This window comes from Panthera tigris, chromosome F2 (assembly GCF_018350195.1).
Source record: "Panthera tigris isolate Pti1 chromosome F2, P.tigris_Pti1_mat1.1, whole genome shotgun sequence".
Lineage (NCBI taxonomy): Eukaryota > Metazoa > Chordata > Mammalia > Carnivora > Felidae > Panthera > Panthera tigris.
In genome coordinates, this window is record NC_056676.1 from 81,358,864 (window position 1) to 81,426,318 (window position 67,455).

The 67,455-nt window shown below is 59.4% G+C and overlaps 4 protein-coding genes across 8 annotated transcripts; 2 read left to right on the forward strand and 2 right to left on the reverse strand.

Moving 5' to 3' along the window:
* Nucleotides 1-360: 360 nt before the first annotated feature.
* LOC102971946 (glycosyl-phosphatidylinositol-anchored molecule-like protein) lies at nt 361-11,240 on the reverse strand. The gene is made up of 6 exons (XM_042973424.1): nt 11,218-11,240; nt 10,592-10,613; nt 10,156-10,212; nt 9,273-9,355; nt 8,617-8,724; nt 361-823 (listed from the first exon to the last, which is right to left on the reverse strand). Exons 4-6 carry the CDS (start codon nt 9,334-9,336, stop codon nt 534-536), a joined length of 462 nt encoding a protein of 153 aa, XP_042829358.1. The 5' UTR covers nt 9,337-9,355; nt 10,156-10,212; nt 10,592-10,613; nt 11,218-11,240; the 3' UTR covers nt 361-533.
* A 147-nt stretch (nt 11,241-11,387) lies between these two features.
* LOC122235041 (lymphocyte antigen 6K-like) lies at nt 11,388-18,355 on the forward strand. Of its 4 annotated transcripts, XR_006213128.1 has the most exons (5): nt 11,388-11,689; nt 15,891-15,986; nt 16,734-16,838; nt 16,923-17,654; nt 17,999-18,355. XR_006213128.1 is itself a non-coding variant. In XM_042973423.1 (4 exons), exons 1-4 carry the CDS (start codon nt 11,549-11,551, stop codon nt 18,256-18,258), a joined length of 552 nt encoding a protein of 183 aa, XP_042829357.1. In that variant the 5' UTR covers nt 11,388-11,548; the 3' UTR covers nt 18,259-18,355. The 4 variants fall into 4 exon arrangements, 2 of the variants coding, with proteins under 2 accessions (XP_042829357.1, XP_042829356.1); XR_006213127.1 differs by lacking the exon at nt 16,923-17,654; XM_042973423.1 differs by lacking the exon at nt 16,923-17,654 and having other exon boundaries at nt 11,388-11,639.
* Nucleotides 18,356-24,630: 6,275 nt separating this feature from the next.
* Nucleotides 24,631-29,683, forward strand: LOC122234972 (cytochrome P450 11B1, mitochondrial-like). 2 transcript variants are annotated; one of them, XM_042973211.1, is made up of 9 exons: nt 24,631-24,869; nt 25,264-25,419; nt 26,450-26,649; nt 26,779-26,982; nt 27,215-27,369; nt 28,387-28,553; nt 28,982-29,060; nt 29,158-29,355; nt 29,570-29,683. In XM_042973211.1, exons 1-9 carry the CDS (start codon nt 24,631-24,633, stop codon nt 29,681-29,683), a joined length of 1,512 nt encoding a protein of 503 aa, XP_042829145.1. The 2 variants fall into 2 exon arrangements, with proteins under 2 accessions (XP_042829145.1, XP_042829147.1); XM_042973213.1 differs by lacking the exon at nt 29,158-29,355.
* A 24,114-nt stretch (nt 29,684-53,797) lies between these two features.
* On the reverse strand, nt 53,798-57,532 carry LY6E (lymphocyte antigen 6 family member E). The gene is made up of 4 exons (XM_042973431.1): nt 57,431-57,532; nt 55,472-55,581; nt 54,924-55,043; nt 53,798-54,768 (listed from the first exon to the last, which is right to left on the reverse strand). Exons 2-4 carry the CDS (start codon nt 55,521-55,523, stop codon nt 54,548-54,550), a joined length of 393 nt encoding a protein of 130 aa, XP_042829365.1. The 5' UTR covers nt 55,524-55,581; nt 57,431-57,532; the 3' UTR covers nt 53,798-54,547.
* Between the last annotated feature and the right edge of the window lie 9,923 nt (nt 57,533-67,455).

The following is a 67,455-nucleotide window of genomic DNA, read 5'->3' on the forward strand; positions in this document are numbered from 1 at the left end:
CTCTCTTTGAGCGAACTCATACACTCTCCCCTGTAACTGTTTGCCTTATTTAAAATACTTAGTCTCTTGGGGTACCTGAGTGGCTCAGTTGGTTGAGCGGTTGCCTGTCTGACTTAGGCTCAGGTCGTGATCTCATGGTTCCTGAGTTTGAGCCCAGCATGGGGCTCTGTCTCCTCTCTCTCTTCCCCTCTCCTGCTCATGTTCCCGTGCACGTTCTGTTTCTCTCTCTCTGAAAAATAAACTTAAAAAAATACTCCATCTCTGCATGCTAAAGCAACAAGATGTTTTGGTCTATTTGCAAGATGATGTCTAAAGAGGAGGAAACAGATCAAATGCTAAAACCACAAACAAATCTCTAGGTAAGCAGTACCCAAGCAATAATGTTCTTTATTTCTCTCTTGAAATAAGCCGGGAAAGGGTAACTGGTCCAGCTGGAGCCCTGTGCGTCAGTATCCTTGGCTCACAAGGGACGAAAGGAGAGTGAACTTGCTCTGAGGAATGAGGGAAGAGATCAGACCCTCCCAGAGGGCTTCTCATGTCAGTGTATGGCTGACCAGGATGGAGGCAATGCTCAGGGAAAGTGTTGACTCCCCCAAGCATACAGTTCCTTCTAACTCATCCTCAATAGTCTGGTCCTGTGTGATCTCCCTCTCCATATTAGTGGGCCCTCCTTCATTGCAAGTCATTGCACCACAACAACGGACAAAATAGAAGCTGTTAGTTCTTAAGACTCTTGGGGCTTCATCAGGCACTTTGCTTGGATACACAAACGTGCAGTTGCTCGTACAGTTCTTGTAAACAAGTAGCTCCCGACTGTTCAAACCTTAAAAAGTAGAGATGAAAATCATTGATTTCAGGTTTTCTGCTCGCAAACAACAAAGCACAGTTCACCCAGTAACTAGTGTTATACATCCCCAGATGTGACTACGTTCTCTAGAATTTTCACAGATAAAGAATGCTCAAGAAAGGCCACCAGAGGGTCTGTTTCCTCCATGGACAACTTCTCCTGGAGATGGTTTTCTGTCTACACGGCCATCTCATCTCTGCCTCTGGCTGTCTCTAAATAGTATCAAGGTGCCTTGGCACATGGCTGCACAGATGAAATGTCCTGTTCATTATTTGTCCTAAGAATCTCAGGGCTCTAGAAAGAGAACAGAGGCCAAAGAAATGTTTCGCTCATGTCTCACAGGATCACACAGACCCTGAAGTGGAGTCCATGTGGCCCTCACCTGATTTTCTGAGACTCAGTGTGGCCCCTCTAGGACGAGCTCCCGCCTGGGACCCTCGGCCAGGTGTTCCCAGCTCCTGGCCCAACATATAAACCTCGACGCACCCTTAATGCCAACCTGCGCCCCAGCACGGACAGGGTGCTCCACCGCAAGCAGGGTCCCACAACTACTGTGATTACCTTCACTGGTAGGCTCACCCAACAGCCTTGGCCAACCACCAAGGCTGAGTCCTTAAGATGCACAAGCATGTGTATCTTGGCCATGTGAGCAAGGCGCCATCTGAGGCCTCCTTCGAGAGTCCCTGAGTTAAATTCTTCGGCGCTCACTCACCACTTCTGCTCCCTTGTGACCCCAGTGTTTACCCGATACTTTCTCCCTGGAACTTGCCACCGTTGACGTTTCCACTCATGGCTCTGAGGTCAAAGGAAGGAACTCCCAGCTAAGCTCCCGTCACTTGCTTGTCTCTATTTGCCACATGAAGGGTTTCTGGAAGTCCAACGTTCTACGCAAGAGTGCACACTCATAAGCCAGCCGACAGCTGACTTGATTTCAGGAAGTGCTCATAACCATGGAACCGGCACGAGCTCCAGAAACAGAACTGGATAAAAACTACCGAATTCCCGCCTCTGTTCCTCCATCAGGCACTAAAAGCAGCCAAGGCTAAAGGTAAGAAATGTCTGGATTTCCAAGCCTATGTGTTAGTTTTGTCTGTTTTTGCACTTTGTGAATATGAACTCCTGTACTGTCTGTTTTGGGGTCTGGCTTCTTTTCTCTGCTTTGTGTTTGGAAAGCTATCCCTGATGTGGCCCAGTGCTGTGTATGGTTTACTCTCCCCATTGTACACTTTTCCACTGATGAACATTCCATGGTTGACTGCTGATGGGCGTTAGCATTGTTTCTGCCTGTCACCTCCCCCAAAGAGCGCTGCAGTGAATATTCTCATCCTCGTCTTGAGGTGAGCGTGTGTGAGTTCTTGACATGGTGGTAAATGCTGAGTCCTTAAGATACATACATATGGCTTTGGCAGATGCTGCTGAAGAGGTTTCCAGAGCGGGTGAACCTATTTATACTCCAAAGGATCGTGTCCACCTCAACATCTTGCCACCACACGGGTAGCCGTTTGTGAATGTTTAATCGTTCCTTTTGGTGTTACCATACCATAGTTCTGAGTTTCATTTCCACCAGAAACGTTCACGTTGGATGACTTTTCTTATATTTAGTACCCACTTGGATATCATTTTTGGTAAACAGCCTCAAGCCTTTGGCTCCAATTTCTATTGGATGGTCTGCTTGTTCAAGTAGTGATTCGTAGAAGTTCATTCCATATACGGAATATAAGCCCTTGAGCAGACAGTGTCTTAAAGGGCCTTCTCTTCATCTGGGGCATCTTTACACTTCTCAGTATCCTCTCGGGGGCAGAAGTTGTGAATTTTTATGTAATCCCACTACTGCTTTTCCTCATCTGTGATCAGCACTATATTGTTCAGGTGTCTTAAATTCTTAATTATCCCAGGGAGACATTCTTCTACATTTCCCTTCCAAAAAAATAAAGCCCACGTTTTGTTCTTTTACTATTTACATGGAGATCTAGAAAGCATCCGAAAGTGCTTCTGTTGTGTAAATCATGTGTACAAGATTTCCTGCACCCACTACTGGTGAGTGCCGATGAGTGTCTTTCCCCACAACCTTCTGGGTCAACGTTGTCAGAAAGCACGTGGCTTTTTCTGAGACCTCTTTTCTCCACTGTCGGTCTATTTTTCAATCCCAACACCAACACTAGACCATGTGCATTGACGAGACGAAAGAATATTGTGTAAGAGTGCAGGTTCTCTGTTCCTCTCTTCTTCCACGAGATTGCCTTGGACATTCCTAGCCCCCAAAGTTCCATAAACATTTGAATATTTTGAATCAACTTGCCCCCACCCCCACCCCCACCCCAACACACACACACTAGCCTCTGACTGGGATTTCATGGAATCTGAGGATGAACTTGAGGAGAACAGCTGTCCTACTTCTACTGGGTTGCTCCATCCAGAAGCCTGGCTCACCCGTTGGTTTAAGTCCTTCCATTTCACCTGCTCACAGCTTCGATATGGAAGTCTTGCAGAAATCTGCTTGCGTTTGTTTCCAGGTATGTGGTGGTTTTCAAATGCTATGTGTGTTTTTGCACATTTCATTTTCCACGTGTTCACCGTTGTTGTATAAATACACCATGGGTTTTTTTAATTTGATTTTTGAGTACTGACCTTGTATTTCGGGCCATTGCCCAAGGCACTGCTTATGTCCAAAGTTCATCATCTTTGGTGAATAGTAGCTGCTTGCTTCCTATTTCCCAGCCACTGTGTGTATCATTTCTTCCCGTGACCTATTAATTCCTGTGCCACCCATAATTCTGCTTCATGGAAGTGGAGGTCGTGACAAGAGGCCTCTGACCCCACTTTCACCTCAAGGGAAAAGTGTTCCAGTATTTTCCTTGGGACAGAAAATGTCCTCTCGTCTTCCATTTCCTCAGTTTTTTTGTTTAATTTGGAAAGGATACTGGATTTCATCAGTTTTCAGCATCTGTGGCTGTGATGTTTCCCATTTTCTTTGCTAAGATGGTGAACTGAACTAGTGGGTTTCAATTGTAAGCCACACTGCAGTGTGTGTGTGTGTGTGTGTGTTCTAAACACCTACACCCAGGCCCCTCTTGTCTCTCATCATTTGCCATCCTATCGCACATTTTCCCACACTTTATTCAGATTTCATTCTTTTCCCCTTAATGTTCTTTTCCTGTTCCAGGATGCCATGCAGGATACAACATTCCTTTGGGTGTGGTATAGCTTCTCCACAGTAGGATTCTATTGGTTCGGATCTGGCTAGTACCGCTGCAGCTCTAGTCACAGGAGAGGTTCGTCTGTGGTTTCCATCCTTCCAACGTCCTTCCTAGGCTTTGTGTTGGAGTCAGACTGTCATCATGAATGTGTTGGGGAGCAATCCTCCTCCTTTATTATCTGGAAGGGTTTGTGTAAGGTAGGGTGATTTCTCCTACGAAGCTAGTGGACTTTGCCAGAGACGCTATCTCTAGTTGGTTTTCCAGAAAGGATTTCCAGGTTCTCCAGGTTTTCCATTTCTAGGTTTTCCAGAAAGGATTCAGAGCACTTCAGCTTTACAATCTCATTGTGGGTCAGAGCCAATTCAACTGTGTTTTTCAAGGTGTGATTCATTTCATCACGACTCTCCAATGTGTCACAGGAAGGCTATCATAGTGGCCTCTTGTTTTCTTTACAAGGGAAAGAAAAAAGTGGCCTCTGATGGATGCCCCCCTTTGCATTTCTGATAACGAAAGTGTGAATTTTACGTTTCTGCCTTTGAGCTCCCCTACCCATTTTACCCATACTACGAATCCCTCCAAAGAACCAACTGTTGGCTTTGTGGGGATTCTTTCTGGGTTTTTGTCTTCCCATTACGAGGATTTCTGCTGTCTTCCTGACATTCCCTACCTCATTTCTTTGGGTGGATTTCCTATTCTTCTGTCTTCTTGAGTGGAAGCTTGGGGCCTTTGCACGCGTTCTCTCTTCTACGAGAGGCCGAGAGTGTCTATTTGCACTCTCGACTCTGCTTTCGCTGCACTCCACTCATTTTCCCCACGTCCTAGCTTTAGAATCATGGAGTCCTTCTTCTTTCCTAACTTCCATGTGGCTTCTCTTTGGGTCTTTGGTTATTCAGAACTGCTCTGTGTGATTATAAGGAGTGGAGGTTTTCCCAGTTCTCTTTGGAGTCACGATTTCTAGTTTAAGTCCACCGTAACAGAGAAGGAACTCTGCAGAAATGCCTTCCTTTGACACGTGTAGATGCTTGCATTGGGTCCTGGCATGAACTCAGTATTGCAAATATCATTAGCGACCTTGTAAAAAAATGTGTATTGGGTCACGGTGGCTCTGCTGTCACACATCATGAGGATTCCTCCTTCGTAACCAGTGTCCTTCAGACCTTCTGTAGCAGAGGTTGACAAACAAGAGCCCACGGGGCAGTCCCAGTCCACCAGCTGTGTCTATGGGTAAAGATCTGTTGGGACATAGGAACGATCACTCTGTTTACCAACACTCCGTGGCTTCTCCTACCCCCTCACAGGCAGTGCAGGGCACTTGCCACAAGTCTAGGTGGCTTACTAAGCTAAGTGGAGTTTCTTCTGCTCCTTTAGAGAAAGACTTGGTCTACCCCAGCTGTATGGCTCTGGTAAATTTGGGGTCCTTGCTCTAGCTACCTGGCAGCCATTGGCAGAGGTATGTTAATGACTGTGCCCCTACCTACATTTCCTAAGCTCTGGGGCCATTTTTCGGTGGGGCCCTTCCTACTGTATCATCGGGCGTGTGTGCACTTCGATGCTGGTGTCTTCCCGGTTGTCTCACCCTTTCATCTCCATCCAGTGCTGTTCTGCTCTTCACACAAGCAACGCCCTTGAGTTCGCCTTAGCTTTGCCTCAGTGTGTGCCTAAGAGCTTGGGGGCAGTATTTACATTATATACCATGTTCTGTATTTTATTCTCAGAGTTTTTATGTTCTCATTTCAAAGCGTGCCTCTATGAAGCAAAACATATTAATTTTGTTTGTTTGAAAGTCATGGGCTCCTACTTGTAGCCATTTTAACATTAATGTCATTAACTATCCATTAGATCTTAAATTGTTTCTGAAGTTCAGTGTCTTACTTCCGATAATTGTATCTTCAAAACCTTTGCAGGAAATACAAAAGCTCCCGTGCACCTGGACTCAGTCACTTCCACTGGTACTGCGTGGCCAGACAGCAATGCAGCAGTGCAACTAGGGCACCGGCTCTCAAAGCGGTAACGGTGAACACCAGGCTTACACCACAGTCATCCCTCATATAGACACACCCACCTCTTTGACACCCAAATGCCCGGCCATTGACTCCCACAAAACGATTCCGGGGTCTGCTTCTAGAAGTTGGTCACTTCTAGAACATTTTATAAGAGGAAACATGGACAGTTACCTCTGGAGCTGGCCCTTTCTCGTTCCCCGTGTTTCCCAGGACACTCATTCAGGATAACGGAGCAGTAGCTGCCCTGCTTTACTGCCGAGTAACGCCCACGGCAGACTCACCACGGTGTCTTTCCCGTTCAGGTGCTCCAGGATGTCTGGGTTGCTTCAGGGATCGAGGTGCTACAAATGACTCCACGACAAACACCCATGCATGGTTTCCCACAGGCAAAGTTTCAACTCCTCCGGGAAAACCCCCAGAAGTGCAATTTGGGGATCGACGGTAGCTGCATGTTGTGCTTTTAAGAAACCGGACCGCGTTGGCCATAATTTGTGGTCCCATTTTTAACTGTCACTGGCCGCATACGAAAATCTGGTTTCTTTACCGTCCTAGCCAGCCTTTGGCGTGGCCACTGTTTTTGACTTCGGTCGCTCTGATCAGACATACCTAATCGTGTTTTCAATTCTAATTTCCCTAACGACCAAAGATGTCGACCATCTCTTAGAGGCTTATCTGCTTATCGGTGCTGGCTGGCGATCAGAGGGACAGTCCAAAACCAGGTCCGTTTGACGCTGAGGCGGGGCGGGGCCAGGGGGACGAGCCCAGTTGGCAGGAAAATATGGACGCCATACTTCTCTGCCCCCGACCCCCGTCTCGGCCCACGCACAGGAGACTCTCGTGAAGATGTCTGAGGTGTTCACCCACACACCTGTCGCCTGTGCAGGCCAGCGGCCACGCAACTGCTACCTTCTTAGGAACTGCTCGTGGGCAACGGGGCTGATGGGATGGACGTGAAACAGGATGAAGTGTGGAGACGCTGGATGGGGTCCCCTGGCGTCCATCACCGCAGAACCATCACGACCTTCGAGACCAACCGTCTGCTTCACCTCAGCCCTGCAGACCTCACGCGGGCTCTCCCAGGGCCAAGTATAGCCCAGAGCCACACGGGGAGAGAGGCTGGGAAACAGAGCCCAACGCCCCCTTCGGAAGCAGCCGTCCCAGCGCGGCAACCCGCCACCCACCGGGGCCTCCCAGAGGGGCAGCAGCGGAGCTCTGATGGCGGCTTCTGTTCCTCCTGTGGTGCAAGTGCCTGAGGAGCTTTGACTGCCAAGGCACCCACCTCAAGGACGGCTCTCTGGGGGAAACACCACCAGCCGCTGGACTAGATACAGAGCCCGCACCCCCGCACCGCTACCGCCCGAGGCTCCTTCGTCCCAGGGCTCTTGCTGGGGCTCCAGAGCTGACCACGGGTCGCTGGTTTCTCTTCTTCTCGCGCTTTAGAGTCCTGCCCTCCTGTTGTAAACTCACCAATGAAGACGGGCCCGGGAAACCCCAGATGCCCCCCTTGAGCCCAGAAAAGGCACACTCCCAGCCCGTGCATCTCTCGTCCCACCACGACTTGGCCGTGTGCCTTGGAAGCTCCAGGACTCGTGAGCCACAGCCCTGTGGGTTCCCAGCTCCTGACGGCCGCGCCGAGGGCGTCCTCAGTCATCACAAGAACCACGAGGGCCAGTCCCGCCATATCGTTGCACATCGATAGGCCGAGACCTGCACACAACAGGTGCCCGCTGCAGGAACCCGGGACAGATTCCAGCTCCTTCCTGAGTTCCAAAGCCCAGATGCCCACAGGGTAGGCCAGCTGGTACCACCGAGAGGAGGCCGAAAGAAGACCGTGTTGCGGGGAGCTTGGAACACAGAATGGCACGTTAAGGTGCAAAGAGACACTGGGGAAGGCCAGGGGCCAGAGGACAGGCCCCCGGCAGGGCCCCACACGGGGCCACTGCCTCCCTGCCAGGCCCTGCACTGGCTGCAGCCTCCCAGGCTCATCGAATGGTCACTGGCCTCTGGCCGACCCTGTGCTTCAGCTTAGGGCCCTGGCGAGCGGGACGCCTTTCTCAGGGCACCTCTGAGAAAAGCCTCTGAGTAAGAGCCAAGAGCACCCTGAAAAGTCACGCTAGCCCTGAGCCCACACTTGGCCTTGCCCTCCGTGTGCAGTAGTCCTTGTCCTGAGAAGTCCGCAGGATGCCCGCTTTTCGGGCCTGCTTAGCTGGAAGCCCTCCCCCCACCAGCCTGAATCAAATGGGCAACGAGGGACCGCCCGGGCGACTCGGGGGCGCCAGCACCGCCACCAAGGACTGACACGGAGCGGAGGCCTAGGGTCTGGCAACCCCCCACGGTGCACGTGGACCCTGACAGCCCCACCTTGCGGGGTGCCTGGCTCTCCAGGATGGTGCACGCCGGCCTCTCCTGGGGCTGAGCCTAGAGGCTGGGGTGGGCTCTCAGGATGGGGACAGAGCAGGCCAAGGGCCACGGGGCTGGGTCCAAGACAGAGCAGATCAGACAGCTCCCTGAAAGTGCTCAGGTGGGGTGCCTAATTCACAACGTCCAAGGAAGACAAACAGGTACTTACGAACAGAGATGGTCATACAGCGCCTGAGGTCTGTTGGACACAATGTCATACTTGTACAAAAGAAGTTGTTGATGGTCCAACAATCGTAGCATTTCAGATTATAGGTCCCTGAGGAAACAGTAAGCAGCATCTGGCTCCAGTGCGACGAGCACCGTCCACCGTTACCCGCTGGCTGTGCCCTCCCCCTGCCTTGAAGGACTTCTGGAGGCCTCCACTGCCCCGCCCTCGACGGGCTCCACTCTGGCCAGGGTAGCTTCCGGGCAGAGACCGGGTCCATGCGGGAGTTGTTCCTGTTCCCAGAGACAGACGCCGGCGAGCACCGCCAGGGAGCCGGCTGAGGGGACCCTCTGCCCCGCAGATGATGGCCCCTGTGCCCAAGAGAGCCTGGCAGTCAGAAAAGGCCAGCGCCCTCCCAGACTTCCCTGGAGTCTCCAACGCTGCCCTTCCCAGGTGAGGGAGGGCCGAGCTAGAAACACCCTCCCGACCCTCACCTAGCTCGGGGACCCTTCCAAACCCACCCTGTGCCCACCAACTGCACCGACATCGGGGGTCCCGGCTGCCTAAGGTGACGGAATCCCACCCAGACCCTTTCTCTGACCCTGGATAACAGTAAAGTCTCATCACTGGGAAGACAGTGAGAGGAATTGATACTTAACAAGCTTTAGCCAGGGTGACCGGAGGCAACCAGATGACAAGGAGAAAGGCCCAGAGGAGCATCATCTCCTGCAGGAACTTGAACCTATAGGTGAAGAGACCGGGACACACGTCAGCAGCCTGCATGTCACAGAGGCCACCTCACAGGATGCATGTCTGCAGGACCCACGTGAGCAGGGTGCGGGGATCCCGGAGAGAGGCTTTGGGGTCCCCCATCGTCCACCAGCCCCTCCCAGCTCCTCTCCCCTCCCGCACTTCCTCTCCCCTCCCTTCCTGGCTCCTCCCCCCACCCACACCTCCCCTGCACCTCCCCTCCTGGCTCCTTCCCCCACCCACACCTCCCCTGCACCTCCCCTCCTGGCTCTTCTCCCCACCCGCACCTCCCCTGCACCTCACCTACACCTCCCCTACACCTCCCCTCACGGTCCCTCTCCCCACCTGCACCTCCCCTGCACCTCCCCTCTTGGCTCCTCCCCCCACCCGCACCTCCCCTGCACCTCCCCTCTTGGCTCCTCCCCCCACCCGCACCTCCCCTGCACCTCCCCTCCTGGCTCCTCTCCCCACCCGCACCTCCCCTGCACCTCCCCTCTTGGCTCCTCTCCCCACCCGCACCTCCCCTGCACCTCCCCTGTTGTCTCCTCTCCCCACCTGCACCTCCCCTGCACCTCCCCTGTTGTCTCCTCTCCCCACCTGCACCTCGCTGCTCAGCAGGCAGGGCTCTGCCCGCTGCACCGGGCTCTACAGGCAGCAGGCAGGCCTTTCCACACACCCCTCAGGCCTCCTCTTGCAGGAAGTCACCTGGGGCTGCCTCCACTGGGAGCTCAGCCGAGGTCCCCATGCCCCCCCCCCAACAATGCTTGTCCGGATGTACTCGCTGACCCCGACCTCAGGAGCAGCTGGGGAAAAGTGCTGGGACACTGTCCACGCAGGCGTTTCCCGCTCCTACAGGCGATGGACAAATGCGGGGCAGCACGCGGTGACCACCCGGCTCCCTTGGAGGCCGGCAGCCTGACTTGCGCAGTGGCCACAGTGTGCGCCAGAACGTTCCACTGCCCCCCACCCCTCCCGCGGAATCGGGTGGCCCTGGAGCGCGGGCTGGGGAGGGGCCGGGGGGGGGGGCCCACACCTGAGCCCTGACCCTGGCCCATGCCCCAGGATCCCCCCAGGCAGTGCCCGCTTCCGCACAGTGTTCCCGTGGGGGCCCATCTGCACCCCCAAGTCTGCGAGCCCGGGATCCTGAGGGAAAACTGCTTCCCGCCCCCCCCCCACACCTGGGCGGGAGCACCTGCCCGAAGGGGACACCTTCTGTGGGAGCACCTACCGGAGGGGAGGGTGTTTCCTGTCTGAGGGGGTTGGCCGCTTATAAGGGGAGAGTGGCCGCCCGAGGGGGGAGGAGCCAACGGTCTGAGTGGGGACGCCGGTCTGGGGAGCACCCGCCCGGGGGGGGGGGACACCTCTCTGGGGGAGCACCTGCCTGAGGTAGCACCTCTCTGGGGGAGCACCTGCCCGAGGGGGGACGCCGGTCTGGGGAGCGCCCATCTGGGGGGGGGACACCTCTCTGGGGGAGCACCTGCCTGACGGGGTCTCCTGTCTGGGGAGCACGTGCCTGGGGGGAACACCTCTCTGGGGGAGCACCTGCCTGAGGGGGGACGCCGGTCTGGGGAGCACCCATCTGGGGGGGGACACCTCTCTGGGGGAGCACCTGCCTGAGGGGGGACGCCGGTCTGGGGAGCACCCACCTGGGGGGGGACACCTCTCTGGGGGAGCACCTGCCTGACGGGGGTCTCCTGTCTGGGGAGCACGTGCCTGGGGGGGACACCTCTCTGGGGGAGCACCTGCCTGAGGTAGCACCTCTCTGGGGGAGCACCTGCCCGAGGGGGGACGCCGGTCTGGGGGAGCGCCGGACTGGGGCTTGGGGTGGCGCCCGTGTGGGCGTTGCCGCCTCACCCGCCGTGTCCCCACCCCGCGAGGACCCGGGCAGCCCAGCAGCCCCCCGCTGAGCGCCGGGGACAGGCGCCCACGGTGCCCCCCGCCCCCCACCGCCCTTTCGAACGCCGCCCCGCAGGCTCCCTGCGCCCTCCGTCCCCACGCGTCCCCACGGCGACCGCAGAGAACCTTCTGGAACCCTGGGCGGGCAAGGCCTCTAACCGGCGGGCTCAGCAGGGTGAGCGCGAAGACTCTCCGGGCCGCAGCCGCGCTTCCCACAGCCGGGGCGCGTCCGCAAGGGAGGGGTCTCCGTCGCTGCGCGCGGGACTCCCGGCAGGCCCCGCGCCCACGCATGCGCACGCGCACACTCGGGTTCCACAAGGTTCCACGAGCCCTGAAGGCCCCACTCTCAGAGAGTCCGGCGGCGCCAGAGGTTCCAGAAGGTTCGGGGCTCACCTCACAGGCGGGCAGCGTGGAAGTTAATTGGCAGAAGGTTGGACGCCTGGGGGGGGGGGGGTGGCCTGGAAGGTTCCAGAAGGCCTGGCTAGTCTCAGTAAGGTGAAGGGTGAGGGGAAGGGCGTCGATATAGGGTCCAGGAGGTGCGGGGCGTGGCCCAGGGCTGGCGTGCGGGGTGCTTGCAACGGCGGGGGGCGCGAGGGGCGGGGTCCTGCCGGCGCCCCTCAGTCCCACAGGCACAACCGGCGCTGCCACTGCCACTGCCACTGCCGCTGCCCGGGGTCCCTGGGCCCCTGGAGTCCCCGCCCCGCCCGGCCCGCACCGCCTGGACCTCTTCTCCCCGCAGTTTCTGCGCTTTCTTCTTCCAGGCCCTTTGTGCGGGGCCCAGTTTGATGTCGTGTGTTTAGTTTCGAGAAGGAAAAGCGGGGCCTTGACTGCGACCCTCAGCCTCCTGGAACCTTCTCTGACCTCCGCCTGCAGAGCGTGCGCTTCCTTCCCGGCGCCGGGGCCGGTCCCGTCGGGCTTGGTTTTGTCACTCGTCCCTCGCGTGGCTGTCCCTCGCGTGTCTTTTCCGCGGGGACCGACGGGGGCGGGTCCCGGTTGGAAGAGGCTTCTTACTGCGCAAGGCGACCTTTTCCTGCCTGTCCTTCCGGGCCTCCCTGCTGGTGCCGCTGTGCTCTGGAAAGGTCCCTGGCTGGGTCCCGCCAGTTCCAGGGACGGAAATCTCCCCGCCTCCCCGCCAGACCCTCCGGCTGGAGCGGGCCCTGCCAGGTTGCTGGGGGGCCATCCTGGAGGAGAGGGCCAGGGTCTGCGTTCGGGGCCGCCGGGGGTGGGGGGGTGGCGGAGGGGCACGTTTGCCCATCACCTGTAGGAGCAGGAAACGTCTGCGTGGATAATGTCCCAGCACTTTTCCCAAGCTGCTCTTGAGGTCGGGGTCAGCGAGTACATCAGGACAAGCATTGTCCTGCGGGGGTGGGGGGATGGGGGGTGGAGGGGGTTCGACCCGGGGAACTCCGCTGAGCTCCGGGTGGAGGCAGCCCCAGATGACTTCCTGCAAGAGGAGGCCTGAGTGGTGCGTGGAAAGTCCTGACTGATGCTGGCAGTGCCCGGTGGGGGAGCCTGGGACCTGCTGGGCAGGGAGGTGCCCGTGGGGAGAGGAGCCTGGAGGGGAGATGCAGGGGAGGTGCGGGTGGGGAGAGGAGTCAGAAGGGGAGGTGCAGGGGAGGTGCCCGTGGGGAGAGGAGCCTGGAGGGGAGATGCAGGGGAGGTGCCCGTGGGGAGAGGAGCCCGGAGGGGAGGTGCAGGTGGGGAGGGGAGGGGGGGGCCTGTGCCGGGGGCTGCTGGACGCTGACCCTCCGGGAGCTGCCTTGCGCTCTGCTGATGTGCACCGAGTCTCTGTGCTCAGTGCATGTGGCGGAAAAGGTGTGGACGCACAGAAATCGCAGATAAATGTGTCAAGAGAGCTTCCTCGCAGTTTTTTGTTGGTTTTTTTTTTTTTAGCATGTGTTTGAGTTTTTATTTACTGCGATGTTTGAAACGTGATGGGATTTCCACTCCAAACGTATTGCTGTATTTTATCGTGGACTCAACGCCGGAAGAGAGATGAAGTCGACAGAGACCACACTGTGTGGCGGGTGTCATGGGCGTTACAAAACTACAGTCTGCTGTGCTTCGAAGGGGAGCTCCTCCAGCCACCGGGTTCGAGGTTGGCAGACGTCGTCTTCCGACACCTGAAATGGTTTTTACGCTCTTTCGCTTGGGTGGTTCGATGTGAAGTGCACGGAAAGCCCTCTTCTTGTTTCTTGGCACATCACGTGCGTTGTTTCTTCCTCCGGGTTCCGGAAAGCTTTCTCTGTGATTTTCCGTGCTTCGAACACGCCTCGGTAGAGGTGGTTTTGTGTGTGTGTATTTGTTTGTTTCGGGGGTCGTGCCCGTCCTGTTCTCCAAGCTGCCCGAGTCTCCACAGCGATGTCTGTCAGGACCGCTGGAAAGCCCTTAGCCAGTATGGTTTCAGGGATGCTTCCGTGCCATCCCTCCTCCTCCTTTTGGTCTTTCGGGGAGCTGGGCGTTACCGAAAAGAAGCTCGTCCCACGGTTCTTGGACATCCTGTTCCGTTTTCTTGTTGTGTTTGTCTTGGCGTTTCGGGCAAGGAGATTTCTACCGACCCGTCTTCAAGTTCGCGGAGTCTCTCTGCGGCTGTGTCGAGAGCAGTGGTGACCCACCCGACACATTCCTCATTTTCATCAAAAAAGACGTGGTTTTTGAGCTGGAGCCCCACGTTGGGCTCTGTGTGTCAGGCTGACAGCTCAGAGCCTGGAGCCTGTTTTGGATTCTGTGTCTCCCTCTCTCTGACCCTCCCCCGTTCATGCTCTGTCTCTCTCTGTCTCAAAAATAAATAAACAAAAAAAAAATTAAAAAAAACAAAAAACGTGGTTTTGCTTCCTAGCATTCCCATGTGACTCTCAGAGTTTTCCTTCCTAAGCTCCCGTTGCGTATCTGTTCTCACGTGTGGTCTGCCTTCTCCACCGGCGCTCTTAGTGTCCTGGTCCTAGTCATTTCACATCCCCTCTCTGACGATGGTGACGCGTCCGTCACCTGTGTCACATCCTCGTGCTGGCTTTTCCTCTGCGGACGGTTTGTCTTGGCTCCGGGCATGCCTTGTGTGTGCGGCTGCCGGTTGGTCGTGTATCGTGGGTTGAGAGGAAGCGTGGGAAGCAGGCCCTGAGAGCGAGCACTCACGTTACGGCCCCGGGGCCTGGACTCTGTGCACAGTTTGCTGTAGCTGTCGTCGCCTTAGGTCGTACACTCTTGAGTGTCCTTGTTTTCGTCTCCCGCTTTAGCCTCGAATCTTCCTCACGCGTTGCTCCTTGGAGGGAGGGCGTGTTGTGAGGCACTGTCGGCTGTCACCCACTCAAAGAAAGAAAGGGCTCGGAGACGAAGTGCTGGGGGCTGGATGGAGACTCTTGTGCGCTCGGGAGACCCCCCCCCCCAGCCCCGGGACGGCTCTTCCTGCTCCGGCACTCAGCCTCCAGCCCTCTGTCAAAATCACAGTGAAGTGCTCCCACCGGCCCGCGGTTCCCGCAGCTTCTGCTCCGGGTGAGTCTATTTAGGGTTGCCTCGCGGGGCATACCCGGCTCGCCAGACTTGGGAGCGCCAGTTCTGTGACCTCAGTTCTCTGACGGGCGCAAGACGTGTTGTTGATTTTCGGTGTGGCCGGTGTTTGCTTCGGGGAATGATGGTTCTTTATCTGTAGGACTGACTACTTCTGCTTTCCTCTGTCTGATCTGATGAGGCAGAAATGATGCAACTGAAACCGGGCCACGAAGGGAAGGACAGGAGCGCGGGCTCACTGCTTCGGAAGCGGTCCGTTGTGACCCAGGGTGATGGTGGGAAGGGTGGGGTGCCGTTGAAAAGTGACACCCCGGGGAGCACATATTACACGACAAAACAGGAGAAAGAGAGTTGTTTCAAGAGATGTAAGTATAGGGGCGCCTGGGTGGCTCAGCGGGTTAAGCATCCGACTTCGGCTCGGGTCGTGATCTCAGGTCTGAGAGTTCGGGCCCCACGTCAGACTCTGTGCTGACAGCCCGGAGCCTGGAGCCTGCTTCGGAATCTGCGTCTCCCCCTCTCTCTGCTCTTCCCCGCTCGTGCCCTGTCTCGCTCTCTCTCCATCAAAGAGAAATAAACGTTAAAGAAAAGAGAGAGATGTAAGTATTAAGGTAAAACTCAAACAAACATACAACATGGGGCTACCGAGAGAAACCTTAAGAAGAAGCGTGTACGCGTCACTGAAAGACACGACCAGCTGCGTGTATAATGATCGACATACCTAATAATCGTCGTGCAGAGAGCGTCTCGGAGGGCGTTTAAGCCAAACACACCAGTCCCTGAGTGAGCGTCCATGGCTGCACTTCCTTCTCATCTGCTGGGAAGGCCTAGAGGGCCACCCCTGGCATGTTTTGCTGTCAAGGGTGGGGTGGGGCCCGCGCAGGGTGGGTTCAGGAGACCGTCCTGGGGGGCTGGGGTGGGAGCAAAGGGTGACGGTGCCAGAACTGGGATCTGGTGGGCGTGTATGCTTGGGCCCAAACTGGGTCACAGGACTAGGGAATGGCCAGTAGCCGTCCACACTCTTCAAGGGAGCGCCCTGCCTTCCCTGGGCCCACGGGGTGGCCTCCCAGGCGGCCAGGTCTGAAGTGGAGCCACAGAGCTGACCGCGTGGCCTCACTCCCCGTGTCCAGGGCCAGGCACCACGGAAACGAGGATTCTCTTTGCTTCGCTCCTGGTCACGGACCTGCCGCGGGTGGAGACAAACGTCACCGTGCCTGGAAAACAAGGTAAGTCTGGGCCCCTCGACCCCCTGGGCTGGGAGAAGGAAGCGGGCCAGAATGCCTCTGCAGACACGGGGTGGCCACCCGTGTCTGGACCCCGCGGGGGCCCCAGGGCGGAGACAGGCACAGGGGTCAGGGAGCGAGAGAGCGTCAGGAGGGCAGCCTGTGGATTTGGACACCCGATGGGGGAGCCTCTCGATTTGGGGCGCCCCTGCCGAGGGCCGGCAGGAGTGGCCGGGATCCTGGCTTATTCCCCAGCACCGCGCTGTCCCCTCAGTGTCCCTGGCTTCCTGGGAGACATCAGGCTGGGCGCCTCGCGTGGCCCGGCCCTCACAGGACCATCCAGGGCTGTGTCAGAGAACTGGAGCAGCCGCAGAAGGGTGACCCGCTTGTCCCCGGGAAGCGAGTCCTGCCCTAATTCGGACCAGGCAGCGGGCCACACCCAGGGGAGGGGATGCAGGGCCTGGGGCGGGGGAGGGTGGAGTGGGGAAGGTGAGTGGGAAGGGCCCTGGAAGGCGGATTGCAAATCTCTTGAGCCATTGAACTTGAGGGGCCGTGTGTGCGTGTGTGTATGTGTGTGTGGGTGCGTGTGTTGAGAGGTAGGGTGAGGGTAGCCCAGGGGAGAATACAAGGACTGGGACCCGTGGTTTTGTGCTCCCTGGAGGAGGGAGAGATGGGGGAAGGGGCGGTGCTCACCCGATCGATCGGCCTGGAGAGCGGTAGTATTTCACTCTGGTTTTCTTCCCCTTTCAGCTGCAACCCTGAAGTGTCACGTCTGCGAGATAGAGAATAGTTTCGGTTGCACAAATCCATCAAACTGTCCTAGGGATTTTCACTTTTGTACTTCCGTCGCCGTGAGTGAGTATCTCCGTCCATCCCGGGTTCACAGGAAAGTCGGTAAATCCTTTCAGCACTTGGGGTCTGTCTGGGTTTTCTCAACAGAGAGTAAGTAATGTGATCACGTTCGTTCAAGAGAAACGGAGGAAAGTCCTGAGACGTCAGAACACAGGCAGGTGACAGGCCAGCTTGCGTGAGAGCAGTGCCGGCGGGGGGCGGGGCGCCAGGACCGGACGCGATGGAATATTGGGGTGCGGGAAGAAAAGCGTAGGGGTTGTGTGTATTCATTTTAAATGAACGACGAAAGCCTTCATTTCAACCGCCCACCGGGAAGTGCTGTTACAAGAGGGGTACGTGATGAGGGGCGGGGCTTACGCTATGTTCTGGAAGGAGTGTTGTGTGCTTTAGGACGGGTGGAGACCACCTCTCTGTCTCCCGTATGTCACCCGGGAGCTCCAGGCCGCATGAAGCCCCCGAAGGGGAGTGCGGAGGCCCAGCAGCGCCCAGCGCTCGGAGGCAGAGGGTCAGCCCCTTCCGGCGGGTCCGCGTTCCCGGAAACACGCGGGGTGCCGACGGGGTGCTTGGGACTCGCGCCAGCCCCGCGTGAACGTCATCACCGCGTAGGGAAAAGCGATTGTCACCGTGAACCACAGATGAGGCGAAGCCAGCAGCGTGACCCCGCGGCCGGGGCGGAGCCGGGCCGTGTACAGCAGGCTCGCGGTGACAGCGCCGGCCCAAGGAGAGGCCGGCGCCGAGCCCCGGGCAGTGGCCAGGATGGGCAAGAGCCCCTCGCTCCCCTGCCTGTCCCGTGGTTACAAAGTCCAGAGCGACCTGGTGGTGAGCGGTGAGGCCTGGGAGCCTGTACGTCCCCGGACGGAGAGCCCCAGACCCGGGCTCCCCGTGCACGTGGACAGGCCAGCCGGGGAGGGGCGGGGCGGGGCGCATCTCGTGGTCACACCACACGCAAGCCACCCCCGCCCCCAGAAGCAGCCGTGAACACAGAGGCCGGACCCCGTCCTGGGCGGTGGCTCCCGACCGCCCCGTAGACGAGGGGCCTCTTCAACCGTGGCCTCTGAGCGGGGGCACCGGAAGGTCGGGATGGGACGGGCACAGGCCCCAAGCGCTTTGGTGTCGCTGCTCTCAGCTCACGTGGTGCCTTTCTCTTCTTCACTTCCTGTCAGGAATCTATCCGCGTTTCTTCTATGTTTCGAAGCAGTGCTCCAGGTATTGTCCAGTAAGTGCTCCGTTTGCTCCGGGACTCAAGTCCTTTGTCCTCGTCGAGCCCATGCCCTTCCTGTACGCGCACTGCTGTTCGGAGTTCTTGTGCAATACGCAGGAGCCGAATATCCGCGAGCCGGAATTCAGAGAAGGCGGACGAGCGAGCCGCTTGAGGAGCAGCGGGGCCTGGCTGGCCGCCTTCCTGACTCTGTCCTCTGTGTGAGGGGCCTCGGGCGGTGCCTTGGGAGCGCGGCACCGATGACCCGGGCTCGCCGCAGGTGCTGGCAACCTCAGCATTAAACCTGTTTTCCGCTGGTTAACGCGTGGTCTGCCTCTCGAGGGGCCGGAGAACAGGTGGGGGGGACCAAATCCAGTCGGCCCAGCCCGCAGCTCCCTTTGGAGCAAGTCCGGCCCTGGGGGCGGGTGGGGGGGGGGTGGGGAATCTCGAGTACTAGTGTTCGTCTCTGAACGCAAGCCTTGTAACTGTTCGTGGCCGACGCTCTCTCCTTCTGTCCGTCTCGGAGGGTTTCAGCACTGCCGTGGGGCCTGAGTGTCACCCGCCAAGGGAAGCGCTCGGAGGCTCCCGGCCTTTGCAGGATCGGGGTCGGTGGGAAGACAGGATGCAGTGGGCGGGAGACGCCAGCAGGGAAGGGCTCCTGGGCAGGGCACGGGGTGCGGGGACGTGGTCCCAGGGACGGCCCTCCTCTGACGGGGGCGGCACCATGGCTGCTCTGGCTCAGCTCCTCCCACATCAGGGATCCTGTGGATGAACTCGGACTTCGCCCAGCGACTGGCACAGGTGCCTGGCCTCACAGGTTCGCCCACGTGCCTTCGACCAACACGTGAGCCTCGGGCCAGGGATTGGGCAGCAGGGTCCGCTTTTCATTTCTCAGCTGAGCTGCAGCCGCCAAAGAGGTGTGAGGGTCACACTCCCCGTCTGTAGAAGACAAGGGCTTTCTTCTCCTGCCCCCGGGTTGACTCCCTGTGGCGGCTGCACTGAGCACCTCCCTCCTTCACCTTCCTCTCCTCGCCCCCTCCCCACCTGCTCTAACAGGGCTGACCCAGGGACACGGCTGGCCCAGGGGCGTGGCACCCTGGGAACCTTCCAGAAAGAGTCTCCGTGGCCCCAGAAGGGGGCAGCATGGGGCAGGGCATGGATGGTTTCTGGGCCATCCCTGAGGCACGGACGAGGCCCGTCTCTGTCACGTCTGAACCCTCCATGGCAGAGGCCTAAATGCATCCTGGAGGCCGGTGCAGAGGGCGGCCCCCCGAGGGTTGACCCGCAACTCCAGGAGTGGAGAGGATTTCAAACAGCGTCTGTCACCTCCTACCGTGTGCAGGTCCCTTTCCCCGGCACAGGCTGTGTGCTCGCGTCCTGCCGCTCACGCTCGTCCCCAGGAACAGCGTTCCCCAGCTGCCCGAACTCACAGCCTGGGACTGGAGCTGGGGGGCCCCTGTTCTGTAAGGGCAGGCAAGAGTGGGCGCCTCCCCACAAAGAGCAAGAGAGGCGGGACGTCACCCCCACGCAGGACTTGGCCCGGCCACCTGATGGTGGAGTGTCTTCAAAGACAGGCCAGGAACACGCTGTGTAAGACGGCAGGGAGCCCAGAAGTGGGCGTCTGGAGAAGCCCTACAGCTGGAACTGGCAGGGGTTTGGTGAGCCGATGGGGACAGCTTTCACTGACCTGATGGTGCTGGTGGGCGAAGCATGAAGGTCTTGGAGGAGGGGGAGGAGAGGGAGGAGGGGGGGAGGAGGAGGTGGAGGAGGGGGAGGGGGAGGAGGAAGGGGGAGAGGATGGGGAGGGGGAGGAGGGAGAGGGGGAGGAGTGGAGAGGAAGAGGAGGGGACAGGGGAGGAGGGAGGAGGAGGGGGGACGGTGAGTTGAGGTATATTGTCCCCAGTGTGGTAGATTGTCGTCTGGGAGAGTGCGGAAGGGAGGCGATGCACAGGTTGCTCAGAAAAAGAGATCCAGGGTCAACACAGGTGCCAGGGTCAGAAGGTAAACACGAGGGCGTCGGAGCCCCGGATGGGAGGCCTGAAGAGGCGGGAACAGGCGGGGTGGTGGCTGAGACCCGGAAGCGCCTGCTGGTGGGTTTCCCCGGGAGCCCTCCTCCTAGAGGAGGGAGGGCCGCGCGCGCGGGTGGCCGGGTGACACGTGGGTGGGAGCTAATCCCCCAGGCCTCGGGCCGAGCGAAGTGCGGGTGGTCTCGGGAGAGCGGCTGAGTAATGTCCCGTGGACACCCGCCGGCTAAATGAGGAGGGCGGAGCAAAGTGACCGGCCCAGGGCCAGGCGGTGGCGACCGCGTGCAGGCGCAGAGCCGTGTATTGGCCGTGATCGGAGGCGGAGCACGAGGGGAAGGGGGCCACGGGCACTGGCAAGAGGTGAGGGCTCACCTCACGGGGAGGGGACGGGTGGTCACCAAATGGCTCTGCTGCGGGGGGCCGCCGGGCCCCAGAACGCGTGTGGTGTAGGCGACACGGAGCCCCCAAGCACGGTGGCTGCAACGAGGGGGACAGGTGTCGTTTCTTGTTCACGTGAAGGGCGTGCAGAGGTCCGCGGCCCAGACTGTGTGGTCACAGGGAGGCGCGCTCTGCGGAGAGCCCCTGGGCCCGCAGGTCCCCCCGCTGAGTGCGCCTGCGCCTGGGGGCCGGTGCGTCAATGCCCCCGCTGTCCCGCTGGCAAATGTATACACGCCCAGATGCGCCTGCGTGGAAAATCCAGCGCCTGTGCGTAGGCCCTGCAAACACACACGAAGGCGACGTCGAGGGTCCCCGTGGAGTCTAGGCAGTGCTCTTCCGAGGGGAACGAGTCTCTGAAGCGCCACAAGCTGCCAGTCCCCGTCCTCCGGTGGCCGGACGCCACGGGTCACACAGAGGCTCACGGGAGGAGCTGGGGAGTGTGGAGTCCAGATCTTGCGCTGCGGACACGGCCGGGGCCGCCTCCCCTGATGCCCACGGAGCTGGTGGCACATCCCTGAACCCACAGGCCCTCTGAGGCCTCTGCTCTTCGAACAAGCATGTCCGTCTGTCTCAAATGTCATTCTGTCCCAAGCACTTAGATAGCGCCTACCAGCTCATTCCCTTTACGGGATGGATAGGACCACGAGACAAAAATGGTCCAAGAAAGTTGGAGGCCAACAAATGGTGAACCAAAAATACCATTAGCTGCTAAACCCAAGTGAATGAAGTAGCGATAGGTTCCGCGCAAGTACAGTTTTCCCCAGAAATGTAAGAATGGTTCAATCTTACGCAAAGATGTCTATCGCTGTAATTCGAGAATGAACGGTAATAGCCATAGATCATCACCATTCACTTATTATGATGTTTTTAAAATTCTGAAATAGAAGGAAATTTGAATATTTAGTAAAAGTTTTTCAATAATTTAATTTACCTAAAATAAACACTTAAAACTCAGAATTCATAGAACCTTTCCAGTTATTACCTCATAAATTCCTGCTAAAATATTAAAATTTACAATACACAAAAGGGACACCTGGGTGGCTTGGTTGCTTAAGCGTCTGACTCTTGGTTTCAGCTCAGGTCATGATCTCACGCTCCCTGAGTTCAAGCCCCACATCCGGCTCTGCACTGATGGCGTGGAGCCTGCTTGGGATTCTGTCTCTCCCTCTATCTTCCCCTACCCCCTTGTACGTGCGCGCTCTCTCTCTCTCTCTCTCTCTCTCTCAAAATAAACTTTAATATTTTTTAGAAATATTAGGGGGATTTCACGGAAAGAAAAAAAAAATCCGAAGAGAACTCCTTAGGAGTGAGAAATCTGACAGTTGAGTGTAGAAACGTGATGGATAAAGAAACACCATATTACACATAGATGAAGAGTAAGACACCGGAATTTCAGCCATTAACCGCCAAGCAGTTAACTTTACCAGCAAAATGGGTGTATTCAGAGGATGGCCACTCAGGACAGCTAAGCTGCAGCAGAACTGGAGGCGATCCCACAAAGGGGAGGAGCCTTCTTTCATAGCAAACAAGGAGGGATTTGGGGGGGCTGTTCTGAAGGAAAGTCCACTGGAGACCAGCAGGGGTGCAGGGTGATGAGGTCTCTAGCAGCTGAGTTGCAGGGGTGGTGGATTTCTCAGAGACAGTGGCCACCTTTCTCTGCTGGGTGCGGAGGTGATGACTCCCTCCGGAGGCTAGAGGCTGACTTGGAGGGGGCTCCCCATCCGTATCCCCCTCTGGCTTCTGGAGTCCACTTTAGTGAGTTTCCCTTCACTAATGTTCACAAAGCTGAGCAGATTAATGAAACTCACAGATAAAAGGAGATGGGAAATACAGAGACTGGAATATCTGGAAACAGAAAGGAACAGTCCGATACAGAAGGCAGCAAACCGCCGGAAATGGAGGGAATGGGGGCCTGGGCGGAACTGGCAGGCAGAACCACGGGGCTTCCCAAGGCCTCGAGGGGCAGGGGCGGGGAGACCGGGCTATTTCTGCTCACAAAGCTTCCTTTTTCTGGGATGATATGAGACATGGGGAGGGACGACAGGGAAGGAAAGCCCTAGAACACAAACAAGTAGCAACGCACGTCTAGCTGCACATCCCCAGGGAACCCGTCTTCCTGTCCCCCAACACCAGGCCCCATCACTCAGTCCCTGTCTCTCCCAGGCCTTGGGGCCTGGTGGTAAACGGCCGTTATTTGGTGCATTGCATTGTCTGCACTTCAGCCGTGCTGGAAACCAGGCGAAGTGTGTCGTGCTGTTGTGAGCTTCTGAGACGTGTCTCTTGTCCCTCAGTGCCGTCCTGTCACCTGACCCTCCACGGTCGCGCGTCCTTCCCACGTGGGCCCTGGGACAGCGCTCCCCACTCGCGTTGGGAAGCCCGCTGTGTGCCCGGACACGATGGCGCGCTTCTCCTGCGCCACGTCCCGTGGCGGCTCCTGCTCACTACAGCGCGGAAGGACGGGTGCACGCACTCGTTTCCAACCCTGCAAATTCAGCGGTGGGAACGCACCGCCTCAGAGACCGTGCTCCCCGACTGGGCCTTGGCCGGTGGTCCCCACTTCCGCCGGCTTTTCCTATCGCCCACACTCTTGTTGGCAGCGTAATGCAGTGGAAATACGTGCGTGGAAGCCGCTGGATCCCAGGGCCCCTTAAGCGCGGCGCTTCCAGAAGAGGGGCCGCCTGGACCCGCGGTGGGCAGACGACGGGGGGCGGGGACAGTCCCCGCTGGGGGCGGGGCCCGAGGCGCGGCTGCAGTTGGCCCGCGGGCCTCCAGAGGGCGCCCACGACTTCCGCCGCCTGGGCCGCCGCTGGGGGTGGAGGGTCGGCAGCAGGCGGGGCCGGCTTGGCCTGGGCCGCTGTGGCTTCAGCCTGCGTCTCTGCCTAAGCAAGGCTTGTCCACCGTTCGGGGCTGAGGCACGCGCACGTGGCAGCTTGCTGAAGGGGCCAGGGCAGTCGTGACTCCTCGCCCCGCCGAAGACTCCCCGGGGCAATGACTGGAGCAGGGACAGGATCCCACTGAAGTAACGTTGAAGACACTCAGATCTTGGCCCTTCCCACCGACACCCGCACGCAGCCTCCATGCTGCCTCCAGAGCCCCAGCTGCGGCTGCCCCATCGCCCCCTCCCCAAATCACGGTCAGGGCTGGGGGCCCAGCAGGAGCCAGGGCCGCGGGGCCCCTGTGACACAGTGGGGGCCCTGGGGGTGGCAGGAACCCAGGGCTTGTGTCCCCTCATCTGGAAACGGGAACGATGATGGCCAGAGCCACCTCGGGGGAACCCCGCCTGACGTGGGTGAGGTGCCCTGGGACCCCAAACCCGGGATCCACCCTCCAGAGGGTGGGAGCCCACGCCCACAGCCCCCATTGTGGACTGCATCCTCCCGCCACTGGCCTGAGCTCTGGGTCCGCACCCCTGAGCGCAGGCTTCCGGGTGAGAAAGGAGGGCCTGGGCACTGAGCGCCGCCCCTGCGGGGGGCCACACGGGGGCCGGGCAAGCGGTGCCTCATTTCCCCGCCTGAGGAGTGGCTTGCTCGAGTCCTGGGCATTCGCTGCGCCAGAGCTGAGGCAGCAGAGCCAGCCAGACGGGGTGCCAGCCACATGGGTGCCACCCACAGTTGGGTCGCTGGAGTCCCCTAAGTGCCCTGAAAGCCCTCACGGGCCGGCACCCTTGTCGGCTCACGTGGGCGTTCCCTGCACCCAGCCTGTGATCTGGGAAGAGCGGACAGAAGGCACGTAGGTCTGTGGGACTCATGGCTGCCCACTGCTTCCTGCTCTGGTCCTTGTAGAAAGGAGAGGAGAGCAGCGCAGGCCCCTGCGTCTCTCGATCAGATAAGGGGCCCCACCCATCTTGCTGCCTTCCCCCACCGGGGAGGAGGGAAGTGCTCACCACCCCGCCAGCCCCACTCGGCCCCCGATCCAGACCCTGCCCTGCTCTCCACATCCAGCAGCCAGCAGGCCTTGCGCAATCGTGGCACAAGGTGCCCATCCGTCTCTTCTGGAGGCCTCCAGCCCTGACCCCCGCTCCGGGCTTCCTGGCCTGGTCCAGGGACAACTTCTCCCATGACGCGATCAGGCCGCAGGCCCAGGCCTCCAGCAAGATAAAAGAATTGCGCTGACGGGGGGCGGAGGGAGCAGCAGGATGGCGTTCGGGGCAAAGGCACGAGTGTGGCTGGCAGGGCCCTGGCCGTCCCCGGGCAGGGCACGCGCACCGGGCGCCGGAGCCGCTCCGGCCCCCAAGGCGGTGCTGCCCTTCGAAGCCATACCGCGCTGTCCCGGCAACAAGTGGACGAGGTTGCTGCAGATCTGGAAGGAGCGGCGCCTGGAGAACCTTCACCTGGAGGTGCACCAGCTCTTCCAGGAGCTGGGGCCCATTTTCAGGTAAAGGCCTCCCCGCCCACCTCAGCCACAGCACCTGTGCGGCTCTCCCTAGCGGCTGGGGAGTCCGGGCCAGGCGCACTGCCGCCTGTGCTCTGCGTCCCCGGGGAGGCGGGGTGGGTGCCGAGCAGCGGGGGCGGGGGGTCTGGGCCCGGCACCTGGAGACTGCGGCTCTTGGGGAGGAGGGAGCACTCCCTGGCCGCGGCTGAGAGGGCAGAGCGCGGACAGCAGAGCAGGAGAGGCTTGGGTCAGACCGCGGGAGGGACTGCCCGCTCCGGGAGAGGCCCAGTCCGGGAGAAGGGACAGGCCCGTGGGAGACGGGCCGCCTTGGTCCTGCACAGTGAGGCCTGGGGGAAGGCACGGGTCCCCCAGCAGGGCTCTGAGCTTCGTCCCACAGGTATGACGTGGGAGGGACACGCATGGTGCTCCTGATGCTGCCCGAGGATGTGCAGAGGCTACAGCAAGTGGACGGCCATCAACCGTGGCGGCCGCCCCTGGACCCCTGGCTGGCCTACCGACAGCATCGAGGGCACAAATGTGGCGTGTTCTTGCTGTGAGAGGGAGTCTGGGCGGGCAGGGGCGGGGAGGGCCGGGGCAGGGCTGATGGCAAGCGGGCCTGCCCAAGGCCCGTCCAGTTTGGGACGGGAGAGCGGCCGCCGGCTCCCGCTGGGTGCCCACCCCTTGGGGATCATATGTGTCCTGGGGCTGAGGAGGGGCAGCGGGGCCACGGCCTCAGAGAGGAGGACGGATGATCGCTGCCATCAGGGAGCCCCCAGGCTGCACAGGCCTCCGCGGACTCCCCGTGCGGGGTGGGCTTCTCCCTTCCTACAGGTCAGGGCGGGAAGCCCAGGGCAGCGGGGAGGAGAGTCGGGGCTAGGGGCTCGGGAACGTGTCAGCATGTGCTGGGGCCTGAGGACCCACTGGCATTGACTAGAGCCCAGGTGGCTGAGGAGGAGAGAGGCCGGGGCTGGGGAGGGGGGCTTGGGGAGAAGGGGGACGGGGGAAGAAGGCACCTTTGCCCAGGAGCTAAGCTGTAGGTGGGTGTGTGTGTGAGCACGTGTGTGTGTGTGCGTGTGTGTGTGTGTGCGCGCGTGCGTGTGTGTGTGTGTGTGTGTGTGTATCCTCTTGGGTGGACAGGGGACATGGGACCGGCCCAGAAGCATCATTCTCAGAGCAGGGAGGGTTGGAAGGAGAAGGTTGCGGGGGCCCCTCACTCTGGAGCTGGCTGGCCCACCTCTCCCCTGCCTTCAGGGACAGGGAGAGCCCAGCCCGGACAGCTGCTGACGTGCCAGCCAAGGGGCCCGCCGGTGTGCGTGAACAAACTCCACGAACCCAGGCGGCGCTGCCAGGCAGAAGTTCTGGGCTCGGCCCCACCTTCCACGGGGGCACCCTGGGCCCAGCACACAAGGCCTCCCTGAGGGAAAGGGCTGGCGCTCACGCCCCCAGGCAGGCGGCCTGCCCCCTGGGACCAGCGGGCCGCTCCCTGCCTCGCCCCTTCCCCTTGGAGACGAGGAAGATGGGTCCAGGGCTGGCCCCAGGCTGCTGACTCGGGCTCCCCTGAAGCGCCTCTCTCTGCTCTACAGAAACGGGCCCGAATGGCGCACGAACCGACTGAAGCTGAACCCAGACGTGCTGTCGCCTCAGGCCGTCCAGAAGTACCTGCCCATGGTGGACTGGGTGGCAAGGGATTTCTCGAAGGCCCTGAAGTCGCGAGTGCTGCAGAATGCCCGGGGGAGTCTGACCGTGGACATCCAGCCCAGCATCCTCTACTACACCGTAGAAGGTCCGCGGGGTCAGGGTGGGAGGGAAGGGGGGTCAGGGCTCGGGGAAGCCGGGACCGGCCGGGGACGGGGCTGAGGCCCCCGTGACGCTGTCGGCCACCCTGGGCTCAGCAACCGTTCCCTGTCCACAGCCAGCAATCTAGCCCTTTTCGGAGAGCGGCTGGGCCTCCTTGGCCACAGCCCAAGTCCTGCCAGCCTGAACTTTCTCCGGGCTTTGAAGGCCATGTTAAAGTCTACCGCGCAGCTCATGTTCATGCCCAGGGTCCTATCACGCTGGACAAGCACCCAGCTGTGGAAGGAGCACTTTGAGTCCTGGGACTACATCTTCCAGTATGGTGAGGGCCAGAGACCGGGCAAGCGTTGAATGCCAGGGACACCAGGGTCCCCGGTTTCCTGTCACCACAGGCTGGGGGAGGGCTGAGGTCACCTCGGGGGCCTTTGTGGCCCCGAGAGGCTTGGCGGTGAGTCCGGGCCGCGCCGGTCCTGAGCAGTTGGCACGGGGCAGGCGGGCTGACGGGCAGGGGCGTGAGGAGAAGTGCCCGGCCCCTGTCTCTCCGTGCCCCACAGCCAACAATGCCATCCAGAAAATCTACCAGGAGCTGGCCCTCAGCCGCCCGGAGCACTACAGCGGCATCGTGGGGCAGCTGCTGATGCACGCGGACCTGAGCCTCGAAGCCATCTGGGCCAACTCCATCGAGCTCACCACCGGGAGCGTGGACACGGTCAGGACAGCAAGCAGCCCTGCCCTAGGCCATGGAGCCTCCTGACCCCAGGCTGCGTGCCCCCGTGCCCGTGTCTCCTGCAGGCTCCTGTTCTGAGCTGACAGAAGGCTCTGACCTAGGGTGGGGGGCCCGGGAACCGACCCTCAAGGGAAGGGGTCTGCAGTTCCCCGAGTGGGATGCCACACTCTAGGCCCAGTGCAGGGTGGACGAGCCCAGAGACATGAGCAGCACAGACACCATTCAGTCGCCTGGGTCCTGGGAAGAGGGGAAGGGCCGCGATGCAGCTGGAGGGCTGCCTGCGCCAGGAACCCTTCCCAGGCACAGAGTCCATTTGGCCCCAGGTCAGAGATGCTCTGGAGGTGACGGGCGGATGACAGCAAGGGGCGCACAGGGCTCCAGCTTGTGCAAGAGAGAACAGATGGCATGCAGCCTGGGGGTGGGGGCAGGCCGCAGGGTGTGGAGTGCAGCCAGAGCCTCCTGGCCCTCCACCCCAGGTTCACGCACCAGCATCTGTGATGTCCTGCTCTGGGCCGGGCACCCGGGGCTCCGAGAAGAGGCGCAGGCCTGCGGTGGAGAAACTCCCCAAATTGGCAGCCGACTCAGGGGCCGGGGCGGGCCGTCCATGTTCCGACCACAAGGTCTGGGCTGACCTGCCTGCGGGTGTCCGGGCGACAATCCTACTGGGTGCCAACGGTTTGGGGCAGTAGAACACCCCCCCATACACAGCCCTGAGAGGAAGGACCCCAGAGGAGGGTGAGAACCAGGGCTCGAAGGGGCTGGAGAAGGCCTGATTCTTTACTGAGCCTGGGCACACCTTCCCTGAGGGAGTCAGGTGTTAGGTTTTAGATCCTGAGGTCCCAGATCCCTGGGATGAGTCCTCCTCCGGGCGTCCACGTCACCGCGGATCTGAGGCGACCCACCCCCAAGGGAGGACCGTCTTCCGGGGTGGAGAGGCCCCGGGAGCTGAGGTGCGTGGCCTGGGCCGAGGTCTGAGCCCTGCACCCGTGGCTCCTGCAGACGGCCTACCCCCTGTTGATGACTCTCTTTGAGCTGGCTCGAAACCCTGAAGTGCAGCGGGCCCTACGCCAGGAGAGCCTGGGGGCCGAGGCCAGGATCTCGCAGGATCCCCAGAGCGCAACCTCGGAGCTGCCCCTGCTGCGGGCGGCCCTCAAGGAGACCTTGAGGTGGGTGTGGCAGGCCCTGGCTGCCGCCTCTGTCCTGGCCCCACTGTCTGGACAGCAGTGCTGGGAGCCTGCGGCCAGGTCCTGGGGCTGAGAAGCGGCTTCGCCCAAGATGCCACCCTGTACCTCGTCCTGTTCTCCCGAAACGGATAGGAGCTCTTCTCCCCCTGGGATCCCACTTCAATGCCCCGGGCACCATCCTCGGCCGTGTCCGCCGTGTCCGGGGGCTGCTCAGGCTCAGAGAACTTTGTCTGACTCAGGAGGTGCAAGGAAGCAGCTCCTCGTGATCTAGGCTTCCCGGTGCCAGAGGCGACCCGGGAGGGGGGCTGGCAGCTCCCCCAGGCCGGCGCATCCTGGCATAGGAAGGTGGCCGAAGGGAAGCGAGGGTCCCAGGGACAGCTGAGGACCCTGTCGGGTGCCCCCATCCGCAGGCTGTACCCCGTGGGGATGTCTGTGGACCGAAAGGTGGCCTCGGACGTGGTGCTGCAGAACTACCACATCCCGGCAGGGGTGAGTGAGGCCCCACAGCCCCTCCAGCAGACGCCAAGCCCGCGTGACCTTCTCACTCCTGGGGCCTCCGACCCCGCCCCTCCCCACCTCTCCGCAGACATTGGTCAAGGTGCAACTCTACTCCCTGGGTCGAAACCCCTCTGTGTTCGAGAGGCCCGAGTGCTACCATCCCCAGCGCTGGCTGGACAACAGGGGCTCTGGCACCAGATACCCACACCTAGCCTTCGGCTTTGGTCTGCGCCAGTGCCTGGGGCGGCGCCTGGCAGAGACAGAGATGCTGCTGTTGCTGCACCACGTGAGGGGGCCTGGGTGGCCCGGGGGCGGGACGGGATGCGACCGGGCAGGGCGTGGCCTGCGGGTGGGCGGGGCCTGGGGGTGCCGGGTGGTCTGCTTGGGGACCACCGGCCTCTCCTCCTCCGCTGCGCCTGACCCGAAAGGTAGGGTCCAGAAAGGCAAGGGAAGGTGGACCGGGACATCGGGGTTGACCATTTGACGTGCCTCTGTCCTAGGTGCTGAAAAGCTTCCTGGTGGAGACGCTCAGGCAGGAGGACTTAAAGATGACCTACCAGTTCGTGTTCGTGCCCTCCACCCGCCCCCTCCTCACCTTCCGGGCCATCAACTAGTCACGTCACCGCGCCGTCGGGCCAGAAGTGCTGCCAGCCCCCTTCCGCCTGCCCCCGGCCACCCTTGTTTTCTCCCACGGACCCTGCTTCTGGAGCCACAGCACTGTCCAGCCGGCGCCTCGCACCGAGGGGCAGGGGGATGAATCTGGCCGCAGGTCCTGCCTGTGAGCCCAGTGCCACCAGCGCCTTCTCCAGCGAGGAGCACCATCGGAGGGCCTTGGCCCCCGTAGCCCCCAACACTAGCTCCAGGGGCTTCAGATCCGCCCCCACCCCCACCTGCCTGTCCAATCTCATATCCCCTCTGTACTCAACCCGCCCCCACGCAGAACAGACAGGTTGGCGCCCCTGTCCTGCTCACCGCCACTCCAAAGGCCAGACTCTTTGTCTGCATTGGTCTTGCCAGCCTAGACCTTGAAGCTGGGCCAGGAGTCGTCCCCCTACCTGCTCTGCTCAGTCCACTTGGGCTCCTCCCGGCCCTGCCAGTGCTCTGGGACTGTGACTGAAGCACCCAGCCGAGGGCCTGGGTAAGCAGGTCAGGAGTATTGTTTCTTACAGTAGCCACCGAGCAGCTGAGGTGGACATCTGGGCCCATGAGACTCCTCTGAAAGCAGGGAGGATGGTGATCTCCCCTGGCGGGCTGCAGGGTGACCACAGAGAAGCCACCTCAGCCAGGCACAGCCACACGCTCCCTTTAACGAAGCCGTCTGTGTGCCGTGCCCGGCTGGCCTCCCACAGTGGCCCTCAGGACAAGGGCCACCCCTGACCTCATGGGAGGAAGGGGTTTTGGACAGCTGTGAGGTGGCTGGGATCTCCTAGATGGCAGGAGCGAGCAGCCTGTCCCAGGCTGCCTGCGGCCAGGTGACACCCCCGGCGTGGAAAGGGGCCGGGAGGCAAGGGTGAGTGGTGGGGTGGCTCTGCTCCCCCTCCTTCCCCACCCCCACCTCACCGGGGGAGAACTGGGCACTCAGCTCACAGCAAAGCAATGACGGAGGGGCCGCACATGTGCCTGGGCCAGCCCCGGGCGCCCGCCGAGTGGCCCGCGGGCGTGTGTTCCCTGTGCGGACTCCCTGGAGGAGGAAAGAGCGTGCGCCCTCCTTGCTGGGCCCGGTGCAGGAGGGCTGCTGCCGGGAGGAGGTCTTCTCCGTGCCCCAGCCAGGCACAGCTGAAGGGCACGTGGAGGCAGGAAGAGAGGGCCCTGGGGACCCTGGGGGCCCACGGGCACAAGCTGGAGCTTGGGCTTGCCGCGCCGGCCCAGCCCTTCTCCCGCCGAGCTGTGAGGTCTTCCCGTGGGCACTCTATGCAGCCATTCCCCTTTCACAGGCCCCAGGGAGGCAGGTCGGCCTTGGGAAAGGGCAGCTGCTTCAATAGGCGCTCAGCAGGGGGATCGTGGCTCCTGCCACTGCCAAGTCTCCTTCCCTGAGGCCCTGCCCTGTGGGGACACCTGCTGGCTGCTGGCGGGCAGGCCCGGAATCCAAACTGCTCCCCTGGAGGCAGTGTGTGTGAGTCCCTCTGTGCAGCGGGGCACAGGCTCTCCTGATCTTCATGGCAGCCCCGGCAGGTGAGCACCGGGACTGTCCCCGCGTCGCCCGCGGCAAAGCTGAGGCTCAGAGAATTCGTGCAGCCGCACGGCCTCGCAGCTCGTCCCTGGCAGAGATGCCAGCGGAACCCCCGCCGCCGGCCCTCCTCTCGAGGCCTTGGTGCCTCCTCCGCCTCGAAGGACCTTGGATCGAGAGTGGCGTCACACGTCTTGCAAACATCCTGCAGTGAAAGCGTCTCCGGGTCGTTTCCTGCTTCTCTGTGCTCCTCCAGCCGTGCTGTAGGAGTGCTTCGTGGGGGTCCCTTTTCGTGTAACCTGCGTGCCATCTCCTGAGGTTTGGCTGTGGGTGTCCGTCGGGTCTTTCTAAAAATCCTTCCTCTTACCTGGAGACACCGTGCTTAAGAATCATCATCTTATGCCTTGTCATTCTTTCCATACACAAATAGCCTTGCCTTTAAAATCCGTGACCTCCGAGGGCGGCTGGGTGGCTCAGTCGGTTGTACATCCGACTTCAGCCCAGGTCATGATCTCATGGTTTGTGGGTTCGAGCCCCACACGGGGCTTTGCACTGACAGCGTGCAGCCTGCTTTGGATTCTCTGTCTCCCTCTCTGTCTGCCTCCCTCCCTCTCTCTCTTTCTCTCTCTCAAAAATAAACGTTAGCAAAATCCTCAAAAATAAAGTAAAATTCAAATGAAATAAAATGAAATAAAATAACAAAAACCTGACGTCCAGTCCCGGGACATCTGGTCTCCCGGCAGGTGGGGCCTGGGCCCAGGCTGTGCTCCACCTGAGCCTTTAGGTGGCCTCTTCCTGTTACCCGAGCACGGTCCCTTGCCCAGGGCCACGTTTGTGTGAATTACTCAGCCTGGGAGGGCCCCCGAAGGCTCCACTGGTGCGAGAAGGATCCGCGTTCTCAGGCGGGAACGTCGTCCTCCTCAGCCCCAGCCTCGTGGAGCTCAGCTTCCTTCTCTTCTCCCGATGCTGCTGGACAGAGTTTCTGCACCACGTCGTCCGTCCTCCGCAGTCCTGCCTTCCCGTGGGCTTCTGGTCCCATCATCTGATCCTGCCTGGGCCTCTGCCTCGCATCCTTTCCCTCACAGAACCGGACCCAAGCCCGTCCCCGGGGCTGCTGTGCGGGCTGCTCCCTAGTCTGTGATTCTTCTCATTTAGGGAATTAGAGGGGGCCCTCTCTTTTTTTTTGGCCAGCCCAGACACGCAAGTTTTCTTGTACGAGTTTGTGATTATTTATAGTTGCTGGGAGGGGAGAGACTTTCAGAGCATCAGCCTCATGATTTTGCCAGAGTTTGCACACCCTCGCTGGGGCACAGAAGTGGAGGGTTGGCGTCGGACGCTCTCGTGGCTGCCCCGGGGGAGGACCGGGCTGACCGTGCGTGTGGCACCGCCTCACCGCTGCTGACCTGAAGTCTCACTTTCTTTGCAAATGTTTTTTCACTTTCCTGCAGAAATAACTGCCTACTTTGCAAGAGAGGTCCTGCGGTTCCTGGCTGTTGGCAACAACGGGAATGCCTGCCAACGTGCCAAACGGCCAAGTGCACATTTTCATCCCGTCTGTCGGCATATTTACTGGGAGCTTCTGCACAGCAGGCGCTGTGCTGTGCAGATGTGTGAAAGATACATTCTTGGCCTCAGTGCACCTGAGACCAAAGTGTAGAAATAGGTGTCAGTGTATTTATTTTATTGATATTGGCATTCAGAAATACACACCACAAAATTGTTTTCCAATAAAAGGTTTGCTCATTTTTGGCATGTCCATTTTGTTGAATGTCTAGTTGTTGACTAGCCGACAGTCAACCAAAGCCAGAGGTAAATATCTAAGTGTTCTTGTACTATGATGCTTACCGTGTGTTAACTAACAAGGGACAGTTACACTGGCGTGTCCCTGGGTGCCCACATTCCTGCAGTTACACTCACCCATGCTCACACTCTTGTTCAACCCTACACAAACGTGTATTCTGTTGTAAGCAGAACATTAATAGTGAAAAGTCTAAAAGCCTCTAGAAATCATCGACAAATGTCCGCTGAATTTGTCGTGACGACACAGTTAGATGTCAGAAAACAAGAGAACAGTATGTTCAAAGTGCACGCGGAAAACAAGTAACAACATAGGAGCCTAAACACAGTTAAATGCACATTCACCAACACCTGCCGAGGGAAGCAGGGGTGACAGACCCAGAGCCTCACGGAAGGAACTAGTGAGAATTGGCTTTAAAAAGAAAAAAAAAGGAGGGGGCACCTGGGTGGCTCAGTCAGTTAAGCATCCCACTTCAGCTCCAATCATGATCTCACGGTTCCTGGGTTCGAGTCCTGTGTCGGGCTCTGTGCCGACAGCTCAGAGCCTGGAGCCTGCTCTGGATTCTGTCTCCCTCTCTCTCTGCCCCTCCCCTGTTCACACTCTGTCTCTTTCTCTGTCTCTTTCTCTCTCTCTCTCTCAAAAAAAATCATTTAAAAAATTCTTTTTAAAGAAAAAAAAAGGGAAAGTGGGGGCGGGGACACCTGGTTGGCTCAGTCAGTGTAGCACACAATTCTTGATCTCAGGGTTGAGTTCAAGCCCTACATTGGGCCTAGAGCTTACTTTAAAGAAAGAAAAAGAGGGGCACCTGGGTGGCTCAGTCGGTTAAGCTGCCGACTTCGGCTCAGGTCACGATCTCACGGTCCGTGAGTTCGAGCCCCGTGTCGGGCTCTGTGCTGACAGCTCAGAGCCTGGAGCCTGTTTCACATTCTGCGTCTCCCTCTCTCTGACCCTCCCCTGTTCATGCTCTGTCTCTCCCGGTCTCAAAAATAAATAAAACGTTAAAAAAAATTTTTTTAAATAAAAAAAATAAAAATAACAAAAAAGAAAAAGAAAAAAGGAAAGCGAACTAATGCGTGGGTATAAAATGTGAGCATGACCACAGCAGCCACTGAAATTCTGTGGCTACACTAATCAGTCACTGATGGTGGAGAGCCTATGAGCCACGCCCCCACCGCACTGAACTTCGAAACCCTTGGAAGGTCCCCATGCCATCAGGTCCCGGCTCTGATGTGTCTTCATCAGTAATCAAACTCAGCCAGTCTTAAAATAAAATAATAATCAGCTGGTGTCGACCTTCAGTATATGCCAAGGACACTGTGTTGATGTTAAGCCTTTCATCTGCCCCATCAAGGGCTCCCGGACAGTGACGGATGCGGTCCCTGCTGACAAGCTGCGGGCAACCCTGCTGGGGGCCCAGGAAGTCTGAGCAGTTTTAGCTACAGCCCTGTGAGCCTGGACAGGCGGTTTCACCCCTTCTGGTGCTCCGGATGTTTCCTTAATCGGCAGAACAATACTGAAGGCGTAAGGGCAGCGGGTATAAGGATACAGCACTGGCGAGTTACCTGCTCCGCACTTTATAGCCGGCCCGTAAACAAGGCTACAGTGGAGAATCAGGCATTAATTAATCCACCTTATCCATCAGCTAATGGAGGCCCGAAATATGAAGATCTTCGCCTGAGGACACAAGACGAGCCCGTGAGACCCTGAGGACTGGAACGCTCGTCCCTGTGGCTGCCCGGGCTCCTCCTGGGCTTGCCCACAAAGCCAGGCAGAGGGAAGCGTCCCCGCCAGTGGGGGCGGGGAGGTCAGGGACCATGAGGAAGAGCCGCCCTGGGGAAGCAGACCCCAGGTACACCCCTGGGTCCGGCTGGGACCGACTCTGGGGTTCAGTGGAGTCTGCATTCCCTCCAGCCCTTTCCACCTTCCCCCACATGTGGGTCATGCGAGGAACCTCCGAGCAGCCCTCGCCCCCAGCAAACTGCACTAACACGCCCCCCCCCCAGAGACTGACACCAACCTGTACCCACCCACCCAGGGACAGTGTGCGCACACGCACGGCTCAGTCCCCACGCTCACCAGGCCAGGTGCTGGCTGCTCTACCGACCCCCAGCACCGCCAGGGCCTCCGTCCGAGGGGTCCTCCCGGTGCACCTGCGGCTTCCCACCCAGATGGGGCTTCCAAAGGTCCGGGGTCTACTGCAAACTTCGCAGTCCTCTTCCAGCAGCCCCTGGAGGAGACTTTGCTTTCCCGCATCTAAATAAGATTCTTATCTGTTTCTCCCAGAGAGAAGATAAGGCAGGAAACACCTGCTACAGAACAGCCACCTGGAACCGTTGTCCTTCCTTCCAGGTGAGATCTGGGAGGGGCGATGGCTGCCTGGAGGGAGGGGCCCCGCACACCTCGGATGATTCAAGTCCCTGGGAGCGTGTGCACAATCCCTTGTGGCAGATGCCGCGGGGAGGAAGACCCAGATGTGGGGAGCCACTGGCCTGGTGTCTGCTGGGGCGACGTGCCCTGGTCACCACCGGGGACCCCAGGAGGTGCAAGGCTGATTCCTGGGGCAAGAGGGGGTGGCACTCACGGATCGGTTGTCCGTCTGGGGAGCACTGAGCCCAATCACAGGAAGCCCTGGGGTTCCAGAACGGTCCACACCAGGCCCTGGTCTCAGTCTGGGAGGAGGGCCGGATGTCCTGACAGTCCTCCAGGAAGTGACCCATGTCTGGACATGTTCCCACTGAGGTCAGTGGCCAGGCATGGCTACAGGAGTTCCACTGGGGACCCCACCCCTGCTGAACACCACTCTGTCTAGTTGAGGTTAGGATCCAGTGCAGCAAAGAAACCGAAAGTCCCAAGACATGTCCCTCCCCATCCCCCCAACACCAGGCACCCACACGATGCTTCCATGGCCGGATGTTAGCTTCTTAGCGATGCATCAGAGATGCAGAGACAGTGCCCATCGCGCCAAGAAGGGCTCTGAGCCTGTGGCAGGTCCCGACTCAGCCAGTCCTCTCCACAAGCACCACTATGGTGCCCGGTTTCGGAGAGGCAGCTGGGGCTCAGAGCCGACACAGGCAGTAACGGAGGGAACCTGGGATCCGGTCCCCGGCCACCGGAGGAAGCACTCCTCCTCTGTCCCAGATCAGGCCCGGGAGGCCACTCGCAGGGGCTGAGGTCTGACCGGGGCAGGGAGCGGCGTGCCATCTGGGAACGCGAACCCCGCCCTCTCAGGGGAGCTCCACTGTGAGAACGCCCCATAGGTGACTCCTGTGGATGGAGAAGGACTGGGGTCCCCGACCCGGCCTTCTTCGTGTCCCCCCACCAACACCCCTACCTTGCTGCCACCCGCAAGGCCCACTCCGACCCCTCCTCCCTGTTCTCCACACCGGGACCTCTGACTGTCCTGCTCTTCTCCTGCTTATGGGGTCCAGCACCCCCGGGGCGACCTCTCCGTCAGGCAAAGGAGGCAGGGGGCCCATGCTCTGAGATACCTTTGGGGTCCAGGGAAATGTTTTCATTTAATTTTGTTAAACGACAAAGAAAGAGTCATAATAATAATGTATATGTGATAATACATATAATAATGTCAGAATCCAACCTGGAGGGGTGTTGCCTCTGTACCGGGACAGTCATAGAATTGTGACTTTTTCTTTATGAGACAAGAATCCATGGCCCTGGACCCATGAAATCTCTAATGCAGCCTGGGGCAGCCTCGACAGCTCAAAGTCAACTTTTCCACTGAGACGCTTTAGTGACACGTCCCCGCACACAAGAGACACCGCATTTCTGGATATCTCTGTCCCTGCCTCTCTCCCTCTGCCGGTCTCACCCACACACACGGGCACACCGTTCTCCAAAGGACATCGTGAATGGCTGTGTTTTAGGAGCCGCATTTGCACAACCAGCAGCTCATTGAGGCATTGAGCCCATGTTCACTGAGCTCCCACTACTCACCGAGTGTGTTTGTGCGTTTTGTACGAGTGTTTTGGATACAGAACAGATTCCAAAGCAGACCTTTTCTCCATGGAGTTTACGTTCTAGCGAGAGGGGCAGCTCAGAGGTGACAAGCCATGGGGTGTGTCCACAGTGCTGTGAGCTCTGAGGGTGGGGTGGGGGCCGGGGGTCGGGCGAGGACAGGAGCACCGCTCAGCGGAGTTGAACAAGCCTCTCACGAGGTCACCATCTTTTCATCTTATTTCCAGGTTTTTATTTTATTTTATTTTTTTCCTTAACAGGGAAGCGGGAGACTGAGATACCTCTTTGAGGAGACACATGAAGCCACAAGGCAGAGAGGCCACCCAGAAATTCCGTTACAAATCGTGAGTCTGCAAACCGAGGCGGGAGAGCAGCCGAGGGGAAGGGTCTTCGGGAAGGTGGGTGGCACCGAGTGCTGGTGGTTGGGGAAGTAGGTTGGGGACTGAAACTGAACCCTGGGTCTGCATCGTGGCGGCCCAGGCGACCATGAGCAAAGCGGTATGGGGGGGGCGGGGTGCAAATCTAGATCAGGTTCCAGAGGAGGAGGTGTAGAAACAGTACCTAGAGACGATCCTGTGGCATTTTTCTATGAAAGAAAGTAGAGAGACGGTGGGGAGGACAGCTGGACAGGGCACTGAAGTTCAGGAGAAGAAGGGCGTCATCCCAGTGCATCGCTACACCGAGGGGGGCCAATGCGTTCCAGAGAGCACCGGCAAGGGCTGGAGCCGTGTCCTTGAGCAGATGAGAGGGACGGGGGCCCAATGGGGTGACCGGAGGGACGAGCCGTGGGCACGGTGTGTGGCCTCCTCTGAGGACGGCCTCGGTGTCCTCAGTGAAATGAGAAACAAGGCCACCGGCTGAGTGCGGAAAAGTGAGGACAGTGTGGGGCTTGCGGATTGTCTCATGGGGTGGAAAGGCAGCTGACGCACGTTCTGATGACCAGGGCGGAGCAGGCACGAGGGGCAGGACACAAGGGAACAAGGACCCGGTCTCGCTGTCACAGAGTGTTTGGTCCAGTGGGGCTGGGGCAGTAGTCACTGCTCCTGAGGGGCTCCCGGCCCCCAGCACGGCCCCCCAGCGTATCCCACACAGGAAGGAGTGCCCTTGGGGGAACCCCGACAGCCTTGGACACAACTGTGAAGAAAATAAAGAAATAGAGGCCACTGTAGCTGGCGGAGAACTGGCGGGCCCCCAAATCCCCACCTCACGTCACGTCCCGTCAGCACCCAGTGGAGAGAGGTCTGGTCAGAGCCGGGGGCGGGGGAGTGGGGTGGGTAGAGGCACCCCAGGCGCCCCGCGCTTCCGTGAGGGGGGCTCTGGGTGGGTCAGGGAGGTGCAGCGAGGGGAATATTGATCCCTTCTTAGGGGGAGCCAGGCCAGGCCAGGAGGCAGGGAGTGGAGGAGCCGGATGGACGGAGACTGGTGCTCGCTGAGCACTGGTGAGCATCGGTGCATAGACACGGCCATGGCCATGAGGTAACTCAGAGCACTAATGGCGCTCGGGGAAGACACCGGACAGGGCTCAGATGCTCGTCAGAACGGCTGGCGGAGGGCCCCTGAGAAGGTGGCCTTTGACACGAGCGAGGGAAGGGAAGCAACACTCACCACCGTCCACTTCAAGCCAAAGCCAAGGCCTCAGGCCGGTCCAGAAACAACTCTCCTTTTTACTGAGCATTTCTCAGCCACTGCGTCATCCACCGGCCGTGCGGCCACCTCAGTGGCAGTGAGACCTCCTGGCTTCTCAGGCTGAGGGGAGCGGACTTGGGCGCACGCCCTCCAACCCCCCGAGCCTGAGAGCGGACAGCGGGGTGCTAGGCCTCCCGGGCGCTAGAAAAGCCTCCTCGGGGCCCTTCCCGAGGCAGCGACCCTCTGCCCTCCCTGGGCAGACCCCGCTGCCCCCTCCCCTGCAGGCCCCAGTAAGGACGAGGCCATGGTGTTGCTGTGATGCTGTCTCGAGAGCCTGTGGTTTTGCGGGTTCAGAGAACTCTTCCTTGGTCGCGTGCAAGCCGCGTGCAAAGGGGCTGTGGGGTGGCAAGGACTTAGCGCAGGGGACCCAGCCAGGCCCCCTCTGACAGAGTGGCAGGTAGTGGTGTTGCGGGGCTCCAGGGGTGGGGAAACCAGGAAGAGCGGAGTTGCAGGAGCTCACTGGGCTTCTGGGTCTTTTTCAGGAGCCATCGGGCAAGTGGGGAGAGGGATGCCCTGGGACTGCCTGCGGGACCGCGCTCCCGTCCCACGCAGTGAGGCAGTGACCCAGGAGTCCTATGCCGCTCTCCGAGGAGGCGTCTGCACACATTTCTCAAGGGATGCCGTTGCCCCAAGGGTCCCGCGCTGCCCATCCCACTCAGGCGCCATGCCTCCTGCCTGATCTCTCCTTCTGTTCACAGAAGACCTTGTCCCCCAGCACCCAGTTCCTGACCTCATCTGATGGTCTCCAGCGACCCCGTCCCAGGACCTCGTCTGGGCACCTGCCATCTGCCAATCGTCCGCTCCCAGACCCCAAACCCCACTTGTCGAACAGGATCCCCCAACATCTCTTCTAGGACCTTCCCCCCACATCCACCCACGGCCGCGTTCAGCCTTCAGGCTCCTTGGTTTGGTCTTGTTTTATTGTTTTCTCCCTGCCTGAGGGTGCGGTCTTTCAGACCTTCCTGTTCTACCCCACCCAGATCTCACGCTCACGGATTTCTCCAGCAGGCTGTTCTTGCGGCCCTCACACCCTGAAGACCCCTGTTAAAACACTACAATTTAGTGGCCTGGTGAAGCGAATGAGTCAGCTATTGGCTGCAAGTTCGAGCCTTTGTCACCATCAGATTCATGATCTTGAGGAAGTCACTGGCCTCATCCACATCTACACCCTCGGGTACACAAGAACGCTGTAATGAAGCCCGAACTGGGCACCGTTTTACGGATCGCACCTTGAAAAGTAGCCGGCATGGAATGAAAGCACTCAGTAGACGCTAGAGTCCCGAAGCACACTCCTTGCTCTGGCAGGAGCTCTGAAAGCGGGTGGTGGGGGGCGAAGCAGAGGCAGTGAGGGTTGCTCACCTGGTGCCACACACAGCCTTGTGTCCAGGTTCCGGCCAGACCACAGCCCTCCACCTCCCCAGCCTCCCCTACCCCCCTTCCCTTGACAGACAGCCCTGGGGAAAGGGGGAGCCAGGCAGAGCTCCCTCCCTCAGATGACAGCCCCACCCCACCCCCTTGCCTCTTGAGTGGCAGCCAGGAAGGGCAGGCAGCAGCAGGAAGAAGGAAGCTGGTCGGCAGAGAGAGGGATGCCGATCCAGTGAGCAGAGAGGTCTGAGCCAGAGCCAAGCTCTGTGACAAATGTGTGTAGACCAGGGGCTCCTGCACTGTGTGCGGGCCGACGCAGAGGACCTCATGGGGTCTTGGTGTCCACGGGCCTTCTGCCATCAGCGCCAGCCCTGCCCTGGCGCGCAGGGAGCTGCCTCCCCAGCCGTGCACGGGAGTCTCCTGGATGGTCCACGGCGGCCAGGGCACAGCTCAGGAGCGTAGAGCCTGAGGCCTGACTTACACCCCAGAGCCCCTGGTCAGGCTGGGACGCTGCCTGCAGTGGGCCCTTCCCGTGGCCCCTCTTGTCCCTGTCCAGCTGCCCCCCCTCGCTGCTCCCCCAGGGATGCTTCTGGAACAAAGTTCATGCATGTGAGTTCCGCCTCAGCATCAAGAGAGCCAGACCCCAGGGTCTCCAGGGGGGACTCAGTCACTTAAGTGTCAGACTCTTGACGTTGGCTTAGGTCATGACCTCACGGCCGCGTCAGGCTCTGAGCGGACAGTGAGGGTTCTCTCTCTCCCTCTGCCCCTTCCGACTCGCACGTGCGCTCCCCTGCGCATGCGCTCTCTCTCTCTCTCTCTCTCTCTCTCTCAAATAAATAAATAATAAAACCGTTTTTTAAAAAGAAAGAAACTATAAGAGAACCAGACCCGAAATCCAGCTGCGTGCCCCGCGTGGCCATGGGGAACAGGTGGGGATGTGTTCTGTGTTGGGTTCCAAGCAGCAGGCTGGACGGGAAGTGCTCAGGGTGCTGGGGGTGGGGGGGTGACTTGGGTGCCCCCTGGGGAGACGGTGGCCACAGTCCCAGGTGCCAGGAGTTGGACCAGCCAGGGCACCGGTGGCCTGGCCTCCTCCTCCCCCCTGGGCAACGTGGACCAGGGCGGCCAGAGGAGGGACCCCGGCGGGGCTGGCCAGGCTGCGGCAACCGGAACTCAGACCCCCGACGGGGGCAAGGCCGAGGGTGGCGCAGGGGGCAGGAGCGTGCCCTTCATGGGCCCCTGGCACGGACCCCACCTGGGGTCCCCCTACACGGCTGGGAGGGGCGGGGCTTTCCACAAAGACAATACTAAACGCTGGGGGAGAAGTCGCTCAGGGTGCGGGCTCTCACTTCCTTTAGTCCCCAAACCGCTGGTGAGAACCGGCGTCCAGGTCACCCTCCTCTGTACGGTAAAAGGACTCGAGAGGCTGGGTGCAAGTCTGCTCGGACCGCTGTAACGAAGTGCCCCCGGGCACAGCCAGGAGGCTGCGGCAGCTGGAAGTCTGGGACCCAGGAGCGGTCAGGGCTGGGTCCTCCTGAGCCCCAGCCGCGGCATGTGCTTGCATCTCCGCCCCCTTCCCGGTTCCCGTGTCCTCATATGGGCGCCACCCGCCACCCTGGGGCGGGGTGGGGTGGGGGTGGGGGTGTCTGTGTTCTAATTTCCCCTTCTTATAAGGCACCGACTATATTAGTTTATTTAGGGTCACCCGTAGGACCCCATTTTTCCTTAATCACCTCTTTAAAGGCCCATCTCCAAACACAGTCACCTTCTGAGGTCCTGAGGGTTAGAGCTTCAACATCTGAACGTGGGAGGGACACAGTTCAGGCCGTTCTATGGGAGAAGTGGTAGTGCCCTTGAGCTCCAAGCCAGGAGTTGGCAAGGCCCCAGAGACACCTGTGCCAGGGCAAGGAAGGGGGGCCTGCTTGTACACCACGGGAGCAGGAAGGTGGCTCCTTGCGAGTAAAAGAAATTAATCTTACTCAAGGGAGGTCTGGCCCCTGCCCTCGGCTGCTGGGAGGTCACCGCCAAGCCCGGGGACATCCAGAGTCCAGCGTCCTTGTTTCCCCGGGGCTCTGGGCCACACGGGATCGGCTCGGCCTCCCGAGGGGCTGGAGACTGAGGTCAGCCACGCGGGCAGTGAACGGAAGCCAGATAAAGGCCTCGCACGCCGGGGCTGGGGGCTTCCCCGGTTGGCGACGCTGGTGTGTGCCATCACGTCGCTGCCAGGGGAGCCAACGCTGCCCACGGCCCCTTGGGGAGGGGACGGTTTGCACCCTCCTGGGCCCTGCCCGGTGCACCCGTCCCCCTGGCTGATGGTGGTGTGTGTCCTTTCCCCGTGATAAACCGTGACTGCGAGCGTGACGCCCCCCGGGGGTGCTGGGAGTCCTCCTGGAGGACGACCCAACCCGAGGGGGTCCGGGGACCACTTCCCAACTTGACAGGGTCACGGCAACTGTCCACCACCTCCTAAAGTGGACGCGAAGTGAGTACGATCAAGAAGGCCTGTCACAACACACCTGACAAGGAAGGGAAAACCAACAATGAAGAAAGAAGAAAGGGGGCCTTTCCACTCCAAAGCCCTGAGCCCACACGGACCCGCCATGGGAGACCTGTAAATTAATTGCCCCACTGGCAGCTCTTAGCAATGAACTCGGAAGAGTCAAAAAATAACAAAAAAGAGTCCGAGAAATTACTCTCTGTAGGGGAGATGGAGGCACCGGAGTCGCGCAAACCCCTAACGATGCAGCACAGGTCCCATCTGGCCGCCAGGACTCAGCGGTGGTCCGGCTGCCGCGTGGCCTCCCGGGGTCTCCACAGCGCCAAGCGCACCCCGCTCACACATTTGACCACGGCCTCTGGGCTGGAGAACTTCCACCGACTTGCAAACATGCCGAAGCCTCTCATCTTCAAACGCACACACGTATGCATGTACACGTCTGCGTGCATTCCTGTGTACGCGTGTATCCACATCCGTACACATATACCTGTGTAGATTCATCCATACACTTGACATTCAAGTAGTAAGAACAGCAAACAAAAATCACAAACTTTCCTCTGTATCAGCAATAAGCCCTTAAACATCATGACTTTTAAAATCAGTCGCAATAAAGGCGACTGGGTGGCTCAGTCGGTTAAGCGGCCGACTTCGGCTCAGGTCATGATCTCATGGTTCATGGGTTCGAGCCCCGCATCGGGCTCTGTGCTGACAACTCGGAGCCTGGAGCCTGCTTCAGATTCCATGTCTCCCTCTCTCTCTCTTTCCCTCCCCTACTCATGAACTCTCTCTGTCTCTCACAACTAAATAGACATTAAAAAAATTAAAAATAAAAAATACCATCAGTCACAATAGAAACAATTATATCTAGAATAACTCAGTATATGTGCAATCTCCTTAAATAGAAAATTATTACAAGGATGTAACCAAAAAACTGAATAAAAATGGATGGACCCATCATGTGTCTGCACGAAAAGAGTTTTTCTACTGTCAGATAACTTGTCAGTTTTCCCTATCATTGAATTTAAACACACCCCAAATACTGTCCCAACAGGATTTATGTGTGTGTGTGACACTCACCTGGAAGATTAAATGTGGAATTATAGAGGGGCACCTGGGTGGCTCAGTCGGTTAAGCGTCCAACTCTTGGTTTCCACTCTGGTCACGATCTCACGGTTCGTGGGCTGGAGCCCCACGTTGGAGTCTGTGCTGACGGTGCAGAACCTGCTTGGGACTCTCTCTTTCTCCCTCTCTCTCTGCCCCTCCCCCACATGCACTCTCAAAAATAAATAAACATTAAAAAAATTAAGAAAAAAAACTGGGCATAGTTTGGGGCCCTGAAATGAAAGAATCTCTAAGACATGTTGTCGGATTTTAAAATCAAAGCACGAAAAAATCAAATCAAATCAAGGCATGTGACAACCCCATTGGCTCCACAAATTAACGCGAGGATGGAGAGAAGTAAGTGCGTGGTGGGTAAATGATCAGAAAGGGGCTGGAAGTCCATTCCCTAAACCGTGACCATGGGCTGCACCTTCGCACTACCCCTCCTGGTAAAAAGAACCCGAGGAAAGACAGCCAAAGTGTGATGTCTCGGTACCCTTCCCACGAGTGATTTCTCACCAGGTTTTTCCCAGCACCCGTCACTGGGTTGGCGACCCCTTGTGTGAGTGAGCTCCTTGGGGGCAGAGGCGTCATTCTCCCCCAGTGCTCTGGGCCAGGTGCGGGCAGGTGCACAGGGAATGCTAGTCAAGTAGGAGAAGTGCATGGTGTGGGGAGAGGCAGGACACAGCAGAGACCCCTGACACCGTCCCCTCCCTGCCTGCTCTCCCCAAGGGTGTCCTTTGGGTCTGACCTCTGATGAGGCCCGCGGGGGTCGGCTGCATCCAGGGCAGGAGGGAGGCTGGTTTGACGGCCAGGCCAGGGGCAGAAAGTGCAGATGAATCTTCAAGCCTCTATCTGCCCTTGTTCCCAAGGGCAGAACTGTCCTGTCCCTCCTGTCCACCAGCAGGTGGGGCCAGAGGTCAAGTTCCAGAAAGTAAAGTCGTTGTGGCTTGACCAGTGGTAAAAATCCAGCTTGCCAAATTTACAGCAATCACAATAGCTGAGGTCCATTCCAAGAGTGTGTGGTGTTAAGTTTTTACCCGTTTGTCCACTTTTGACCTTTCTGGGGCCATTGTAGCCTTTTATTCTAATGACTCGTCTTTCCAATTTCATGTCACACCCCTTCATTGCAAGCTACTGATTGGAAAGCGGAGGCCAGCCTGAGTCTGTGAGCTGTCTGTGCCCCCACACCCAGCGTCAGGAGCATGGAGGAAGGAAGGAATTACAACCCGGAGACGCGCTGTCTCCAGCCAGGGAAACATGGCACCCCACGCACCGTGGGCAGCGAGAGCGGGAGCCGGGAGGAGACTCCCTCACTTGTCGTAGAGACCCAGATGGATGGGAGTTCTGCGAAACCACTCGGCTGCAGACAAATCTGCTTTTGCTGTGGGAGGGACTTTCCGAGCATTTAAGGAAAGGCTCTATACTTTCCATGATAAAAAATGCCAATCTTATACATCAACAAAATTTACAAGTATATGGAAAACTGAAAGAGAAAAATATATGACAGAGGATTTTTATCTTTGATATATAAGCAATTGTTAAAATTGCCATGTAGGCAAATAATAGGAAGTAGGGGCAGGTGACTCATAAGCAAAGGCCCGAAAATGACCATGATGCTTTGAAGGGCTCAGCTCCCCCCGGCAATAAAAATTTCAAACAAGGAGTCACTGCTTCACCCAGCCCCTGCCTTCTGTTTTATTTGGTTTTCGGTCATAAAACCCCAGTGTTGTACAGAGTTAAGATTGCACACTGAGGAAAACTGCAGACAGCTGTGGATTCTTCTAGAAAGCAGTCAGCTAATCTGTGCCCAAAGCTTTAGACTGGTTCCCAGTCTCTGACCTAGTCATCCCAATTTGAGAAAGTTATTGAAAGGTAATAATCAAAAATGCAATGTGTACATATCTGAACAAACAAAGTCAAGAGAGAGGGATGGGACAAAGGGAAGAAACGGTCATTTTTCAGAAGATTAAGAAACGGACAGAGGCTGTGGGCCTGGGCCTGGAGGCAGCGAGGGGAAGCAGGTGGGGGCCTTGGAACAGGCTCGGTGGGTGGTCGAGTCCCTGGGTCACAGGAGAATTCAGCACCCTGGACAGCAGCAAGAACCTACCGCAGCACATCCATCCGCCAGGGTCCTGTAGCGCCCCACGTTTGTGTCCATTCTCTCCCGGCCTCTTTACGGCTGGAGGTCCCAACAGCCTGCGCCAAGCTTTCCAGAGTACTCTCCCATCCTACGGGGATGCACAAGAATGGGTAAGTGGGATCAGGGCTCTGCATGCTCCCAGGGTCAGGGCCCAGAATGTGAGCAGAGTCAAGTCTTATACCCACTACCCCACTCTTCTCCCTCTTCCTTTCCCTGCAGCCTATACCCTCCATTCAGTAATTACAGCCATCCTTGTTATAAACTGAGCATTTCCTTGCGGGAGCGGCCCGCAAGGACCCTCTCCTTCACTCGTCTTAAGGACCTTGGGATGGCACAATGGTCTCATTCCCATTTGGGGAGGGGAAGACTGCGGACCAGGACAGTTACAGTGTGTGGCCGATGCAACTGCGTGTACCTGGATTTGAAACGGAGGCTTCTTGGGGCGCCTGGTGGGCTCAGTCAGCGTAGCACGTGACTCTTGATTTTGGGGTTGTGAGCTCGAGCCCCACGCTGGGTGCAGAGATTACTTAAAAATAAAGTCTTTTTAGAAAAGGAAAGAAAGGGGGTCTTGTCAGACTCTCCTGATGGCACCAGCCGCTCTGGACCCCGTGCGCTCACTGTGAGCTGCCCCCGCCTATGTCCCTCCAGAGGGTGGTGCTCACCCCTCCCCGAGCTCTGGCAGAGCCCGTGTTCTCCCCGCAAGATGTGGGCTGTTAGTGCTGCCTGGGCTGGGGGAGACAGAGCTGGCGGTCGGGGGCGAGCCCGGGTCCTGCCCTGCCCTCCCACGCCACAGCCTCACAGTCCTGGGCCCGGCTCGATCCCCGGCAGTCTCGAAAGCCTGCCAGACGCCTCTCCCTCCACCTGTGAGGGGAAGCCCTGTGACCATCACCGCCCTGTGGGCGCACACGTGGGCTCAGACGAGGAAGCCACTCGAATGTAGAGCCTGTGGTCGCTTTCTGGAGAGAGCACCACAAAGCCCTGAGGTGGGGAATGTATGAGCCGGGGGAGGTCCTGGTCACAAGGAGCCCAGCCCCTCAGTCTTCACAGCATCTCTGGGGACGCCCACCAGCCAGATGGAGGGGCAACTCTCCACGACTCAAAAGCAATAGTAGGTCCAGTGACACCTCTGGGTGAATCAGGAAAAGGCAGAGGGGTGTGGGCAGGTTGGGGCTGGAAGCAGAACTGGGTGCTGGGGGCTTCTGGCAAGGCTTTTCCTCCGTGTGCCCTGTCTTCCCCCTTTGGGCAGCAGGTCAGGTCACAGCCCTCAGGATGGCAGCTAGGGTTCTGGGGGACCGGGGCACCCAGAGCGAGGACGTCCGTGGCTCAAGGGCCAAGCCAGCAGGAACAGAGGCGGCAGCCAGAGGAGGGGGTCCTCACCGCCAGCAAGGCAGGTGGGCCAGTCGTGTCCCCGCCCGCCCCGGGGGCAGGCTGTCTGTGGCCTGGATCAGGCCAGCTCGTCTTTGTAGGGCTTCCCTCCAGCTGTGACTGGGCGGGGCGGTCCCAGCCCTCACTCCCTCCTGACTCTCTCCATCCAAGCCTGAGGTGAGGTCAGAGCAAGAAACACTTCAGCCACGGCTGCCCAGGCCCTCCCTTCCTCGACCCCCTCACAGGCCTGCTCCTCCACCCCTCCCTTCACCAGGCAGGCATCCAAAACCGGAGGGAGAGTGGGACCCCGCTCGCCACCTGGGGTGTGATGTCTGCAGCATCACCATAACAAACAGCCCTGGCCGGCTTGAGACACAGAGACCCAGGCTCGCAGGGCCGAGAAGCTGCAGGGGCGGGGCGGGGCGCAGGCGCGCGCTGAGGCCTCTCCCTGGCGGGTGGACGGCGCCCCTCCCCGTGTCCTCACGTGGTCGCCCCCCCAACCCCCGTGCGTGTCTGCGTCCTGGCCTCCCCTTCTTGTGGGGACACCAGCCTGGATCAGGGCCCCCGGTGCCCTCCTTTACCTCAGTCACCTCCGCAAAGGCCCACCTCCGAGCACAGTCACCCTGCGGCCCTGGGGGTGGGACTCGGGTGTGGCTCCGGGGACAGGAGACGGCAAACATGGGACACGGCTGTTTGATGTCAGCTGTTTGTAACGTCCCCCCAGGTGGAAAGACTCCAGACGCCCTTCACCAGGTGGGGGTTAAACAGCATGCCGCGGACCCACATCGGGAAGCAGCTCCGCAGGAAAAGAACTGTGTCATGGGGGGCGGTTCTCCGGGGCGGCAGGCTGCGTGGAAAAAGCCACAGGCTCTGTGATTCCATTTCAGTAACACTGCCCTGCACCCCACGCTCACAGCAGTGTTATGCAATAGCCAAGACATGGGGGCCCCGGCGCTTCCCAGGATGGACGAATGAATAAAGAGCATGCGGTGTATGCTGGGGAGGCGGGGGGTGTTAACTGGGCCACGAAGAAGGGGAGCCTGCCATCGGTGAAGCGCGCGTGGGCCCGCTGACACAAGTCTGAGGACAGATGCTGTCAAACACCGCGCGCTCTCACTTGTATGTGGAATCTGAACCAAGAGGAGGAAGAGAGACGAGAAAAACCAAACTCGTGGAAAAGGCGCTCGGCTCTGTGGTTCCCGAGGCGGGGCTGGGGGAGGGGAGCGCGGCCTCAGGCGCCGAAGGTCAGGTGCGCGGCCCCCTGGGACGGGAGCGAGCCGACCGGGGCAGAGGCGCGCCCGCCCCGCCAGGAGGAGACACTGGTAAACGGGAGCCAGCGCGGCCGGCGCTCGGCGGCACTTGTGAGTCAGGCCCGCACACCTGACGCCCGCGCCGCCTGCGCGTCAACCGCGTCCCCGTAAAGCGGCTAGGAATACGCGACACTGGAAAACACGCCAACCACCGCGCCCAAAGTGACCCGTTTGCGGGGACGACGAACCGCCGAGAAGCTGCAGGGGCGGGGCGGGGCGGGGCGGGGCGCGCGCGCGCGCTGCACGGCGGCAGGGGCGAGGCCGGGCGGGTCACGCCGCGGGTCCTCGTGCACCAAGTCCTCTCCGGGCTCCGCAGCCTCCTGGGACTGCGGTCAAGTCAGAGTAAAACTTTCACAAGAAACAACAAAAATCCGAGCTTCCTGTGTTCTATTTTTCCTGGCAATGTTTTTATTAGCTCTGGATGAATGATTTACCTCTATCACTTCAAATGTTCAAATTTTTCTATTAAAGGTGAGAGCCAAATCCTTGTGTCATGTCTTAAACCTCTGTCGATACTGTCGTCGTCTGTTTGGGCTGCGGTGACAAAACACTACAGTTTGGGTGGCTTATGCACGCCCCCCCCCCCGGGACTCTGAGGTCAGGCCACCCCCAAGTTCAGGTCCGAGCTCAGAGCCCCCCTTCTGGAGGCGTCGGCACCTGGCCAAGGGCTCAGGGGGCCCTCTGCAACCTCCTTAAAAAGGACAGGAGTCCCCTCCTTGTGTGTCTGTCACTCTTAGGGCTCAGGCGCCCCCCTCCCCTACCCCCCTGCAGACCCTGCCTCCTAACACTTCCGCTGGAGGGTCAGGCTCCGGACCCCTAGGGGATTGGCAGGAGACATTCAGACCACAGCCTGCCGCTTCTTCCCATTGCTGTATTGCCGTTTCCCCCTCTTTTTACCCTGACTGGTCTCACCAGCGTTACACGCGTTGCCAGTGTTTCCCAATAAATAACTATTTTTGGTAAGCCCGCTTCCTGCATCCACGGCCTCTGTATCCTTCAGGTCTGCTCTTTACTTATTTTTCCTTCCTCTTTCCTATCTTCCTCCTTTCTTTCTCCTTTATTCTATTTTGGGGGATTTATTTTGCCTTCTTTCTATAACTTCTTTCGATGTATGCTTCACTCGTTAATGCTGAATCTTTTCTTGTTTTTAATACATGAAGGTAAACCCCTAAGTTCTAAGCGTGGATCAGCTATTTCCATGGGTTCTGATATATAGTATATCTGTTACCATTTCGTTAAGGTGTGATATGATGCCCGTTTTGATTTCTTCTGTGACCCATGAGTTATTTATAAGGCATATCTATCATTTTCAGACACAGAATTTTCTGTATTCTCGTTAATAGTTTAAAGCACAATTGCATTGTGATTGGAGAACCTAGTTGGTATGATGTTTCGTCTTTTGATCGTGTAATTATATAAGATTTATCGTTTTTTAAAAGATTTCATGAGTTGCCTCGATGCTCTGTTTTGCTCCAAACTATGTAGTCTCAGGTTCAAGTGTCTCTGTGGACAGCACATGTTGGGTATTTTCAGAACTACTCAGACAACCTCTGTGCTTTCATTGGATCATTAAATCCATTTACATTTGATAAAATTACGGAGACACATGTGGGTTTTAATCCACCATATTACTGTGATTTTTTTTTTTATGATCCCTCCTTGATGGATCTATGTTCCTTTTTTCTCTTTCTCTCTTTGCCTCTTTTCTTGGCGATTTTGGGTCTTTTTCAATTTTCCCTTTACCAGTTTGGAAGTTGAGATTCTCTTTCCAAGTGTGCAGTGCTGTTCTGGAGGTGACACGCATGGAGATGTCACAGACAGGAGGGACCCTCTCTGCACCCCCCTGGGCTCACTGTGCTGATGGGTTCTGCACAGCACTATGTTGTGACTTTCAATTCTCCCCGTATAGACCTGTCTCCCATACGACACACTTATTAATCTTTTTACAAAATCAGTGTTCATTTAGACTTACCAGTGTCTTCCTCATTCCTGGGTCCAGGACTTACAAGTGGTATTTTCCTTCTGGCCCAGGAACATTTCTTACACTTTCTTCTAGTGCAAGGTGAGGAACTCTTGGTTTCGTTTGTCTGGCAATGGCTTTCTTTCAACTTTATTCTGATATTTTGCTGCACAGAGAAATCTGGGTTACCATCTAGGTCCTTTATTCTGCTTCCATAGTTGCTGTCAAGAACTCAGGTGTTATTCTCAGTGTGACTCCTTAGTAGGTGATCTTTTTCTCCAGCCCACTGAGAGATGCCAAGGACGGGGTGCGGGGGAGGAGGTGCAGTGCCCCGCCGGCCTGGACCACGGGCACCCCTGGAGGAGCACAGTGGGAGGAAGCCAGAGGACAGGCAGGATCCCCTCCACCTCCCAGGCCAGCAGGTGCAGACCCAGCAGCCAGGGAGGGGCAGCCCAGGGGGCAGGGGCCAGGCACACCCATGCACTCCCCAGAGAGACCCCCTCTGTGGGTAGATGCAGGAAATCCGGGGTCAGAAGACAAAGCTGAATTTGGCTACCCAGAAACAGGGTGGGGAGGGGCATCCCCAGGCACCTGGGCGCTGAGACTGGGGAGCCTGGGCTCCTGGCCAGAGCGGTGCCTGGCCCGACAGCCCTCACAGGGCTCCTGGCTGCAGCCTGGACAGATGCCAGGGCCCAGGAGAGTCTGGGGCAGGGCCACCCAGCAAGGTTCCTTTCCCCAGCCCCGCCCCTCCCCACCCTACCTTCCCCTAGCCTGCAGGAAATGGAAACTCAGAGCTCCAGGCTCCTCCCCGCCCTCCTCACCCAGCCCCACCCTACCTCTCTCTGCTCCCACACTCAGCCTGCCCCTCACCAGCCTCCCACCTCCCCAGGCAGGGGCAGCAGGAACCAGGGGAGCCACCAGCTTCTGACCCCAGCCCTACAGGGACTTGGTCCTTCGACCCAGAGCAGAAGGAGTGCTGGGCCTGAGGGCTGTCTACCCAGGAGGGCAAGTGGCTCTAATACCCAGCCCAGGGTATAATACTCTTACCAGGAACAGAGCACAGGGCACACAGATATCCCACCACTGCCCCCAGGGTCCAGTCCTGACCACGGTTTTCAGGTTTCAAGTCCACTTGCCAGCTCCCTCTTGCCCACCCCACCACTGCCCACCTATCTCAACTCAGCGTCTAGCTACTCCAGCAAGGTGGCCTGATTTACTGTTGAGCGAGCAACCCAGTGAACAGATTCTACCTGGGGACTCAGAGCTCCGGGGAATCATCATCTGTGACAACAGTTGCCAGTGTTTCTGGGGGACATTCTGATTTCAAGCTCCTTGAATTCTTTTTCTTGTTTTAAATTTTTTTATTTTTATTTATTTTTTTAAACATTTATTCATTTTTTGAGAGAGACAGAGAGCAAGTAGGGGAAGGGCAGAGAGACTGGGAGACACAGAATCCAAAGCAGACTCCAGGCTCTGAGCCGTCAGCACAGAGCCCGATGCGAGGCTCGAACTCACAAACCATATCGTGACCTGAGCCGAAGTCAGACGCTTAACCGACTGAGCCACCCAAGAGCCCCTAATTTCTTATTTTTTAAGTAACGTCTACCCCCAACATGGGGCTCAAACTCACAACCCCGAGATCGAGAGTCACATGCTCTACCGACAAAGCCAGCCAGGTGCCCCTTCTTTTATTTTTAATGCCAGTCTGACCCACTCAGGTGAATCACATACTCCCTGCCCACTGAATCTCAATCAGGCTGCCCTGATGGGCTTCTAGATCCTTCTGCAAGGCACTGGTTGGGACTGGGTCTTCTTCCTCTTGTTGCCCCACTGGGGCAGATCCCTCCTCCTGCCCTACTTGTCTGGGGCTATCCCTCCCTTGAGCACAATCACCACATTACCACTTGGCTGTGCATGTAGGCTGGCTGTCCCTTTCGGCGGCCATGATGATGAGGACACATTTGTGCATTTCAGTGCCCATGGCCGATCTCAGGGATCCCTGGAGATGGGCCAGAATCCTGAGTCCCCACACTGATCACTGTCCCACCCTGCCGGACAGTGTTCCTTGGACTCTGGACACGGGCACAGCAGGGTTCTGGCCAGCCTCGGGGCAACCTGGGTGGGTAGGCGGGTGTGAGGCGCGAAGTGAAGGGACTCCATGTTAGAAAGGCTCCATGTCCGTTTCTTTTCGGCCCCAGTTACTCATGCATCTGAATAAAAGAAGCCATTCCCACTCCAAGGGAGAAGCAAGAAAACTAATCATTCTGAGTTTCGTCCTAGCCCCCAAACACCTGATAACGTCTGAAAGAACAGGATCCCAAACACATTCCAGGACATTAGCTTGGAACAAACCTGGGCTGACACCAGCCGTCAATACCCCCACCTTCTGAACTCTTGGAATAACACCCGTCGTTCACCTGACACTGGCCTCTGATGGGACTCGACCCTGGATCCCTGAAGGAACACACACCCTGGACCCCTTTCCAATACGAACCCCTGACTCCCCGTGACGAGGAGACTCCCTCTCCTTCCCGAGTCCCTGAGCCCCCGGCCACTCCATCCCTCAGTTCCTCCCAGCTCCCGCTCCCGTTTGATTTCTATCCTGCATGAAACCTAGGACCCTCTCAGCTGGTCCCTCAGGGCCCCTCTGGGTCCTCAGACCCGGCCTGTCACATTGAGCGGACTCTGACCTGCCTCTCAGGGGCGTCCTGACCTGGCTTCAAGCCACCCCCCTCCCCAGCCCCATCAAAGAAGCCCCAGGGTGTGACCATAGACCCTTCCCCAGGAGCAGACCCCGCAGACCCCAAACACATGGCCGGCAGAGGGTAAGTGAGCACGGGGCAGGGTGGCCAGGGGCTTCAGGAACAGGTGTCTTGCTCACCCACTCACCAGGCCCCTGCCTGCCCAGCCAGGTTCTCCTGTGCCCACCTCGACCCGACCAGCCCTGGTATCCCATCCCCAAGTCCCAGAGACCCAGGTGCCGGTGCCCACCCCACGTGCCTGCTCCTACAGGCCCTCACCTTCCCTGTCCAGACCCATTCCTCCCTCTGGAGGGTGCTGCCTTCCTCCCAGAACCAGACTGACCTCCCTCCCTGCTTCTTGTCCTGACCTGTCCCGACCTGTCCCGCCCGAGGATCAACTTCCCACATGGCCCTGCCTCGCCCAGCACAGGAAGAAGTGGAGGACGTGGGGTGGCCGTTCCCTTCTCAGCCTGGAGGGCAGCCAGCTGTGAACTTGGGAGAGCCCTCTCCCTGCCGTGCACCTCGGGGTGGGGCCGTCCGGCAGGGAGCCCCCCACACTAGGACCCTGCTGGGAGGGGGACTCCCAGACGAGCAGCCACAGGCTGTCACACCCAGGGCAGGAAGGGTTGGGAACACGCATTTATTTGAGGCACCAAGGCAGCAGGCAGACTCCAGTATGGGGTGGAGGGAGGGGGTGGGGGCCGCGGCTGGAGTTGGGCGTGGGAACCGATTCCTGGGTCCAGCAGTCAAGCCCAGATGCACTGGAACCCCGTCTTCCAAAAGGCTACCCTTAAAGTGGGGCGTAGAAATGCCAGAGAAAAGAAGTTCTGGTGTGGACTCAGGGAGCTCGGCGGCTGCTAATGCCGGACGCCTGGCACTTATCCCGCACACACACGGGCCCGGACACGGCCACACACTCGCACACACGCCACAGGGGCACCCGGCACACGCGTCCACACAGCTGAGTTTACACAGTCACCTGTGGCAACAGCACGCTTGCCCTTCTGGGACGCAGTGGCAGAGAGCACATCTTCCACACCACCTGGGGGCAGACACAGCCTGGACGGGGCAGGGCCTGGGGCTGACGTGTGCCTCCTAGAGTGTCCCCAGGACTCAGTTCTGACTCTGGGACCCTCAGGCTCCAGCCCTCATCCCTTCCCAGGTTCCCGAGGAAGGTCACGTCACTGCCTGAGAAGTGAGGGCAGCTGGCCCCTCTTAGGGCAGGTGCAGGCCCGGGGGCCTGACGGGGCGGGGGGGACCGAGGGCGGGGAGGGCTGGGAGAACTGGGATCAAGCAGGGTGACGAGTCAAAGGAAGAGGGGCCGGGCCTTCCTTCCTGAGCTGGGGGAGTCTGGGCCAGCTGTAGGGCCCCAGCGGTCAGGGCCCAAGCCGCTGCAGGGCGGACAGCAGACTGAGCAGGAGCCCGAGGCCCAACACGGCGGCACTGGCCCTCAGCCCCCCGCCGGCCGTGCTGATGTTGCACAGGAAATTCTGGCAGCAATAGGTGCCCACAGACGCCACGCCGAGGTTGATGCTGGGGCTGGGGCAGATCGGGGAGCAGCCCTTGTTCAGGGTATGGCCGAAGTCCACCAGGTTCCCTAGGCGGGAAGACAAGGCTGTGAGGGTAAGGGCAGAGGGCAAAGGCCCAGGAAGCGGGGAGAGGCCGGCCGCCGGCACTCACGGATGCCGGCGGAGGCAGGCACCGGGGCTCACCGGTGCCCAGATCCCGGCAGAGGCAGGTACCGGCACTCACCGATGCCGGCGGAGGCAGATACGGTCACGCAGTAGTTGTCCGAGTCCGAGCAGATGGTTGGTTTTAGGCAGTAGAAATTACTGTTCTGATTCGTGCAAGAGAAGCACACCAGGGAGTGAGCTGCAGAAGAAGGGGGGCATGCTGTAGGTGACACCTGTCTCAAGCCAGGGAACCTTCCCTTCCAGTCCTGAGCCAACACCAACACCCAATCATTTGCAGATGCTAACAGAGCAATGATCACATTCCAGACTCTGGCTGGAGACCCAAAAAGACAATGAATGACTGGGGACCCCGATCCTGAAGGGACTCCAGGGCCACCCAAGTGCACAGTGATAAGTGTGTTGGGGGCAGAACCCAGGCCTCCAGGGGGAGCAGGAAGCATGACCCCCCGCTTTGCTGGGGGAGAGGCCCCGCTAGGCCTCCTAGAATAGGTCCCACGGGAACTGGCCTGAAGGACCCCTGGGCACTGCTCAGGAGAGAAGGTGGAGAGAGAGTTGGGGAGGAAGGCCCAGCTCACTCACAGGCCTGGGGCCCCAAGGGCATCTCACCTTGTTCCACAACCAGAAGGGCAGCCAGCAGCACGGGCAGGAAGACCTTCATACTGGAGAAGACAGGTGTCCCGTCTGGGGTCTCACAAAGGCAAAGAAAGTGGCCCTGCCTGGAAAGACATCTGGTTGGAGGACCCGGGCTGCGTGCCCCACGCCTCCTTCCTCCCAGTGGAGCCAGAGCCCCTGGCCCTGGAGCCAGGCTGCCCCCATTGTGCAGATGGCAGGGGGGGCCTGCCAGCTTCCAGCAGCAGAGCCAGCACACAAAGGGTCTTTCTGTTCCACTCCTGACCCACCCCTCACTGGTACACAGTCTTCCTGGTTAGGACCCCCCCCCCCCCGAGCCTGTGCTGCTTGCGGATGGGGCCAGCTGAGGGAGCTCATTAGTCTCAGGACCAAACAGAAAGGGAGGCCAAAAAAGTGGCCCCCTGGTCGTGGTCCTGGGGGAGAGGACATAGTGGCCAGCGATATTAGCCAGGCTGCATCCAGAACCTTCCATGAGCCAGCTCCATTCCTGACACGGGGTCTCAGGGGCTGGGTGGGTGCACGAGGCACACTTAGCTGAGCCCCCACCTCCAGCCGCTTCTGTGCTGAGGGCGCGGGGTGCTTTCCATTCTGTGTGTTATTCAGTGCTGAAGTCAGCGAGCCCAGGAGTGTCTGTTCTTCCCCCATTCTGTGCCCAAAAAACAGGCTCAGGAGTCTGTGGGGGCTGCCCGGTGCCTACACCAGGACCCTCTTGTGGGCAGGGACCAGTGGCAGTGGGTGGAGAAAGCACTCGGAAGGTGACCAGCTGGCGTTCTGGCTCTCCGTTCTGCAGGAGGCATGGTGTGGGAGGAGCTGCCTGGTGCCTTCTGCTGGGGACAGCCATGGGCGGGGGATGGGCATTCTAGGCCTGGGAGCTGGTTCCCAGGCACTGGGAGGAAGGAGAATATCAGAGAGAGAACAGCACCACCCCCCCCCCAGCCTAGTCCTGGGTCTGGGCTGACATCTTGGGGTCAGGGACAGGAGCTGCAAATGCCCAGAAACGGTGTCATGCCCAGCGGGGGCTTGATCCCAGATCCAGACAGTTCAGGGAGGAAGGAGCCTCCCTCGTTTCCTCTTCTAGAAAGTAGGGTTTGGGCATGGAGAAGCCCTGAGCTGTTCTCAAGGAAGCTCTGGAATGCCCGGCCACCGTCCCCACTGTCCACTGCCAGGCACCCAATCAAACAGGCCCCACTGGGCTGAGTCCAGGCACTGGCTGGAGTGGATGGCAATTAGCAGGGTCCAGCAAAAGGAGTCCTGAGAGTGACCAGTGGGCTTCTGGGACAGCGCCATCTGGGACCCAGACTGCCTCCCCCAGGCTCATGGGCTGATTTCTGACAAAGCCAGGCATCCCGTGACTGGGGGCCAGCAGAGAAGTAAGAGCTAGTCCTCGCCCCCAGCGACGGGAAGGGGTCAGGTGGATCAGCGTGGGGGGCGGAGGCTCCTGGGCACCTCACACGCTTGCATAATCTTTGGCAGACAAGAAGCTTTCACGCCTCCCCTGGGTAGGCTCCAGTTCCAGGGGTCCCCCCGGGGAGGCCAGTGCATTCTCCCCATCCCATCGGCCCGCCAAGATCCCAGCCCCCTTCCCAAGTCAGGAAGGCTGCCCCTCCCCAGTCCCCTCGGGAGCGATGGTGGGGAACCTGGAGCTGGGTGACGGGCCCCATGCCCGCGCAGCTCTGGGTCACCCAGCCAGGAAGGGCGCCGGGTGGCGGTGTGCGCCCGCTCCAGCCCGGATCTCGGGGGATATTCGGGAAGACTGGGGGAGGGGAGTGGAGGCTCAGCCCCCTGGCACTGGGCCCACCCCTAAGCCCCGACTCCCGGCCTCCCCCGGACCCTCCGGCGTCTCCCCCGGCACCCTGCTCGCTCCCCCTACGCCCTGCCGGGCGCCGAAGGGGTCATCCCTGCTTCCCCGCCGGGATCCGGGCCCCGCCGACTCACGCGGGGCAGACGCAGGTCCACGGCCTCGCCGAGCTGCCCGAGCCTGGCGCCCAATCGCACGACACTCCCGGACTCCCGGCAGCCGAGCGGGCGGGGAACGGCGGGCGGAGTCAGCGCTCCGGCGGGCGGGGGGCGCAGGGGCGGGCAGGGGGCGGAGTTATCTTTCCGGCGGGCTGGGGGCGCGCGGGGGGCGGAGTCGACGTTCCAGTGGGCGGGGCGGGGGCGGAGCCGGCGCTCATGCGGGCGTGGGGAGCTCGGTGGGCGCGCGGGGGTCGCGGTCGGCGTTCCCGCGGGCTGGGGGTGGGCGCGGAGGCTGGTCGGGGTCGGCGTGCTTGCTGGAGGCGCGGGGGACGCGCGCGCAGCGGGAGAGTCAGAGTTCCCGCAACCGGGCGGGGCTGGCGCGCCCCCACCCGGACTCCGAGCCCTGGCCCAGGGAGGTGTCGCTGGCCCGCTGGACGCAGGCCGCTGGACATCGCGGGGCAGCCGGGCGACGCTCCGCGAGCGTGTGTGGGCGGGGGCGGCCCCTCTCCGGGAAGGCTCGCGTCGCTTCTGCCCAGTGCGGTGGGAGCGTTTCCGACCCTGGGGCCGTCTGAGGGCGGCGAGGAGGCAGGGACCTTGCCCCTGGCACGTCGCGCCCTCTGCTCCGGGCTGCCTGTGGTCCTCGGCTCCCGGCCTCGCCTCGGGGCTGAGCCGTGAGCTCTCCCGTGGGTTGGGGAGGGAGGTCGGAGGGGGGCAGTGGTGGCGGGCCACAGGGATCCCCGGCGACGGTCCATCTTTGCTCGTTCTGGACCCCTTTTTCCTCTGGGCGCAGGGCCGCTTCTTATGTGGCTGCGCCCCCCTGGGCCAAGACACTCCGCCAGGATGCTCTCAGGCCCCCAGCTCACTCTGCAGCCGGGGTGGGGCGGGTGGGGGGGTCCGTTCCCAAAGCCAGCCTGATCTGACCTCCCGGCCTGAGCCTAGGGGGCCGTTAGAACAAAGCCTGATGGCAAAGCCTTTCATGGGTCCTCTCAGTAGATAGTCCCTGGCTGGACCTGCACCACCCGCTCTGGGCAGCACCCCCCCACCCCCCGCCGTGTCCCTGCATCCTGCCTGCCATTGGCCAGGGAGGGAGACCACGCACAGCCCACGGGGAGCTGAAGATGCTGTGTTTTGCCCACAGGCCAGGGCTGCCTGGCCCTCCTGGCCTCCTCCCTTTGCCGGTTTCTTCCTCTTCTTGTAGAGACCTGCAGTTTGCTGAGTCTCTGCCACCTTCTTGTTTTTGAAATATACTTCACACATTCACAACACACTTCCGGTGGGGAGCTATGGCACCTGGCCTTGTCTCTCAGCCTTTCTCGGTGGCACCTGGGTGACAGTGGAGGAGGGCCCCAGAGGAAGAGGCTTCTTAACTTTATAGTCGGGGAGGGGAGGGGGAAGGAGCTGAGGGGAGGGGGAGGGAGCTGAGACAGAATGGCAGAGTGGCTGGGATGGAGCTGGATGGGAATAGGGACCCTATAATGGCACCGGACACGTGGGAAAGGTCTGGGGGTGCATTAGGCACCATGTGACCATGTGAGTGTGCAGGGCGGGGATATGAGTGGATGTGTGGCTGGTGTGTATGAGTATGCATGTAAGTGTGTGTGTGTGTGTGTGTGTGTGTGTGTGTGTGTGTGTGTGTGTGTTTGTCTTCACAGTGTCAGGATCAGGGTCAGACCTTGCCTGGTTTTCCGTAACATCCAGATGACGTGGGAGAGATCAATTTGGGAAGACTTTGGGGGCTCTTTCCTTGGAGGCTGAAGGTGGGGCTCTGTGTGTGTCACAAAATGTCCCCAGCCAAGGAGTGGTGGCATCTGTGGGGTTCCATGTTCCCCAGGGACATGCAGTAGGTTCCTCTTCTGGACCTGACCTCTGGAGGGCAGGATGGGGGCCTTGGTGGCACCTTCTCATCCTTTCCCCATGCAGCACCTTGCTGGTATCTTAGTCTCAGCTTTGGGCTTATCCTGGAAGGGGGAGTGTGAAGTTCCTTTGGCGCGCAGGGCCCGTTCCCACCTTCCTGGAAGGGAAGTGGATGAATCTCGGTCCCCACAGGAGGCATACATGTTATCTTGGCCCTGCCCATCCGTTTGGGCATGGGCCACTTCCTTGTTGATTCCCTCCAGCAGGTCAGCCCTCGAGGACAGGGGAATCCGTGTTCCCAGCACCCAGACCACCTCTGGCCCATGGCGGGTGCTCACCCATGGTGAGTGAAAGCAAAAGTAGGCTCTGCCTTGAGACAGGACCCTGTGATTCAGAGGGCTCTCGTGTGAACAACCGACTCACAAAATGTCCCCAAGGTCACTGCCACACGTCAGCCAGGAGACTCCAATATCCTTAAAAAAATGCAGACTCAAATCTGAACACATGTGGCCAAGCCAGGGGGTTTGTGCAATGCCGGATGATACAATCTGTGGGGTCCTTTGGGAAACCGGGGTGGGGAGGCCAGGCTGGCTCCCTCCAAGCTTGCTCTCAGTATGTAGTCAGTTGGGCAAGTCTGAACAGGTGGGGGTCATGGCCATGCCCTGGAACCCATTCCTCCTGAAGGAGACCCCGCATCCAGGGGCTTGGCATACCCGGGAGCTACCGGCCAGAGGGGTTTCTTGGGCTCAAAGTGATGGCAGGAGGGTTCCTCTAATAGGCCTGCCCACCCCCCTCCCCGTGGCAGGCTGCTCACGCTCCCTCCTTCAATCCAGAACTGTGGGAGCCTGCTTCGTGTACATTGGACACCCACCGGAGCGGTCGGGTGTGTATCCACCTGCCCGAGGGTCTGGCTGTGCCTGTGACTCCTCTACGTCTGCTTCCCTTTCTTGGGCTTGTCAAGAACTTTGAGTTTGCAAACTAACTGTACATTTCCTGGGTCAGCTTCCTCTCCCCTACCCCACCCCCAACCCCAGCACAGACTGCTTTTTCTTTCCCTGTCTTAGTTCGCCCCACCTCTGATGGGGCAGACGCTGTCCTGAGGAGGGCCCAATGGGTAGAGGGAGGTGGGTGCAGCCCTGGCGAAATGTCCCCCCACATGGGCAGGAGCTGGTGCCTTCTCACCCTGCAAAGGGCCCGGGTCCCCACTGCAGCTGCGCCTGGCCCCAGCATCCAGCACCCCACCACAGGCCTGCCGGCTCCAGGGTCCCCACGCTAGCCGGGTTGGTCCAGAAGGCTCTGCTGTGACCCCTGAAGGGATGACCGAGTGAAGCGGTGGGAGAGTCCACACAGCACAGAGGCCCAGATGCTCCGGGACGGAGACGGAGTGGCATCCACGCAAGTGACCCAGCCCTCCCGCAGTCAGGCACATTTAGTTTTCCAGCCTTGGTTCCCGAAGTCCCTGGCTGAGCCCAGAGAGAAGGAAGGCCGGCACTGGTGAGTACTTCGGAGGCCTCTGGTCACCGCTGCTGACGGAAGCTTGGTCGGTGCCCTGGGAAGGTGGCATCCCCCAGCTGGGTAGGGGAGTAGGAAGGCCAGCAGGCAGGAGCAGCGGGTGTTGTGCCTCTCCCAGGGTGTACGTAACCTTTCCTATGTGCTCTCGGGGGAGTTTTCTCCTGGCCGGGACTGCTGAGGCTTGGGTTATGAGCCCTTTGAGTTTGGGGGGGGGGGGGGCGCGCACATTTGCTGCTGGATGTCTCCCGTCCTGTCCAGGGTCTGGACCCAAGTGTGAACGTGGTTAGGCAGGTCCCGGTTGGGTCCCTGGCCCAGGAAGGCGGCGTCCTGAACTGGGAAGGAATGGTGGCCGTTGCCCTCACCAGTGCAGAAGAGGTATCCATAGGGCCACTCTTGGGACCTGAGCTAACAGGAACCTGGCTTGGGGTGCTGAGTCTGCAGAGGTGGCTGTGGGGTGCAGAGAGCGTAAGAGGTGGCATTTTCCGGCATTCTGCCATCTCATTGGAAGAGGGAAGCACCCATCCCCCGCCCCTGGGTGTGTCGGGCAGCCACGGGCTGTCTGTCCGTCTGTCTGCGGGTGCTGTTCCGAGGCTGCTGGCGGGTGCTGTTGGCCTCCTTGGGCCCCAGCATCAGCCTCTCAGTGGCCCCGTGCTCCCACCTGGAGCTGCCCACCCTGCCCCGGGGCCTGGGGACTCCTACTGCTCAGGTCCCTGCTTAGGGGTCCCGTGGGAAAGTGTGCAGGCCCTGGCCCCCCTCTCCTGCCACCTTGTCTCATGTAGGGGCAGAACCCGGGCTGGGAGCCAGCCACGGAGGTCTTGGGCTGGGCCCTGCAGGCCTCTACCACTCTGGGGCTCTAGCTGGGTCGGAGGCAAGGCCACGTGTGGCAGTGGGGCCTCAGCGTGTGAGGAGAGCAGCCCAAGGGACTGGCAACTGCTGTGTGGCTCTGTACCCCTGCCTTATCTCTGGGGGCCCAGCTCCGCATCTCCCAGTGGAGCCTCAGCACACCCCTCTCAGGCTGGTTCCCACTTGTCTTGGAGTCCAAAGCGCTACTGTGATTTCAGAGCATCTGCTCCAACCACAGGCTCCCACCTCAGATTTGCACATCTGTTCCCAGTCCCAGAACAGGAAGTCTGCCCCAGGCCTCCTTGGCCTGCACCCTTGCTTCTCTGCTCAAGTGCCCATATCGGGGCGCTCTCTCCCCTCCTGCCGGGGTGGTCCCTGCCGCTCCCCCCTGACATCCAGTACTGCCTGGGAAGTACTAGGTGCTCGGTGAATACCAGACGAGTACATTTGAATGGAAACACAGCTCGAAAGCTGGTGCTGTGGGTAGAAAGTCACACCTAGAATTCAGAAGTGTGATGTTTGCAAGAATAGCACTGCGGGGGTGGGGGGTGGGGGGGTTGGCAGGAGGGAGCGCTGCAGGAAGGGGTGTTGGGGCCACAGTCTGCGGCTGCTTCACACACAAGACTGCAGGCTTCCTGGAGGCACAAGCCAAGACCCTCCTCAAATGACCTTGTGGCCAGCTGGGTGGAGCCTCTGTGACTGTGCCTGCGGAACGCTGCGCGTCAGCAGACTCAGAAGGGCTCTCGGATGGCGCGCGTGGGAATCAGTCGCAGGATTTGTCACAGAGCACCGAGAAGCCCCCTTACCTAGATGATGGCTGTCCCAAGACAAGTTAAGGATCTTCAGAGTGAAAACTTTCTTTTATCTTTTAATTTCTCCAAGTTAAGGACATAGGGCAGTGGCCGATAGAGAAGCTGGGGTCCGACAGGCCCACCGGGGCTGGGGACCTGGAGGCTGATATTTGTTGACGGTTGATGGAGACACAGAGGGCAGGGGCCTCCCTTACAGCAATGCCTGGGGAGCTCCCCACCCGAGCGTACCTGGAAAGACACTACTGCCTATTTGGCTTTAAAAGGTCCTGGCCTGGTCTCAACTAGGCAGTGATCAGCCAGACCCTGCGTCCCACCAAGTTCTGGGCCCTCCAGTGGTGTTGCGTAGCCCCTGGTGGGGCCTCCTGCACAAGGCGGGTGGCCTTGGGAGGCTCCCTCTGTCACCAGCCTTAGGGCCGTATCCCAGTCCCCGGGGGGGCTTGACGGGAGCCAAGGTCACAGGGGGTCATCAGCATGGGTCAGAACATTGGCCCAGAGGACTGCCCGCCCCCCACACTGCCCCCCTTCTAGCCAGCTTCCCCCTCCCTCCGCCCGCCTGTTCTCCCAGCCCCAGGGGAGCCCTGCAGAACCCGGGAGCCTTCTTCCCCTCCCCACCTCCAGGAAGGCCCTGCCCAGAGGGACCACCTCCAGCACCGCCCCCTCCCTCAGCCCCCCCCCCACCCTTTCCCTTGCCTCTCCCTTACCCCCCCCCCCCCCCCCCCCCCCGCCCCAGCCCCTTCCCTTTCCCTGACCCCTCCCTGTTTCCCTGCCGTAGGCTGTGGTCGGTCTGATCCAGCTGGGTCTCCATTTTCCTGGACACTCTGTGGATTCACTCACATGGTCTGGGGACAAGCCGGCTTCATCCTTTCCCTGCTGTCCCTGCCCTGGGCCCCGGTCAGGACCCTTCAGGCTGGCCCAGCGGATCTCCCCAACTTGAGTGTTTGCGGTATGGGAAACAAAGTCAAAAGAAAAAAGTAAGTTCCCTTACTGCCTACAGCCCAGCGACAAGTCCTTGAAACAGGCAGAGTGGCATTCCTATAGGAGCTGGCTGCCTCCATGATGACACTTTGCTCAGGGCAAAAGACAATCTTATCCCGACCCCCCAGGATCCTGTAAGTCTACTTTAACATATAAAAACTCCTTTGGAAACTTCCTTTATCTCTACCCCCCAAGATATATGCTGGCGATCATCCTCCCCCGCTTATGGCCCCTCATATACATCTGAAGGAGACTTACTCTGTCCCTAACCCCGGCCCAACCTGACGGTATATAATCAGTCACCGGTCACAACCCCAGTGCAGCTCTTCCTGCCTACAGGTCCCGTCCCCGTGCTTTATTTATTTTTTTTTAATTTTTTAAAAGTTTTTATTTATTTTTGAGACAGAGACAGAGCATGAGCAGGGAAGGGGCAGAGAGAGAGGGAGACATAGAATCTGAAGCAGGCTCCAGGCTCCCAGCTGTCCGCACAGAGCCGGACGCGGGGCTCGAACTCACGGACCGTGAGATCATGACCTGAGCCGAAGTCGGACGCTCAACGGACTGAGCCACCCAGGCGCCCCCCCCCCACCCCGTGCTTTAATAAAATCATCTTTTTACACCGAAGACGTCTCAAGAGTTCTTTCTTGGCTGTCAGCCCTGGAACTCCCCCGCCCCCAACAGAAGCCCATCACTGGGGCGCCTCCCCTCTCACAGGAAATCTGCTTTGAGGTAGGCAAGGCGCCCTGGGGGGCTGGGAAGAGCCCTCCAGGGGGAGACCGGCTGCAGTCCGGCTGGGGGTGGGACCCTGTCCTTGGTCCCTGCAGCTCTGCCTGGTGGGTGCCAGGGGCCCACTTAGGTGGGAGAGTGTGTGTGGCTCTGAGTTTGTCCAACTCCAGCTGGCAGGCTGGGACTGACCCGCTGCCACCCCAGCTGAGGGGCAGGAACCAGCCATCCGTGGTCCCTGGGAGCCCAGGCAGCTGGGGGCTGGACGTGCCTCTCACACAGACAGAGCCTCACTCCAGACTTTGACTTCAACATGACCCTACAAACAGCCAGCGGGGTGGCCCATCAGAGGAGGCTCCCTTGGGCAGCGATGGCCTGGCTTCGGCGCCCTTCGGTGCCTTGTCTTCCCCCGAGCTGGCTCCAGAGCTCCATCCGCCTTGTGCCCCTGGGCAGCAGCCACGCTTAGCCGGCAAGGGCAGCGGCTGCGGGCCCCGGGAAGCCTCTCTGACCTTTTGCAGACTGGCCTATTTGTCAAGTTTCTGCGAGGAAACGCAGAAAACTCACCCCGCGGCGTACCAAATGGGAAAGGGGGTGAGTTGGGATGTGCCCCGGCCCAGGGGGTAAGGATAGAGTCCGCCCCGCCAAGAGAGGGCGGGTTCCCGGAAGCCCAAAGGTCCCGCCTCGGCCCCTCTCCTCACACCCTGCCACCAACCGCCCCTCCACCCCTCAGGCCAACTCCCTGTGCCAGAAGGGAAGAGAAGGGAAGGGGAGGGAAGGGAAGGGAAGGGAAGGGAAGGGAAGGGAAGGGAAGGGAAGGGAAGGGAGAGGCGGGGGAGGGGGGAAGTGGGGAGGGGAGGGTGAGGAGGGCTGTCAATCTGGGTGCTTCGGAAGCAGACCCCAGGGGAGAGTGAGAGGTTCCGGAGAGGGGTGCTCAGGGGCTCTACGAAGGATACGGGAGGAGGAAGCAGGGAGGAGGGGGGGCAAAGCCTTCTGGCCCGGTGCGGGGAGGGCAGGAGGGAGGCCTGGGAGAGGGGCGCCGCTCTGGAGGGCAGCTGGGGAGCGCCCGTGGAGGAGCAGGTGGGTGTGGGGCAGGGTCCCCGAGGATCTTTGAGCCGTTCACACAGCTCATGACTTTGGGTCCTTGAGTTCCCCGACACCCCCGGAGCCAGGCGTCAGTCTGGGCCCGGGGAGGATTCTCTCTGGGCCAGGGGTGGGATTCAGGCCGTGGCGGAGGCCGGCCGCAGTCCTGCCCTTTCCCGGGGCGAGGGGGAGGGGGGGCACGAGCCTCCCCCACCCCTCCAGGAGGCCGGTGCCTTAGTGAGTACACCTTTCCACATTTGTGACCCAAATCCTATACATGTATCTGCAATATATATATAAATCCTCCTATCCTTCCTGTGTCGGGGCACTCGGTATTTTCTATTCTACCCAGTTCTGTCTCGCTCCACTCTATTTTTGTATTTAAAAACATCTAATCAAAAGCCCCTATTACTGATGTCACATCAGCCTGGAAGGCACCACAAAAGCCCCTAGTTCACGACACTCATCTTTCAGAAGGCTTATGAGGCCCTACTTAGAGGAAATCGAGTTGCCTAACTAATTTCCGTTCGTGAAAGAAACGGAATGTTCAGTGCAGATGAACTTGACCTGAGCTGTGGAAGCGGCGCCTGGCCCCGCTGTGAAGTGCGGGTGGCCTCCTGGAGTCCCACAGGCGCCCCCCACACCTGGGGACCCTCCGAGGGGTCCCCTGTGCCCTTGAGCAGAGCAGGCGGCGAGCAGGCGGCGAGCGGGCTGCAGGAAAGGAGCCCCGCGGGCGCGACCCGCTCCTGGGGCCTCCCAGGCTCCGCGTCAGCAGCGCCTCCTCTCGTACAGGAGCTCGGAGCCCGGGGGAGCGCTGACTCGGGTCCGCGGGTCCACCCAGAGATGGGCAGAGGGGGGTCAACTCCTGGGGCAGGAGGAGGGGGGCGGTGGGAGCCTCTTGGGCGGGGGGAGGGAAGAGAAGCTGAGGGGTGGGGTGAGGCAAGATGGGCAGACACAGCCGGGGAGGAAGAGGAGCACAGGCCTGGGGGCGCCCGGACCACGTGGGCGGGTGGGGAGCCTGCGCTGAGTGCGCGCACGCGCGTGCACGAGCGGATGAGCCGCAGTACCGGTACGTGCCTGTAGGGGGAGCCAGGTAAGAAGACTTAGCCCACCTGTAGACTCTTCGTCTGCCCTCCGAGGAAAGCGGTGCACCCCCTACCGGGTGCAGCAAAGGACAGGGTTCCCCACCTCCCCTCTCTTACAGCATTCGCTTGAGAAAACTTGTCCTTGTGAATTCTTTCGCTGCCCCTTGGAGATTCATTTCAGTCTCTCCAAGAAGGGACTGGAGGATGGGCTGTGAGAGCCGATGGTGGGTGCCGTCCCCCAGGCCTACTCCTTCGTCTGGAGACTCCGAACCAGGGGGCTGCCCCTGCGTGGGGGGTGAAAGGTGAGGTTGCCAGCGCCCTTGCCATCCCTCCCATGCACCCACACTCCGGTTCAGTGCTGATTCAATAATGTAATTTGATGAAGTTTTGGGGTGATGGTGGAGTGGTCTGTAGCCGACGACCAAGAAAGAATTCTTGAGGACGTCTTGGTGCAAAAAAGAGTGATTTTATTAAAGCACGGGGGCAGGACCTGTGGGTAGGAAGAGCTGCACTGGGGTTGTGACAAGTAACTCATTATACACCCTCAGGTTGGGAGGGGATCAGGGATAGAGTCTCTAAGGTATTTTCGAAGCAAGGTTTCCAGGACCTTGAGGGGCTAACCGTTGCTACGGAAACACCACTTATTACTGTTTCATAAACCTCACTCGCGAGGTTTCAGATGCATATCCAGGGCCATAAGCTTGGAGTATGATTGCCAGAATATATCCTGGGGCAGTTGAGACAAAGGAAGCTTCCCAAGGAATTTTTATATGTTAAAGTAGACTTACAGGAGGGGGGATTGGAGGGGGTGGGAGGGAGTCAGGACAATGTTAAGCCAAGGTTCCCTTTTGTCCCCAGCAAAGTGTCATCATTGAGGCAGCTGAGCTCCTAGAGGGAGGTCACTCTGCCGGTTTCAAGGACTTGTCAATGGGCTGTAGGCAGTAAGGGAACTTAGTTTTTATTTGCCTTAGTTTTCCACATCACCATGGCAAGCACTTAAACCCCTTTCCTTTGTTCTTGGGCAGCCAGGAGTGTCTGAGGAATATCCCACAGATCCCACCGGGGAGTGTGGGAGGTGCCAGCCTGTATTTTGCCCTCAGCGACGCCCCCCCCATGCTCC

Bases quoted from the DNA above. Each gene is read 5' to 3' on its own strand.
- LOC122235041 (XM_042973422.1), top strand. From the start codon at position 17,111: ATGAACGACGAAAGCCTTCATTTCAACCGCCCACCGGGAAGTGCTGTT. The intron at 17,655-17,998 runs GTGAGCGGTGAG...ACTTCCTGTCAG, and splicing joins AAGTCCAGAGCGACCTGGTG to GAATCTATCCGCGTTTCTTC.
- LOC122234972 (XM_042973211.1), top strand. From the start codon at position 24,631: ATGGCGTTCGGGGCAAAGGCACGAGTGTGGCTGGCAGGGCCCTGGCCG. The intron at 25,420-26,449 runs GTGAGAGGGAGT...TCTGCTCTACAG, and splicing joins AAATGTGGCGTGTTCTTGCT to AAACGGGCCCGAATGGCGCA. The intron at 29,356-29,569 runs GTGAGGGGGCCT...CCTCTGTCCTAG, and splicing joins TGCTGCTGTTGCTGCACCAC to GTGCTGAAAAGCTTCCTGGT.
- LY6E (XM_042973431.1), bottom strand. From the start codon at position 55,523: ATGAAGGTCTTCCTGCCCGTGCTGCTGGCTGCCCTTCTGGTTGTGGAA. The intron at 55,044-55,471 runs GTGAGATGCCCT...CTTCTTCTGCAG, and splicing joins CCTTCTGGTTGTGGAACAAG to CTCACTCCCTGGTGTGCTTC. The intron at 54,769-54,923 runs GTGAGTGCCGGT...CTTCCCGCCTAG, and splicing joins ATCTGCCTCCGCCGGCATCG to GGAACCTGGTGGACTTCGGC.
- LOC102971946 (XM_042973424.1), bottom strand. From the start codon at position 9,336: ATGATGCTCCTCTGGGCCTTTCTCCTTGTCATCTGGTTGCCTCCGGTC. The intron at 8,725-9,272 runs GTTAAGTATCAA...CTGTTTCCTCAG, and splicing joins GGTCACCCTGGCTAAAGCTT to GGACCTATAATCTGAAATGC. The intron at 824-8,616 runs GTAAGTACCTGT...CTACTTTTTAAG, and splicing joins CTGTATGACCATCTCTGTTC to GTTTGAACAGTCGGGAGCTA.